The following is a 71282-nucleotide window of genomic DNA, read 5'->3' as shown; positions in this document are numbered from 1 at the left end:
AGGGCACCTCCAGCCTTTGTTTTCTGGCAGAGGGTTCCTGTCAATCAAAACTAACTAATGCTTATGGTATGTGTTGAATAGCCAGCATGGGGGAAAATTGCTCTTTTCTTTAGGAAAACAAAAACAAACCCACCAAACAGCCCACTTTTCTGCTCTCAGCTCTTCCTGCAGGTTCCCCAGCCTTCAGGAAGGGGTGCCTTGAATAATTCAGCCCGCAGCTTGCCTCTCTGTAGACCAGAGCTTGGCGGCCACTTTAATCACTGGATAGGTTTCGAGTCAGTTATAATCAAGCCAAGTCCACGTGGGAAGGCACTGCTGTGGCTGCAAAACAAAACCAAAAGCAGGCAGAGGGGGAGATGAGATCGGAGGGGAGGAAGGACTGGTTTCTGCCCAGCCTGTCCTTCGGGTGACTCTGCTTTCAGCAAGGGGCTTCACTGCATCATTCTCTGACCTTTGCTAATGTCCCTGTCCCTGTCAAGATGGTGGCATCTCTCTGCCCAGGCAGAGGCAGACTGAGCAATGATGGGACTTCTGTCTAGCGGAGGCTGGGGAAGGTGATGGTCTTTTAAGAATTTGGAGCAGGGGCTGGGGAAGATGGTGCAGCTGGTAGGTGCTTGCCATGCAAGCCAGAGGATCTGAGTTCAAGTCCCAGTGCCCCTGTAAAAAGCCAGGTGTGTCTGTAATTCCTGGAACTGTGGGTAGAGCCCTAGAGTTTGATGACCGGTCAGCTAGTCAGATCTGTGAGTTCCAGGTTAGCAAGGAACCCTGTCTCAAAACATAAAATGGAGGTGGTAGAGGAAGATATTCACATAACTTCTGCTCCCCCCCCCCCACATGTGCACATAAACACACACATACACCACATACACACACAGAATGTGAGGATAGAGAAAGGAGTGGGCTGCGTCCAGGGGGCCTCTTTCTATCTAGAGTCCACCTGGGATGGGATGTGTCCAGGGCTGGGTCTATGCAAGGAGTGGAGGACTGTTCCAGGGGGCCACAGTGGGAAAGGAACAGCAGAGGGCGAGGTGGAGTTTGCACCTGCTTGGTTTCAGAGGAGGATGATTTTGGTTCCTCATTTATGTTCCCAAGTGCACTGTGGGAAAGCGGGGATGGGGAGGCATGCATGAAGCACCACGGAGGGATGTTTGGAGGAGTCACACAGAGGTCAAGATGTTCCAGATTGTTCACTGTGTTGGACAGTGTGGCACACATGTCTGGGCACTGTACCCAGCTTTCTAGGTGTGCTTCAGGGTGTACAGAGTGGAGGATACGTGGAGGGTCCAGGCTGTTCGTTTAGTGGATGGACTTACGGTGACAGACAAGTCCCTATCTGCAGCTGCAGGGGCACCATTGTGACAGGGAAGGACAGTACAGAGGTTTCTCTATCTTGTATTCTTGCTGAGGCCATTTTAGGTTTAATTAGAATTTGATCTTTTTGATGGGAAGCCTGTGGGAAATTACCCAATTCTATTCTAGGAACCCGAGGTCAAGATGCCCCACGTAACTTCTGTTAAACTGCTTGCTTGTGTAACACCTCCCCCTGAGCTGCCAAGCGAAGTACGATGATGTGGTTCTTGGCTTTAAAACCCGTTTTCTCTAAACACTCAGGGCTTCAATTGGGTTCCAGATACCTGAGTGTAGTCCCAGCTGGCTGGAGTAAAGACTTCCAATTGGCTATAGACTTGAAGAACCAAAGTTCCTCCATTTTGTCCTCTGCCTCCATCTTGTGTCTTGTGTAAGCCATTTCCATTAAAACATTCCAGTCCTCAGAAATGGCTAGGGGCAAAAGTAACAGGGTAGCCACCTGGAAAGTACAGATAACTGTAGAATCTGTACCATAGATAACCATAGAATCTCCCTATCTGTAGGTCAGCCAATAAGAAAACCTCACAAGCAACAGGCAAGGTACGAAAATAAAATTTCTGAAAAGTCCCTAGACACGAGCCAATCAGGATTGAACCCATCACCCCATATCCTGCTAATGTAACTTTCCTGGTTTTTGCCTTTAAATAATGCCCTCTACAAGGGCGAGGTACTTCCTCTTGCTGCTGCTGCTGCTGCTGCTGCTGCGCCAGTTGCTTTGACGAGGTCCCTGCCAGCTTGTATTGTGCACACAATAAACCTTGCTTTGTATTTTGGTGAGTCGGTCTCCCTGGTGATCTTTTGGGGTCCCAATGGACTATGTACAATAGACTGTGTCTGAGTGGGCTCCCCATAACACCATGACAGTGTAGCCCCCATATTGCAGGAGGGTGTCAGGTTCTGCTGCAGGGGTATGACTTGTTCTTGCTGATGAGGCTTGTGGGCAGCAGGGGCCTTAGTGGTAGATCTCACAGGTGGGAGCAGACGTCAGAGTGGTAGCTGAGAGGGTGTTTGGGGGTACAAGGACTTTGAATGCCACAGGGTTAGAAAGCGTAGTCAAAGAAACAATTACAGAAAACTCGGTCTTAGACGGCACAATATACAATATAAGAAAGGTCAGGTTGGGCATGGAAGTCTCTTTAGTGAGACCCTGTGTCAAAAATTGATAATAATAGCAAAATAAGTATGGCAAGTAAATATTTAGTGATCTCCTCTCCCAGCAAGTCTTTTCTACTTAGCTTCTTGTTGAATCTTCCAGGTGGTAAAACACAAAACCGAACAAAACCCCATCTTCTTAGTGACTAATGTCCTCCGCTCACATGACAAGAGCAACGAGAGGGGATTTCTACGAAATGACATCAACCAGGAAACGTGAGTGACACTGTGGTCCCCACTGTCGGAAACACACACACACACACACACACACACACACACACACACACAAGCGCGCCATGAACAGTAAGAGGACCTGAACGACTTGTACTAGAATGTTAATTAGTGACCCTGTCTGGATGGTGAGATTGGGAGGCAGATGTGGCGTTTTACAAAGTTTTGTTTTCAAAGGTGCGTTAATGCTTTAGTCAGAGAAACTAATATTTGTTTTATTGTGTGTGCATGCAAGCATGCACATGTTGTGTGTGTGTGAGAGAGAAGGGGGGGGATATGGCGGTCAGAGGACACTTGGCCCTTTTCTCCTTCTGCCACGGGTTCTAGAAGTCACACTCAGGCCACCAGTCTTGGCTCTAGGCACCTTTACTGGCTCAACCATCTCACTGGCCCCCAAATAATAATTTTTCAAGTCTTCTGTGGAAGTGTTTCCTCTCTCAGTGTGATGTCCCCAGAGGCTGTAAAAAGATATTTTGTCTCTTTTATTCTATGAGTCTTTCGGGAACTGCAATGTATGGTGGAGGTGGGAGACACAGCAACAGAAATAGATGTAGATACAGGAAGATGTGTCTGTCACACTAAGGAGAGGGGAAAGGCTCCCAAACAGTGTATACACGGGCTGACATTGTTCGGGACACGTGATGCTGCTCTGAGGGTAGGAAGGAAGGGGAAGGGGGGCGAGAGAGAGAGAGAGAGAGAGAGAGAGAGAGAGAGAGAGAGAGAGGGAGGAAAGGAAGAGGACTGATAGTGAAACTGATTGTGAAGTTGCCAGGTAGCCCAGCTGGCCTCAAGCTCTTGGCAATCCTCCTGCCTCAGCCTCCCGCTGCTGGGCTTGGCCCCTTTAGCCTCCCCACTTCCCTCTTTGGGAGCCTCCTCAGCATGGAACAGTGCTGTCGACTTAGGTGCGACCCTTTCCAAATCCGTTTACCTTGTTGTTTCTGGAAATTGCAGTCGGAGCCACAAGTATCTATTTGCATAACATCAGACGGGCCTTTCTGTTTTTTATTTGTCCCGGAAGTGTGCGTTGGTGAGCTGCAGAGCACTGCTTGCTTTTTAAAGTGATCTTTAAAACCTTGTTTACAATGACAGCCAGCGCTAGGCAATTGTCAGGTCGCAACCCCGAGAACAATTACTAGATCCCTGTAAATTTCTTGGCCTCCTTTTCTTGCCAATTCCGGCAGATGACCTCTATAAACATCCCAAACGAGCAATGATTGGGGTCAGGGAGGGCTAATGCGATTTCCCCAAACGACACTTGGTTGTTTAAAATAAAGTAACTAAGAGAGAGTGTGCTTAATAGGAAAGTCTTCCGAACAACTCAAAGTTAAAGAGCCGTTTCTCTCTTCAGAAGGCTAATTGTGGGAAAAATCCTCAGGATTTTTTTTTTTTTAAAGACTAGATTAATGGAAGCCTGGCTTTTCCGTCTGCCGGCTGCGAGCTAATTTATTTAATCATTCCTCTGTTGTCAGACAGTTCAATTATTTCCGCTCTTCTCCAGGTATAAATAACAAGGCACCTTCTGGAACTTGCTGGCACTTTACATACTTCCCTGGGACACCCGAGGGTCAGACTGTGTCTCGGGCTCATCCACCTAGCAGCCATGGGTGGCGTGAAGACAACGGTAGTCATGAAGGGGGCTTTGCACTAAAATTGCAGTCTTACGTAACACAGCATGAGATTTTTTTGGCTTTTGGGGGGTGGGGGGAGGATAACAGGACCGCACGTTTTCCAGAATGGACTCTGTAGATAATGGGTGCCCATAGGAGTGCCTGAGCAGGGAAGGTGCTCTAGCATCTGCACCTGGCATCTGGGTGAGTCTGGGTTGGTGGTGATCATTCACATAGAGCGCGGTTGCAGAACTCTGGCGTCACCCAGACCTTTCTGGTACCTTCTGCAGGAACAGGGATGCCCAGCAAAGACGGAAGATCCTCTGCCTGCTTCTTTCTTTCGCTCCCCCCTTCCTTACTCCCATAGGGGCAGAGCCAGGAGAGGCTTTAGGAGGCAGAGCACCATCTGCAGGTTGGCCTACAAAACCAGACACCTGGGACTGTGATTCTTCCAGGCTTGATTCCTTTGTTTGTTTCACAAGGCTACTGGAACCTTCATTGCCTTCTGAGAGATGGACATGATGTGATGAGTATGTTCAGTAGAGCCAGTGCTGATCTGAGAAGCAGGGTCATGGGTTCAGCTTTCCTGTGGTCTTGAGGAGCTGGAGTGAGAGAACCCCCCTGCACCTCCCTAGCTCCTCAGGAACACACCTCACCAGGTCACTGCTACAATCTCACCATTGCTTCCTGACGGGCTGACCCATGTCACCTCAGCATTCGCTGATCATTTCCAGAGAGGAGTCAGGAGCTCATTGGAGTTAGGGGACAAGTTAGGTCACATAGCCAGGAAAGACTGGGGCCTGCCTCCTTCCAGAGCTTTGCTGGTTCCTAGGAAGGATTTGCAGATGGGATGGGGCAGGGAGGCTCATCCTGGAAGTCACAGATGGTTTTCCGGCTGCTTGTAGGGTCTGGGGACTGTTCTAGTCACTGTTGGTGGAATGGAGCTAACACGCCTAATAATACATCATAGGTGTAGACCATCTCACACCCCCAGGTGAAGGACATCCCTTGGCCCGGTGGGCAGATGCCTCACCACCCCCTGGCCATGCTTTGAATTTTAATCACCAGAGCTAGGTTGGTCCCTGCTGACCTTACAGGGAGGCCCAGCCTCCGGAATTGCAGTCAGTGCAGTCAGATGTCTTTTCCGGGAAGCTCTTTCTTCCCAATTCCTCCGGCATACCAATGACCCCTTCACCCCCGGCCCACGGCTGGGGAGGTTTGCTCAAATTAAGAATTTGATCCATTCCTTCAGTCCCCCTCCAGGGGTTCCGGAGAGCAGAGGAAACGCTGCCTTGTCTAACGTGCAGGTGCAGTTCTGCATTTGGAAGGAGATCTTGCCGAGCGCCAGGAAAAAAAAAAAAAACGTCCCCAGATGACCCCCAGTTCTTGGAGAGAAATACTAACCTGGAAATGCTGAAGGACCTGCCACCCCCAGAAGCTCAAAGCCTGCCTACCCGAGGGTCAATGACAAAAGGAAGGGCACACGTATGATGAAGGTGCATACATGTGCATACCCATGCCCGTACGTGTGCACATCCCTGTGTGTGTGCCACGGGAGGCTCTCTGTAGGGAGGGGTGGGGATGACACACAGTCTGGAGGTGTGGTGTGCTGAGTGACCTTGGGGCCACCTTCATAAGGACAGCCTGCTGGCTCTTCTGGGCTCCGGGGTCTGCCCCCTGTCTTGCCTTGCAAACCTTGCAGGAGGTTTTGCAGAGAAGAAGGGCTGGCGGTGAGGAGTGAAGTGAGGGGCAGCTTTGTCCCGACTTTGAATGAACGTTGTTATTGGATATTCGATATGTGAGGTTTACAATTTTAGATCGCGTTTATATTCGTTTTTGTGTGTGCCTTTATGTGCATGCATGCATGCATATTGGTACATCTGTGGAGGTCAGAGGACACTTGTGGGAGAAGGTTCTCTCTTTCTAGTGTGTGGGTGCTGGGCATCAAACTCAGGTCTTCAAGCTTGTGTCTTTACCTGCTGAGTCATCTCTCCTCCTCTTCCTCTTCTTCCTCCTCTTTCCTCTGAGTTCTGCGTTCACAGGCGTGCACCCCCTATGCCTATAATTTCTCGTCTCATTATGGTTTTCATTTCTCTCACTAGAGAGAGCTAAGTGTTGCTTCTGCTTAGGGACAGTAGTTTTTTATTTTATTTTAAACATTCATTTCTCTATCATACTTTATTAGACAGACATTTGAGCACAGTTTTTGCCCTGGAGAGTTCATAGCTAGGGCTGAGGCCATAGCTAAGTGGTCAGAGCCCTTGCCTAACATGAACAAGGCCTGAGTTTGATCCTCAACATTATAAACAAAACAAAACAAAAAACACCAGTTCACTGCTTAGTGAATATAAAACAAAGCAAAACGAACAAACAAAAAGAAAAAGGAAAGCAAGAAAGAGCATGGTAGCTGCTGCAATAAAAACTTCACCCAGGGTTTAGAGAGTACAATGGCAGGAGATACAGGGAGGTGTGGGCATTTGGAAAGGGTATTGACGATGGGGTAGGAGCTTGTCTGATGGGGAAGGCTATCGTGTGAGCAGATCAGCGTTTAGTAAGACTAGAATAGAGGAAGCAGAGTCCAGGGAGAGCAGAAATGGACTGCGGTAAGGCTCGAGCAGTCAGCGCTGGCTCCTTGGGAGGGGACACAGATGCCATGCTCAGGAGTTTGAATGCCATCATAGAAGTGACAAGAGGCCCTGAGGGTTTTTTTTCTCTGGAAGAGGGACATGGCAGATTGACCTGGCTTGCGTTTATTTGTGTGCACACCATGTCCTGCTGCCTCCCACATTGTGTTCATCTGTCTCCCTGGCACATCCCAGCGTTGACAGCATGTGGACTGGATGGAGAGTCAGGTTCCTGGGCTGCCGGGCGCTGGCCAGCGTGGGCTGAAACTATGGTGTGGTTATGGACACTTGGATTCTGGAGGCCAGGAAAGTGTCCTGCTATAAAAGATGGTCTTGGACATGGAAACTCTCTAGAGGTCCAGGCTTCACATGGGATCCTCGCAGGCAACCCCTATGGGCACTTGTTGCTTCATTCCTGGGTTTCTTAGGGATGTGATGGTCTGCCCAAACAGTGACTCTGCCTGGCACTGTCTGCTCTGGAGCAGCCTTGATGGGAGTGAGCACCGTTCCTCTTCTCTCGGTTTTGAGGAAGATGGGTAGGGAACTGGGAAATGGCTCAGTGTTTAACAGCTGTGTAAACATGGGGCCCTGTGCTTGGATCTCCAATACCCGTGTAAAAAGTCAGCCGTGGCCACAGACACTTCCAGCCCAGTGCTGTGGGAGACAGAGACCGAAGGATCACGAGGGCTTGTCGGCTGCCAAACTAGTTCCAGGGTCAATGAGACACACGACACACACACACACACACACACACACACACACACACACAGCCTTTTCTAAATCTCTTGTGCAAAAAAATCTTCTACCAACCAATAGGGTCCTTTCCCTTGGTTGTGAACTTGATCGATTTTCCCTCTGTCAAAATCCCTCCGGCATTGCCAGCTGCCTAATGGTCACCGAAGGGTCACAAGGGGTTCCTGTTGTGGGTGCGATGCCCATGCTCTGAGTCAAGCCACCAGCTCACTCGCCACGAAAGCAGGATTCTGCCCATTGCAGTGTGAGCTGGCTCTCTTGAGGTCCACCAGGGCCTGTGCTGGGTGCTTTCCTTTAAGGTCCAGTTCACAGGGAAGCCACTGAGGTCCTGAAGCTCGGGAGTAACTGGGAGCAGCATTAGCCATGGATGATGGTACCGGCTTTGCACAAAGGCCATGGTCCCCAAGAGTCACACCGAAGCTTGGCCCATGACCCCCACTGTGGGTTCCCATTGTGGGTCTTAAAGGGCCCTTTGCTGATGGCCCCACCCCAGCCACTGGAGACATATTTCAGCGTGAGGCTCCCTCTGACGATGCAGGGACATCTGGGTGACTGCCTGCTGCTCTGTCTACACAGGGATGAGTGCAGGGTGGGAGGTGTGATGACGGACAGATGGCGGTGGAGTTCGATCTGGAGCCAGAGTGCAGGGTTAAAAGCCCGAGATGATAATCAGGGTTCTGTCCTGAGCCACAGACACCTCACCAGGGCTAGGAGGGGACACTAAGTTCTCCTCTCTGGCCCCAAAGGAGCAACTCCACTGCTTCTACACACGTGGGCTCAACGGACCCTTGTCTCCGTCTTCCGACTTAGTCTTCCCCTTCCTTCTCTTCCCCCTTTCCTTTCAGTATGGAAATAGGCTTACTATTTATCTGAATGTAGAAATCCAGGTGGTTTGTACAAAGAGATCAGACCATACAGAAGCTTAAAAACGAGTATTAAGGGGTGGGGAGAAAAAAAAAAACGAGTATTAAGTAGTCCCTGACTCCCATGGTACAGAAAAAGGCCCCCCTAGGATCATTGGTGGGAACCCGAAGTCCTTTTGTGGCTGCAGGAGGAACCCAGGTTTGAAGTCCAACTCCTGTCCAGGCAGCCCACATTCCTGCCTGCAGCACACCCTTCCCTCATCGGGCTGTGATCTCCCAGCCACCCCGTGGGCTGCAGTGACATCTCTGGGCTCTACTGGTGTTGATTGCTTCTTTAGTTCTCGCTAATATGTTTTCCCCCTCTGGAGCACAGATGAACACCTCTGGCCACTGGGTATGGCCGCTCGCATGCTGTCTCCAGCCTCTCTGCCCCATCCATGGACAGAGAATCCAAACTCTAGATGGATGGAGAGAGGTTCAGCATCCTCTGAGTAGAGAGTGTGTGAGGGGGGTGAAGATGAACACATTCACCTGCATAGGAGGTTGATACCTTGCTGGGGGGGGGGACCCCGAGAGGCACACCCCATCCATGACCAGGTGCAGTGACAGCTGTGGATTCCAGAGCTGAACTTGGCCACTGGAGCCCTGGACCTTGGTGTTTAATGGCGGTCCACCTTGGGCAAGTGCCCCCCCCCCAACTCTGTAAGTCTATGTCCTCATCCTTCATGGGGAAGGGACACAACACTTTGACAGCGTGATGATGGAGACTGAGCAAAGCTGCCCTACTAGGTGCCTGGCTCATAGTAGGCGCTTCATTAAGTTTGTCTCCTGTCTGCAGAGATCGTCTGTGAGGTCTCTGGCTTCCCATCTTAACTAAGAGCTTCCAATCTTTCAGAAACGACCAAGTTTCCGGTTGCTAAAACTGCACACGATTAGGCAGCTTTTTCCCCCTTCTCTGAATTTCTATGTTCTAATCTCTAAAATGAAGAAAACATCATTTATGCCCCAGTGCTATCTGAAAATGAACCAAGACAACCCAGTGAAGACCCCTACCGTTCACCTGGCTGTTCCACGCTTTGTGAGTGGCAGCCTTCTCTGATGGTGACAATATGACCTCCAGGAAACCTGGCAGGCCCTGGAGGACCCCGGATGGGGATATACCTTCCTGGAAAACACTACCAAATGCTGAGCCTGGCATTTCGAAGCCCCTCTGGCACGCCCCGAAGCAATTTGAAAGGCTCATTTAGGAAGGAAGTTCCCTTTGCTATGTCTCTTTTTCAGCTCATTTTGGTTTGATTTCCCAACTTGCCGCTAACCATGCACGGTACCTGCCTCTGTGATCTCTACATTAGCTGCAGCTCAGTGTCGGGAAAGGCTGCAATCATCGGTACATTTTTTTCTTTCTAACAATGCAAATAGATTTTTACAAATATTTATTTTTGTTATTCCGTTTTTATTATTTTTAATTACGTGTGTGTGTGTGTGTGTGTGTGTGTGTGTGTGTGTGCCTGTGTGTGGGCACATGCACAAGAGTAATAGGTGCCCGACAAGGCCTGAAGGGAGCATCTGATTTCCCTGAAGTTGGAATTACAGGCCAGTGTGAGCTGTCCAACACAGGTGTTGGGACAGAACTCAAATGTTCTGGAAGAACAGCAAGTGCTCTTAACCACCGAGTCATCTCCAGCTGAAAATAGAGGGTTTTTTTTTTTCTATTCTTTGGGACACTGTGCAATCTATTGTTCTTCCTGGGACATGGAATTAGAGGAGACTTCAGGGGTGTCTTGGAGCCTCTGGACTCCTAGCCTATCATGGATGCACCTGATGGGTGAGGTTGACATCTGCTACTCTGTCTGCTTTGAAATGTGATCTACACTTTATACAGAATAAAACTGAACCCTTTCACCCAGTCCCTTTTCAGCCTTTGCACATGCCCACATGCCTGGTGTGGGAAGTCCTTCTATGTATGTGTTGCTTTTGTTGGTTAATAAATAAAGCTGTTTTAGCCAGTGGCTTAGCAGAATAGGGCAAGGTGGGAATTCCAAGCAGATAGAGGAAAGATGTCGGAGTCAGAGAGAAGCTATGTAGCTACCGCAGGAGACAGATGCCCCTGCTGGAGCCCGCTGGAACTTTTCCAGTAGGTCACAACCTTGTGGTAATGCACAGATTAATGGAGATGGGTTAGTTAAGGATATAAGAGCTAGCTAAAGATACGTTTGAGCTATTGGCCAAACAGTATTGCAAATAATACAGTTTCTGTGTGATTATTTTGGGTCTGGGCAGTCAGGATACAAACAAGTAGTCTCTGACAACACATCCCCACTGTGTTATAATTCTACAGCTTGCCCCTTTTGGGGGGGTAATGATTGTTATTGTAATGCTCTTTATTATAAAAACTATTAATAAATAGTTAATATTACTTTGTTTCCCCAATGCAAAGGCGTCCCCTAACCACCTTATTGCAACATGCTTTCCCAGCTCTCTCTGCTCATCATGGCTTATTTTCTCTCTTAGTACTTACTGCTGCTGCAATTTCATCATCAGTGGATTCATTATCTGTATTCTATATGCTGAGGTTTTTTCTTCTTTTTTAAACTATTTTTTGAGACTTATTTTTATGTGTGTGTGAGCATATGCCACAGGAGTGCAGTACCGTCAGTGGCCAGAAGAGGGCATCCGATCTCTGTGGAGCTGAAGTTACAGGAGTTTGCAAACTGCTCAATATAGGTGTCCTTTGAAAAAGCAGGAAGCCCCCTGAACTGCTGAGCTATCTCTCTAACTCCCTTTACTACCACTACCACTATTATTGTTGTTATTATTATTATTATTTGGGCATTGCTGACAGTGGAGCCCAGCGTTTTGTGAATGTTCAGTAAGTGCTTTACCCATGGGTCACACCACCAGCCCTAGACCCTAAGACCTTTGGATATAGGAATGGTACCTGTTTTTGCTCTCCCACCCTGGCATCAGAGAGCTGTGTTCCAGCCCAGTTATCTAAATGGTATTGTAGAACCTGTGTCATTGCCTTCCACCTGGCTCTGTGGAGGAGCCTGGGGCTCCTGGGGCCTGAGCTTCCTGGGCTCAGAGTGAGAAATGCCTATGCCCTAGGGCTTTCTCAGCTCCCCTACGCAGTCCCCCACCCTGGAAAGATGGGGAGGCAGGAGGTGACTTCTGCTTTGCTCTGGATGAAACACAAGGGTTATCCTGTAAGCCTGATGTGACAGCAATAAGCAGGAGCAGGACCTGGGTGTGAGCTCCCTCTCTTCCCTTCCCATCCTCTGATCTTAGAGGCCATGACCTTTGCAGGAACAGGTCTTGGGACTTGCAGCTCTGCCTTCTCTTGCTCACATTTATACAATGAGGTCTCACCTTCATTGAGGGCAGCTGCCCTAATCACTGCACTGTGTGGATTAGTCCATTCACTCCTCCTGGTGACCCTCAGAGCCAGGTACAAAGAGTATCTCTAGTCACAGATGGGCAAACCAAAGCACAGACCTGTAAGGCACACTGCCAATTGAGGGTAGGATTGGGATTTGAACCCAGGTAGCTCTGGCTCTGGAGCCCTTGGCCTTACCTGTGTTAGAGCCAGAGGAGCAAGGAACTAGCCCTCTTGGAGTGGTTCAAGTCCAGGACTCCTTTCCTGGACTCAAGCAGGATTTGGATTCCATGAGCCTGGTCTGGATTCCAATCTTGCCTCCCACTGACCATTTAGCCGCTGACTCCAGAACCCTGCTGGACTCAGAGACCTGGAAGCCAGAACACCTGCCCTGACAAAAGGTACTGGGGAAACCATGGGCCACCATATTCCCTGTAGCCACCCTTTGTTCCTTGGATCTTTCTAGAAAGACCCGGAGGCCGTGATACCAGACTTTCTGCTTTTTGGGGGGGGGGGAGCTAAGGAGAGGCAGTTGATGACAGTGGCTTATTTAAGAGACACCAGAATGGCAGCTCCCTGGGTCTAGGCCTCCAGACTTGCAGCACCTGCTTGTTCAAGAGTTTGGAGGCTCCCAGTTGCAGGGGAGGCTTGTAGGTATGTATCTCAAAACAACCTCTTTAGTACTGCCACCTGCCTCTGCACCAAGCCCCACCTCTGGTCCTTGCCCCTGGTGGCTCAAAACACGAGGCAGTACCTTGCCATGGAATGGACTTGGAGCTAGAACACCTGAACACTTTGGCTCTTTCAGCTGCTTGCCAGCTGACTCAGGGCAAGCTGTCCCCGCCTCTCTGCAGCCCCGCCTCTCCACCTCTCAAATGTCTTCCTTTTCAAAGGGCTATGGCGAGGAAGGAGTCTATGTTCCAAAGTAAGTCAGAGCTTCCCGAAGTTTCCCACCAAAGCAAAACCTGACTGCCGAAGAGGGTAAACAGGTGCTTTGGGGGTTAGGGGTGTAGCTTAAAACAGCCCGCCACAAGCAAGGTGTTTATTTGATGTCTTTGCTGCAGCTTAAAAATTCATGGGAATTTTGCATTCAGCTCCATAATGCATCCGCGTTGCTCCTTTCAACGCGAAGACAGTGTTTCAAGTTGCTCACCATCGGGTAATCTTAATGCCAGCAGGGCCAGCCATGGTTGTCATGTGGCTCATATATTCTCTGGCGCACCGATGGGAGTTCCCAGGGCTGTGTGTATCCAGTTTAAGTACAGCATTCTGGAAAGAGCAAAACACACTACATAAAGGTCAGGAGGTTTGTGTGTGAGCCTTGGCAGTAATGGGAGCACATCCACCAGACAGCAAGATGTATGGAAGGAAGGAAGAGGGGTAGGTGCTTGGGAACGGGGAGGCAGCAGGGCTGGGAGTGGGGTGTGGGGAATGTGAGGAGTGAGTTTAAGCAGGGACCGAAACTCTAGAATACAATTTTGAAGGCAGCTTCTCTTCTACTGGGTATCACAGAGTTCCTGTGAGCCAGGGTGCTAATTCCCTGGACTCAGGGTGGCTCCCACCACCGTTTGTGGGCTTTTCTCTCCCTAGCCAGGCTCCTCCAGCTCAAAGTTCTCCTTGCTGTTTCTGAGGCTCTTCTGAGCCACCAACGCTGGCTGGGAGTTTTTGCAAGTATCCTAGAGTGCTAGGATTTCTAGACGGGGCTCCGTTGGGACCTGAGCTGTAGGCACAAGCCTTTGTCATCCTCTTTCTGCTCTTCTTAAGTATCTTTTTAAAATTGCAAAGCTCCCGTGCAGAAACACGAGCTCTCCATGATATTACCAAATGTCTGAGAGCAAATATTTCCCAAGAACTGTAGGGGCGCGAGCAAACACCCTCTTTTCTTCCTCTGTTATTCCTGGGCAGAAGCAGATAATGAGTTACCTTTTCCGCAATCAGCGTTCGCTGGATTTTTGGCTACATTATTCGGAGCAAATATAAACAGGGTGAGTTAAAGGCGTGGATTATTGCAAAATAAAATTGGGATACATGAAGCTTAAAAGTCTTAATTTTAAACCACTCCTCACAATAGGCCAGAAACTTGATCCTCTGTAATTCTTCGCAAACAGCGTTTGCATTTTATTATTGAATGTGTCTTCTCTCGGCCTGGGATGAGATTTGACTCATGTTTTCGCATAAATATAATAAAAGATGCTTCCTAGTGAATATAGATTTAGGAAATAGTGTTTACTTATTTCTCTCAATTCAAAAGACTGCAAGCTGGATTTTTTTGTTTCAGTATTTTTTTTTAAACACAAAGACCATGTATTGTTTCTTTTCATAGAGATCACAAGCCATTCAGGGGAGAGTTGCGGGTTTGTTTTTGTTTTGTATTTCTCTCTAGGGAGTAAGAACCACACTGTCAATCTATCAGTCAGCAAATAAGGCTCCCTGCTGCCTGGCAGTGGGCTGTGGACATGGTTGGCAGGTGACCGAGGTACTGCCCAGGCTCAGGACAGCAGCCAGTCAGTCTCTCCTGGGCAGGGTCCTATAAGAGCCCCAAGGATGGGGTTGAGCCAAAGTTGGAGGCTGGCAGGCGTCTATGAGTCCTTTTGGTGTTTATCTAGCTCTTCCAGACACTGGCAGAGATAATTGTCAGGGGCAGATGTGACTCAGTGGCTGCCTCAGCTGCTTTTCTGTTGTGTAGGAATACCAGCACAGGAGCGACTTCAAGGAGAAAGGGCTTCTTTTGGTTTGGAGTCCAGGTCATGGAAGTCACAGTGGAGGGGGCTTGAGGGTACTGGCTTTGTTGCATGTGTAGTCAAGAAGCAGAGAGCAAGGGCACCTTGTGCTCAGCCAGCTTTCACCTTTTTATGTAGTCCAGGACTCCGCCCTAAGGAATGGTGCCACCCACAGTGGGCATCGTTCCACCCGAACTAACCTAAGCCCTCAGGGCATGCTCAGAAGTCTGTCTCCTTGGTGACTCTAGATTCTATCAAGTTGCCAACGCTCCCCATCTCAGCCAGCTCTGGATGCACACTGGCCCTCTTGCAGCAGGATGTAAAGAAACAGTGAAGGGCCAGGGCAAAATCTTTCTGTCTCTCCTGGGCATGAGGTGTTGCTTCTTTGAGCCTCAGTTTCCCCATCTGCAGAATGGGATACTAGGACTTACTTTGGGACTTGTATAAATGTCTGCCAGAGGAAAGAGAAATGCATACATAAGAAGCCTTTGGATATATACACATATATAAAACACCTAGTCAACTTGAAGGTTCAGGCAGTGATATTCAGGTTTGGTGGGGCTGGGCTCACTCTTGGTCTGCCTTGCATTAGCTTCAGTTCTGAATGTCTTTTGTCTGGGGAATAGTGCTGAGGTTCAAACCCAGGTCTTCACATGTGTGCAATTGTCCTACCACTGTCCTCCAAATGTCACGATTGTAGCTAAGAGCTCCCAGAAAAGATTACTTTCAGCCCAAATAAGATTACTCAAATACCCAATATTTGTGTTTTGAATTTCACCAAATTCAATTTTTTTTTTTGTCCACAGTCAGTCATTTGTGCCACGTGTGCTGTCTTCCCTTTGTGTCAGAGCTGTTTTTGTCAGGGGCCCTCCCATATCACTTTTCCCTTTTAGAATACTCTTCCTGCAATACACGACGACTGCCACCAGGTGGCAATAGAGTCCCGGTCCTCTCCAGGGAGCTGGGAAACAGTCGAAAATGGATTTCTATTTATTAAACCAGTTCAATGAGATTAACCTACTTACCACCCCAACTTTAAGCATGGCAAGCGTCGCCGCAGCTAATGAGACAAAATACAAAGTGTTTGGTACACTCAATTATCTCTTCTTAAGTAATCCCTAAAGAACGGCTAATCCGTGCTCATTCCCCAGGGAAGGCTTCCCCTACTCCGTCTCTCCGCTCCCCAGAGCTTCCTTCTGCTCCAATGCACAGGCGCTCGTTCAGGCCCGCTTGTGGTGCCCGTGCTCCGTGGCAGCCCTAAACTGGGGATGTTCTCAGCCAGGGAGGAGAAAGGTGGCATTCGGGAAACAGAGAGGACCGGGACTCTATTGCCACCCAAAAGGCAGGGTAACGAGGATACCTGGACCCGTGGACCGGGCTGAGGAAGAACGGGGAGGAGGGATTGGGGAATCTGAAGGCTTGGGGCTCAATTTAAAGAGGTCACAGTTGCAACAGTTACTAGGAGTCATGTGACCTGGCATTAGCAAGTCTTTCTATTCTTTAAGATATGCATAAGATGTATATGCATACATATGCCCTGACTTTAAAATTCTGGACCAGATTTGGCTTTGGCTGAATGTGAGGCTGTGGAAGATGGGCAGGCAGGAAGGGGCTTAGTGGATAGGCAGGAAAGGGGGTTGTGTCCACTAACTGTGGGAGCCCCGAGGAGGGCGCCCCAGCTCTTGACAGATAAATCGCTCAGTCATCATTCTCTCCTGCGGTCCAGAGAGCTCTGTACTGAGTGTTAACCCCACCTCCGTGGATTGCTGTGCTGCCCCACTGGGAAGACAGCGGCAGCGCTGAGTGACGTGAGAGTTTGGTTGTGGGCTGGAGAGTGTTGGAAGGGACCGGTACTCAGTTCCCCTGAGGTGTGAGTCAGAGAGGTCTTCCCTCAGGAAGTGGTGGTGTTTGGCCTGTGATCTGAAGATTAATCATAGTTTAACTTGCCCACTTGCCAGGCCGTCCATCCCTTTTCTAGAGGTCACCTGGATGCCCGGTGGGGGTGGGGACAGCTCAGACAAGGTCACGAGCCAGAGAAGGAGTTATTATCTCTCAGGATGGAGTCCCGAGGGGTCAAGGTCGGAGGCTCTCCTTCTGTGGGAGGCATAGGTGCAGAGGCGCGTTTCTTGTCCCAAACTGGGCCGTGTGTAGGAGCTGCAGCAGTGAGAGTTTGCCCAGGCCGGGAGAGGAGGGGCCTTGGGAGGACCCAGGAAGGGGCAAACTATTGCATAATCACACAGAGGTAAATAGAACCGATTTATTAAGGGGTTGCAATGGAAAGGGACGAACTCACAAATATAAAGAAAAGGCTGAAGCCGCTGCTGATCCCACGCCACACCGTCTCTCTGCCATCCTGGGTCCTACAGAGCAAGAGTCAGAGCAAGAGAGCGAGCATGCTTCTTCTTGCAGCTATCAGTGGACAGGTAGCACCTCAGACCAGGCCCCAAGGGCTGGTACCCAAAAAGCTAACTGGCTGAATGAATTCCCACACTAACTCCCCCTTTTGTCTAAATGAGAGAGTTCTAAATCTAATACAAAATTATATACGATAAGAATAAAGATCAAGTTTGCCTAGGAGAAAAACATGCAGAAAAATAGAACTATGAGCAACACAAACAACATCCAGCAGGCAACCCATGCTGAATGTGCCGTTTGCGGGGACTAGCAAGTGACGGAGATTATTCCACCAGTTGTGCTATCCCCAGGCGTCTAAGTCTTGCACCTAAAATGTCTTAGCTAAGTTCTGAGAGGAAAGTACCTGTGACTATCTAGTCTTCAACCCCATCAAAGACCTGAGAAGGAAAAGAATATTACCCACGTAAGCTGGGAGAGAGAGCACCTGCCTCTGGGTTCCTGCCCTGCTTGAGTCTCCGTCCCAACTCCCTTCAAAGATGGATGACAAGTTGGAAGTGTAGGCCAGAGAAGCGCTTTCCTCCCCAACTTGCTTTTTGGTCATGGTGTTTCCTTGCAGCAGTAAAAACCCTAACAAGGACTGAGGGCTTGGGAGTCAACTCCACAGTTTCTCAGTGTCTGACCAGTAGGGGCAAAAGCCCCCAGGTCTGTTCCATATTCTGTCCCTGTCATGCCTGAGAGGTGGAGCTAGGTGGACTTCCTGCACAGCTTAGCCCTGAACCTGGGCATCCTCATGCGTGAGCTAGAAATGAGTGTTTGCCTGGTGGAGTGGGGCGATCAGGCAGTGTCCTGAGCCCAGGAGGCCAGGGGCCCAGGGGCCCAGGAGCCCAGGAGGCCAGGGGCCCAGGAGCCCAGGAGCCCAGGAGCCCAGGAGCCCAGGAGCCCAGGAGCCCAGGAGCCCAGGAGCCCAGGAGCCCAGGAGCCCAGCACGCTGCCTGGCTTATTGTTGGTGCTGAGCCATCAGAGCTCCCTTCTGTTGCCTCTGCTCCTTCTCACACCACAGCTGTGCCCACACCTGCCAACCCCGCGGTGCTCACCTCCGCTTAGGGCCACAGGATCTTCTTGGTCACCACCACTTCACTCCATGCTTGTCTTGTCTGGGTCTCATCCTGGCCACACGTTTACCCAGGTTTCTTTCTTTCTTTCTTTCTTTCTTTCTTTCTTTCTTTCTTTCTTTCTTTCTTTCTTTCTTTCTTTCTTTCTTTATTTCTCTCTCTCTCTCTCTCTCTCTCTCTCTCTCTTTCTTTCTTTCTTTCTTTCTTTGCCCCTGCATATTTGACAGAAGACACAAGCACACACTTCCCAGCACATCCTCCCAGGGACTGAGAGGAATAAGTCACTGTCAGCCCTGGAACTGAATCTTTAGGTGAGTGTCTGGTGCTTGAGACTTGGACTGGATGCTGGCTCTGAGACTCTGCCACTGTGTGACCTTGAACATGACAATAGGAATGAGAGCCCAACACTTCACAGATGCCACTGTTTTTATTTTGTGCAATGTTTTGTGATAGGAGCACAAAGAGCAGGGGCTTTTCTGGCGACGCTACTACCCCCTCCCCACCTTGTTTAAGTGAAGGACTTGGCAGTTTGCACCGGTCCGGCTGTTTAATTAATTTAGCGTAGTCTCCATCCATCAATGAGCAAGTGCCACCTTCGGCTCAGCGGGCTTCAGGCTCCAGGGTTAGAAGAATAGGAGATGCTCTTCCTATACCCCTCCCTCCAGGTGTCTCTCGGAGATCAGTCACAGCTCCCATGGTGGGTCTTCCACTTATTGGTGGGGGGGACTCAGGCCATTTGGGTCCTGCCCAGCCCTGACTCCTTTCTCTGGGGAGGACTTGACATTATTATCGATGTAAAGGTTTCACAGGGGCCTCAGGACCTAGCAGGCTATCATGATGGCTATAAATGAGATTATGTGTGAATTGCATATATATATATAGACCTTACTCAGAGTGAGGGATCTATTGATTCATGGCAGCCATTTCTCATAATCATGATAATGCCATAATCATTATGAAAATGCACACATGGGGGCTGAAGAGGTTGCCCAGTGGTTAAAAGAATACGCTGCTCTCGCAGAGGACCCAAGTCCAGTTACTCTTGGAACAGCTCACAATTGTCTGTAGTTCCAGCTGCCAAGGATTTGATGCCCTCTTGGCCTCCGACCGCTCTGTGCGCAGATGCACACCCCTATCAGACACGCATACACATTGTGGAAAAGAAAACCAAGACTTAAAAAAAAAATCACGTCAGATGCTTTGCTGACAGCTGACATTGTTACCCCCGCTCCCAACTCCTAGCATGAAGTGAATTCCAAGTACCCCCTCCCTCCCAGGGGTTGGAATCCCAGCAGTATCAATTGAAGCATTGTAAGTTCGTGCCCCATTAGTCTCCCAGGAGGTCTTGAGGAATTGTGGGAGACCCCACCCTGTCCCTCTCCAGCCATACTTGTGAACGCTCAGTTGTCCATGAATCTCCAAGTGTGTATCCATACATGAGAATTCAAGCATGCCCCCCACAGCCAGGCCTTCCCTCATATAAGCTTGTGTTTACCTAAGCTCGCACACGTCCAGGTCTCACGGGCTCAGGTGCTGCCCCCTTCCCGCAAGCCGCACAGCCGTACATTTATATATGTGTCTCCATTCCTCCCAGCCCCTGCCTTCCCACAGCTACCCTTGCACACTCATCCTGGTGGGGAATCTGCACACGTCCCTGAGCCTCCTGCCCTACCTCTGTCGCAACACACTCCAGATGCTACAGCCCCTTCAGCCAGGTACACGGGACCCCGCCCTTAGCCTTCTCAAGGACAGGCTTAGGAAGGTGAAGCCTCTCCCAAGCTCACACCCCACAGCGCAGCCACCTGACTGCTACCCTGGACCTGCCCATACCTCCCTAAACACTCAGTCAGCCCATCTGCACCGGCTGGGGGCCCCCTGCTTGGGGGCTTCAAAGACAGGTTTTGGAAAACAGTCTTGGCTGTGATGGAGTACTTCCCTCGGGCCTCCTCGGCTTGCAACAGATTAAGGTGAACAGGCATTTGTCACGGGGGGAAGTGTACCCAGTTGTGTGGGAAAATGGACTTTTCCATGAGCGTGAGAGCTTGAACCTGTCACAGAGGGGAGAGTCTGTGTTATTGCAGCCTGCCGGGCTGCTGTGGCCGTCGCCGGCTTATCAGCTGTGGCAGGCATCACCTCCAACTGAAAGGATCCCATTACGGTAAGTAATGGCTTAATCACAGCCAGTTTGTAATGGAGATGACCTCGCTACATCCCACTGGCCTCCTCGGATGGATCACACTTCTCCGCACCATGACTAACAGCGCCAGCTCTCTTCTCTTCTCCCGAGAAAGGTCCAGGGGCCACGGGGCCAGGAATCAGACAGCTTGGGGGAGTAGGAGGGCAGAGAGAGGAAGAAGGGTCCAGGTGCACCCCTGCCTAGCCATCTGGTCCAGTAGGAAACCTAAGGCAGGAGAGGGCAAGAAGTCACACCGTGTCCCATGTGGTTACCACACCTTTACACAGCCTTGGCTTTTGATGGATAAAAGGCAAACCTTCCGTTTTTAGTGTGTGTATGTGTGTGTGTAGGAGTGGTGTTTGGGTTTCCCAAGTTTCATACCACGCCAGCTCTGGCGCTAGCTCATCAGTATCCTTATGTTACACAAGAGGAGACCAGAGCTCAGAGGAGCAAAGGACCAAGGACGTGCAACAGGTCAGAGACAACACCAGGGCCTGGCCCCTAGCATAGGAACCTCTGAACCCAGTGCTCATGCCTTTCCGTCCAGAAATATTCCCATCAGCCCTCGCTGCCCTCTTTGCTAAGCAGGCCATGGCCAAGCTTCCTCCGCAGTGTGTCCCTTGGCAGGCAGGGATGCTGGGTGTGTGCTACAGATCTTAGTCTCTGGCTGCAGCAGCCTCTTGCGAGGGGCAAAGGTCACTTCAGCTTCATCTCAAGGTTGAGAATTCCTTGGTGAGCACAGGAATCCTGTTGGCTGCTGCCCAGTCCATGTGTCCCTGGTTGCTGACTTGGGGATCCCGGGCTCTGAGTTAATGGCACTATGCCCTTGCTCCCATGCTGACTTGAACCCACTGCTGGGCCTGGGAGGGACACTGGAGGTTCAGGAGGGACTAGAAGGACACTTCCTTCTGTGCCTTCTCGTTCCTTCAGCGTGGACCCCAGGAAGAGGCTGACTGTCAGAAAGCTTGGGGGTGGAGTCCGGGTTCACCATCAGACCTGAGCCTCCCAGCGCCTGGAGACTCCTCGCTTGGACACTGCCCCTCCTCTGCTCACCAATGTGAGGTTAGGATGGCCTTGGGGTTAAGGTCACAAGAGAGTTCAGGCCTGGTTGGCACTCAGAGGTCAAACACTCTAAGCTTTGTTTAGAGGTCGGTCCCGGGATCCTGCAAAGTGGGATTCTCAGACCCAGACCCAGGCTGCTGTCCTAGCAGCTGTGTGTGTCCGTGTTTGTGGTTACTAGGGTGCAGTGTTCTAGCTCGGGGCAGGAACTGAGCCCATCCCCCTTCAGAAAGGCCTCAGAAGCTCGCTAAAGAGGACAGCAGAGAGTGCTGGGGTGGGAACGCTCCACAAAGACAGGGTTCTGCAGGACACGCTGGGCACGCTGGGTTTTGCAGACTGGCCTCTGTCACCATGCTTACCAGCAAGCCTCCCTGCAACAAGGATGCTGCCTGTGATAATAAAGGGGGAAGTAAGCTCTGAGTTTTAATTGCTCAGCAGTGTATACTCCATGAACATTTATTAAGTGGTGGTGTCCCAGACCTGGGCCAAGCCACCACTGAGTTTCACTCACCTGACCATATTTACCCAGCAGACAGTACTCACTGTCTGCCATGGGCAGGGCCGGGCACTAAAGGATTCTGTGGTAAGCAAGACAGATATTGTGGTTGGCCCAGGAGACAAGCAAATCTGAGTGGCGTCCTGGGATTTGCTCACAGAGGACATACTCTGGCTGAGCTGGTTTGTCCCTTCATGCTACCATCACGACAATGACAAGTCTACAAAGAAGCATCACAGTGACAGCCATTTCCAGTGAGGAGGCAGAGGCTCGGAGAGCTTACATCTGCCTGAGGTTGCACAGCTGGGAGGAGATGCTGCTGAGCCTGAACCTAGATCTGTGCACGCCCTGTGTGTCACCCAGCAGGGCTCTGATGTCTTTTCTGCTGCGAATGCCCAGCAGATCTGGGGTCACACAGGGATGTGGGCATGGGGATCAGTGTGTACCCCTGCCCTCTCTGCCCTGGGGTTGCTTTCTGACTCTTATCCCTCCCACCTCCACCCTCCCAGCTCCCCCCAGCTCCCAGTGTCTGGGCCTTGCCTCCTCTGCACTTGGGGAGAGCGTATTCTCATGCTAATTGCAAAACTAATTGTTCTTATTGCAAAATCCATTATATAGTATATTTATATTGCAGATAATGAGCTGTTTGGATTAAATAGCTCACTAAAAGTCAATAAAAAGAAATTTGCTTCACTGTTCCTCCCCTCATTTTTCACAGGCACTGTTAACAGGACGTCGTCTTCCCTGAAGGCTGGAATTCATTAAAGCGCCCGGAGCTGTAAGGGGCTGTCTTTCTGTGCTTCTTCTCTTCCCTTTGCAAGGTGCTTAGTGAGCAGGTGGGAAGGCAAGCAGCGGGGTCCTCCTCCTGGTTTTATTGAGGCAGGGATGACTAATTGCGAAAAGAGAGCTTAAACGTAATGGAAGCGAAGACCAGGACTCTCAAGAACAGAACCCAGGGCCTGGCTGAGTGGAGCAGGTCAGGGGTGGCTGAGGATTGAAGGTGACAGCCAGTGTGACCCCACATCTGCAGGGCATTGGCAGTAGAGAAGACATCTGCCTCTCTCAGAGGGAGAGAGAAGAGGAGACCTCAGAGCTGTGTTCTGTGCTCCTAAATAGGTCAGAGGATGTAGGGGCTGGGGGAGGGGAATGAAGGCCACCATAGAGCTTGGGTGTCCCTGCAGAAACCAGGCAGAGATAGCCTCAGGATAGGGAATGCTCAGTTAAGAGGGAAGGGTCTAGTTCTAGTACCACATTTCTTGTGGGATTCTAGAATCTTTGAGATCTAGCCCCTATCTTGGTTCTAAAACTGAAGGTGTCTTGTTAAAGCTAAGGCCTTCCAAGAAGGTGGATCTGTGGAGTTCTGGACTGATGGCTCAGGCCTTCTGAGGTTATGGAGTCTAGATGCCTCAGGAACGTCACAACCAAGTGAGAGCCCTGGGGAGTGTACTCGGCCTTCAGTGGCATGATGGGTACTGGGAGAGAGGGGGGGGGAAGAAGGAGGAGGAGGAGAAGGAAGAAGAGGAAGAGGAGGAGGAGGAAATTGGCTCTTGTCTTTTTTTTAGGGATCACCCTTACTTTTGGCCTACTCAGTAGAGGAATTAAGAGTTGAGGTAAGGTCAGCAAGATGGTTCAGTGGGTAAAGGAACTTGCTGGAAAGCCCGATGACCTGATTTCTATTCCCGGGACCCACATGATGGAAGGAAAGAACACACACACACACACACACACACACACACACACACACACACATACCTCCCCTCCCCAGGTAAACAAACCTCACCTACTAAAATAAATGGTGAGGTGAACTGGCTGGGGGCTGCAGCCCTCCAAACATATGTCAATTAATTTGTTCTGATCCAATCAATCAATCAATCAATCAATCAATCAATCAGTCAGTCAACCGGTCAATCAATCAGAGAACCAAGCAACCAAAGTATCTGCAATGTCAAAATGGTATATGGGGTCCCAGAGAAAACTCCACAAGGGAACACACAGTCTTTATCTCTCAGTTCGTAGTGTGGGACAGTGTGGTGATTGAATAAAATGGTCCCTATAAGTTCTTAGGGAGTGGCACTGTTAGAAGGGATGACCTTGTTGGAAGAAGTATATCACTGTGTGTGGGCAGTACAGGCTTTGAGGTCTCATATGCTCAAGCTACATACAGTGTGACATATAGTCTCCTTCTGCTGCCTGTTGATCAAGATGTAGAAGTCTCAGCCCCTTCTCCAGCACCATGTCTGTCAGCACACTGCCATGCTTCCTGTCATGATAATAATGGACTAAACCTCTGAAATTGGAAGCCTAATTAAACGCTTTACTTCTGTCTTAGGGTTTCTGTTGCTGTGACAACACCATAACCACAGCAACTCTAATTTAATTAGGTGGCTTGCAGTTTCAGAGGATCAGTCATTATCATCATGGCAGGAAGCATGGTGACATGCGGGCAACTGAGGGTTCTACATCTTGCACAGTCAGCAGGAAGTGAACTGAGACACGGGGTATGGCTTGAGCGTATGGGACCTCAAAGCCTGCCTCCACAGTGACACACTTTCTCCAACAAAGCCATGCCTCCTAATAGTGCCAATCCCTATAGGTTTACGGGGTCAATTACATCCAAACTACAACACCTTCCAAGAGTTGCTGTGGCCATGGTGTCTCTTTATAGCACTAGAAAACCTATGACATGCTGATGGTCATGATGTAGCAGCTAGTGGAAACCAAGGCCAGTGTTGTAGAGGAAGACCATCCCCAGCCAGTCACTGGTCTGCCGGTGCTGGCGTCCAATGCACTTTGTCCTCCACCTAGTGCTTCAGGTGCTGCCGTGAGATGCCTATCGTGAGCTGTAAGGTGGGACTTGATCTGATGATGGGCTTTAGAGTCACCAGATTGACTCTAGGGTTAGGATGGGGAAGGTCATCAGGATGGAGTCCTGTGGGAAGAGAGAGACAGACAGGACAGAAGAAACATGGATGCCCTCATGCCACATTTCCCAGCTCTGGTTTTGGTTTCTGTTATATTTTCTTTGAGACCGGGTCTCAGGTGGCCCATGTTACATGATTTACATAGCCAAAGGTGATTCCTGCCCTCACTTTCCAAGTGCGGAATTCCAGATGTACAGCACCACACCTGGTTTATTCAGTGTTGGGGGATCAAGTCCAGATGCCAGGGAAGGTATGTGGCAATTGGACTGCATTTCCAGCTCCCTCCCCTTCCTGAGATGTGATTTTCCTTTGTAGCCGACCAAACTTTTGGTGATTACCTTGTTTCAGCCTCCCAAGTGCTGAGCTTCCAGGTTATGACCCACAAAGCCTGGCCCTGACTCTTGCCATGTGAACCACGTGGGGACTCTGTTAACAAGATCATCACTAAATGTGCTGTCTTGATCCTGGACCTCTAGAACTGTGAAGCAAAACCTTTTGTTCCTTATAAAGTCACTCACTCTGAGGAAATGTCGCTATTGTGGTAGAAAATGCATGGATACAGGGAAGCAACAGAAGAAGGCAAGCGTGGGGGCCTGGACTGGGGACAGAGCAAGGAGCAGTGGCAGGACAGAAAAATAAAAGAAGTTAATGCGATGAGGGCTGGGCGGTGGGATGGGGTCCACCCAGCTCCTGCAGGGTCTGGCGTGTCAGTAAAGTACGGCATCCAATCCTCACTGCAGCTGCAGGTGGAGCCGCCAGGGTATCCAACAAGGAGGGACATGGTTAGTATTCATTTACTTATTGTTCTGTTGGAATATTCTCTGTTTCTTTTTATCAGTTTTATACTTCTTGATCCTACTCACCTCTAACTGCCCCTTCCCATACACCGCTGACATCCTTGGCAGGAGACATGTTATTTCTCCAGGGAAGAAGGCCTGAGAATAGCACGGATGCCTCTCCTTGTGGTAATACCATGGAGACCCTGACCCACCCAAGGACAATTTGCTGCAGGATTCCGAACATGACCCCAGGAGCAAATGTGCTCTGTGTTCCCCCTTGCCTTCACCATGCTAGGCACACTGCTGGTCTGAAAGAGTCACAGTAGGTCATGACGTCTAATGTTACATACTTGCACAACTGGTCTGGAAAGAATGATTTTTAACCACAAGAGTCTTTGAGAAATGCCATTAAATAGATGATATCGGGAGTTAATGGGAGCAGTTTAGAGACAGGGAATGAAGAAGAATCAGGGAAACCCACAGTTCCCTCATTTCTGATAACTGTGCCAATACCATAAGAAGTTAAGAGAGAAGGGCATAAGGACAAGGGATAAACAGTGCCAACTATTAAGAGTAAGTTTCCAAGTTATGTTGCCTATAGGATAAATCGGAAAACTTGGTATATTCCCAGAGGAGACAGTAGTGCAGAATGCAGAATGGATTGATTGATCCAGCTTTGGCTGGAGAGTTGGATCATGAGAACCCAGACCTTACCAGATGTAAATATTACCCACAAGAGACAAAACTGTCTCTCACCCTGCAGGACACTATCACTCCATATGCTGCCAGCTGGGCACCCTCTCCTATGTGTAGGTGTGCCTAGCTAGAAAACTTCCTTTGCAACGTGCAAGACTACTTATTCTAACAGTAGAGGTATAGATCAAAAAAGGTCGCGGCTCCTGGCGGGAAAGTAGGGGGACAGAAGGGGAAAGAAGCAAGGAACAAACTAGTAACGACTGTAAACATTATTAGAAACTTAAGGAAGCAAAACTGATTGTAAAACTGTTCATAGAAACCATTTAAACTGTATGAACAAAAGCAGCCCAGGCTATCTGGGGCCATTTATTTGAACAACAGGCGGTCGCAGCCTCTTATTAGCTCAACTTCACGCATCTCTCCCAGGTCATCAAACCCATCTGGAGCAAGGCTTCCAGCACAGCCTCCAGGTTGTCCCCACCGAGTTCAGTTGGTGCAGCCCACTGGAGTGCTGACTGATCTTGTTGGCTTGACTTTGAGCAGAGCGTCATAGCTGCAGAGTGCGACAACCGTATCATGTCCAGAAGACAGCACTTCACAGCACCCATCCTCATCCTCTGGCTCTTGCATTTTTTTCTTCTCCCCACCTCTTTGAACCTCGAGGGACTTGATATAGATGCTCCATTTGGGCTGAGAACTCAACAGTCACTTGTTTTTAGCATATTATCTGGTTATGAGTCTACATTAACCACTACTTACTGCAGAAGAAGCTTCTCGAGCCAGGGTGAAGAGCAGCACTGATCTTTGGGTAAATATTTAGAGGACAGCTTGGCCATGTGTCCATCTAGTAAGACAATCATGGTAGGTTCCCTTCAGGGGCTTATGGCCTCCTCATCCATGGGGTTTTGATTAGGTTTGCAGCACCAGGCACAAATTCCCTCCTGTACAACAGGCTTCAAGCCCAATTAGAAAGTGGTTGGTTACCACCATACAGTCATGCCACTGTTACACCAGGGGACACATCTTACCTAGCAGGTTGGTATTAAAGCATTTAGCATCCACTGTTAGGTAACACCCAGAGATAGCTGCTCTCTCCCAGTGGCCTGCTCAGCACCTTCTGGCACTATGAAAGTTAGCCAACAGGGAGGAAGTATTTAGGTCAATTCCAATGTGATTTCTCTATGCCTGCAGCCAAAGTTTTTGTGTCTTCAGAAACAGGGTCTTACCACTCAGTTATGGTAGGACCAAAAACAAGGGCTGGGCTGTGTTTTTTTTGGGGGGGGGTGGCTAAGGTCTCTGTGACTTGATTTGTGTTTTGAAATGGTCATTCTGTTTGCCAGCAGCACGTTAAGAGATGGTGCTGGCAGGTTGAAACTGCTGAGACGGATGGCGGAGCCTGAAGAGAGAGCAGAGACCAGGTAGAAGGAAGATGGGAGAAAGATGGTTTGCAGGAGGAAGTAGGAGCTGTAGCAGGAACAGAGGACTGCTGCCACCCAGCTTCCATTCAGTGCCACACTGAGTGGACAGAGTATAGCGTCGTTTAGGGGGGGTGGATGGTGAGCTCTCAGATAGGGTAGAGCAGCATCTGACTTCAGCACCATGGGGAGTTCCCCAGATTGGTCTGGGTTCTTGTGTCACACAGGACTGGAGTGGCGTCTCCTAACATCTCAGCACCATTCTTTAGGGCCAGTAAAGTGACTTCAGAGCCGCCATCTGGGAGCAGGGAAAAAAGATGCTGGGTCATTCCTGCACAGAAGCCCAGGGCCTGTGGGAGGGAGAAGTCTGTTGTGGGCTTCACGGCTCTATAGATGGAGCCCACCACCTCAAGACAAGATGGGAGGAGGCCCGAGAAAGCATCAGTCCACTCCAGGCGGTGGAAATGGCTGCAATCTATAGTCATCTCTATTTACAGACTTCAAAGGGAGATGAGCAGAGACATCCATATCTGGATGCTGGAGCAACCTGAGTGCAGATGAGATCAAAGGCAAAGGAAGGCTTCACGGCCCACCCCTTCCCCAGTCCTTCACATCCATCGATGCTAGGGTGGAGGGGCTCTCCAGGGTGGGAGCAGAGTCTAGCAGAATACGTAAATCCCCTTCCATCTCAGCCTTGATTCTCCTGGGTGAGGCTGAGGAGCTCAGAGTCCCTTTCTTCCGGTACATCTGAAGTCACTGTGGCAGGAAATCAAGGGCTTCTGGGAGGAAGTCATGACTTCGCTGGGCTCAGTGTACCCAGAAGTTTCTGTACAGCAATTTGGTTTGTGGCATTTAAGTAGGGAACTGAAGTCTTGGTTCTTAAGTTGTGTCTGTTTGTCCAGGAGCTGCCCTCTCTCCACATGTAGAGATCTACTTTGCTTGGGAGCAGGGCATAAACCAGAGCTCCTTCTTGTGGTAAGTTCTTTATAACCCTTGATGGGACTAAGGTCTGGTTGGGGTCATTGCTTGCTGACCTGCAGCCAACAATAGCTGTTCCTGTTTGGAACTCCTCTCAGCCCTTGGATTCATTTTTTTTTTTTTTTTTGTAAATGTCTGGGTCTCTCTGGATGGCCAACTCCACAGGGCAAAGCCTTGGAGGAGGCACTGTCCATCTTTTTGGCTATAACCCAGAAAGGTCAGTCTTTAGTGAGTTAGTGGACAATGAGTCACCTTCTGATTGCAGATAAAACTCAAGAAAGGGATCAGGTGGGGAGATGGATGGCCAGACTTCTGATTTTGGAAAGGGGGGGTGTTTAAGAGTATAGCTTTTAAAGCCCGGAAGTCAGAGTGGAGACTCAGGAATGAGGTGTAGAAGACTGTTATTGACAACGTGAAGCCAAAGGTCAGGGTTTTTGTGGTTGACTGTATGGCACATGGGGAAACCCATAGGTTAGGAAGGGCCTGGGAGAGGGAGCAGGGCCAGCTGTCTTCAGATCAGGAAGAGACAGGAAGTATCAGCCCCAAGATGGCCTCATGGCCTCAAAGGATTCTCCAAACACAGGGCACTCATATGGCTTGTGGGTCTGCAGATTGAAGACTGTGTGTAAATGCATCTCTCTCTCTCTCTCTCTCTCTCTCTCTCTCTCTCTCTCTCTCTCTCTCTCTCTTTCTCTTTTTTTTTGTGTGTGTGTGTGTGTGTGTGTGTGTGTGTGTGAATTTTACCCCAGATATACAATTGGCAGAGCTGCATGAAGACTTGGGGCCCTGTGCTCTAGTAGGCATTTGTGTGTGTGTGATAGGGGAGTCTTTGGGCTGTTCTACCAACGGTTGGAATAAAGAGCATGTATCAAGGAGGTGGGAGCTGTCTCGGGGACATCTGAGAGGCAGAGAAGGCACCTCCAGGAGGGTAGATGTGGTGTTCAGGGGTTTAGGAGAGAAGAGGTGTCCCTGAGTCTTACCCTCCCAACTCTAACTGGAGTGACTAGCCAGGAATAGGCCAAGGCTCCCAGCCCTTGCTTCTGCTAAAGGAGGAGGGGCTGCCCGTGGTTCTTACCTTCTTGACAATTCTGTCACACCAAAGGTCACTCATGTGTGCCTTCAAGTGTACCCAGCCGCTGGGGCTAGCAGAGATAACCAGAAGCCTCTGTCCAAATTTACCTGGACTTGTCCCCATGCCTTCACCTGGGAAGTGGGGGCTGCAATGCAAGGGAGTACTTGCAATTTCCTAAGAGGGGACTCACAGTGGTTGAGAAGTCATAGGTGGTTGTTTCTGCCCTAGAGGGTGGGTGGAATGCTTAGGTGCCCTGTCTCAGCTGTGGAGGGACTGGTGGTTTGTAATGGGCCCTTGGCAATTAGGGATGACTTAAGATGAGGAGATCTGTGAGTATGTGGGGGTCAGAAGTAAGTGTGCGTGTGTGCGTGTGTTAGGAAAACTGGGAATAAAGATTTGATGAATTTGAATCTGTATCTGCAAGCTTGGAACTTTTGTGCCATGCAGACTTGCTGGCTGGGGTGTCTCTGCATGCATCTCTGAAACTGCCCCTGTGTGTTGAGTGTCTGCCCCTGCTGCACAGTCCAAGGGCAGTGTGAGTAGTGCTTCTTGGGAAGTGTGTGTGTGTGTGTGTGTGTGTGTGTGTGTGCTTGCGCGTGTGCATGTGTGTGGATCTGGGGAGGGAGGGAGCGAGGGTGAGAGCGTGCTCAGTGGCAGGCATGACAAATGATTAATCTATAGAAATCTATATTCTATTCTTCCATGCGTCCACTCCGCCCTTCTCACGCTCCCATGCATCACCTCCGCAAATCCATCACTGACTCCCAGCCAAGGACGGGCGGTGAGGAGCGCGCCTGCCTTATTGATGGACTTGTGGCTGCTTTTTATACATTTGGAATGCGAAGGAGGAAAGCTCCTTCTCATTGGTTTATTCGTCCACTCCATCATTTGTCTAGCATACGGCTCTTGAGCACCTACTGTGCGCTGAATGGCGCTGTGTGCTCAGAGTCAGCTGCCGAACAGGCAACTGCAATCCTCTTGCTTTGAGTGAGGGTGGCACAGCATGTTGGCCATTTTGGTAGAAGGCCAGGCAGAAGGTGCCATGGGCTTGTCAGACTAGCAATGGGTGGGAAAATAATGTGGCTGGAGGAGGGGGGTGAGTCACAAAAGCTGCCAGAAGAGGGAGAAATACCGTAGGGGGGAGGCTAAAATGACAGCACCAAATGGGAAGAAGGGAAGAGGCTTTAAGTGAGGGCCACAGGATGTTTAGCTCATCCTTGGTGGCCCAGATCCAGCTGGGGGACAAAGAGGTCAGGGGTCATCACAGCAATTCTAAGGAGGGACAGTGGTGGCTAAGGTTATGAAGGTGGCTCTGGATGAAGATCTGTGGAGAGCCCAGAGGTGCTTTAGAGGTAGAACTCCGGATGTGGTGATGAACTGGATGCTGGGGTGAGCATACCATCCTGACCCTGAGTTTCTGGGCAAGTGACCTTGCTGATCCTCTGTTTCTATCTCTAACATGGAATGCTGGGTCCGGGTGTAGCTTAATGATAACGGCTTCCCTTACAAGCATGAGGTCTATCCACGACTCCATATCTCAGGTTTTCTCCACAAGAAAGAAAAGCATTAACTAAACAGAATGGCAGTTCTTGGTTCCCAAGGTTGGTGGGAGGCCATTTGGTTTGCTCGCCGTATCTGAGCACCCTTCATTGCCTGGGGAATGGACTATGTTCCTCTCTCCTATGGGATGGGCCACCTTCTGATTTATTTTCTAGGCATCTTTGGATAGACCTGGGTTTGAGCTTTGGGGAATGTTCCAGAGCCTGCTACTTCTAGTCCCTGAAGGACATCTGGAGGCGGTCCAGACCCACTCCCTGCTGCACAGAGAGGGAAAGGAAAGGATGTGCCTGAGGTCACCCAGTGTGTCAACTATTCTCGTTGCTGTTTAAGATCACAGATCATCCTGGATAGACCAACTTTTCAATTCCTTATGTCCTGCTTAAGGCTCTGGGACCAGCAGACAGCTTATCTGGTTTTGCAGGTCATCAGAGCGACAATGCTCACATGGCCAGAGCACATGGTCCTGCAATCTTTTGGGAATAGGTTGCTGGCTTAGGCCCCAAGGAGATTCCTGGGTTGCTAAGTTTTCACTAGTCCTGTGTGGCCAATAGAAAAAACAAAGGGGCAGGTGTTTGCTCTCATCCTAACAACTTCAGGTCTCTGAAGCTTTCTGGATCTATTGCTTCTGCCTTCTCACGGTGCTCCACTCTGCAGAACGTCTTCAGACGCAGGTGTCATTGACACGTGTCACCTCCGAAGTTTGTCTTTGTTCCTCCCCGTCCCTTCCGAGTGAGCCTCCTACCAGCCGCGTGAAGTTGTGCAAGGGAGTCTTCTGGGGTGTGAAAGACCCGGTGGCATGGAGGTGGGGCAAGAGGATGCCTTGAGGGGCGTTTGCCAGGGTTTCTGATGCTCTGCCTGCATAGCCAGCCAGCCAAGGAGCACCAAGCTCTTCCAAGATCGAGAAGTGCCAAGGAAAAGGCCCCGCACACTTAGGATTATTTCACATTAAGTGACAGCGGCACAACACGATGGGAGAGACGGTGTGTGTTTCTTTGGCGCGTTCAGTCACAATTCATCATTATCCAATTTTTTCCCCCTTGGGTTTTCTCTCGCGCACATTTTTTATCCCAATCTGACAGCTAAATGAGGAATCACACTGCCTACGTTATCTGTTTTGTTCAGGAATTAATCCGCCCTTAAACACCAACTGCCAAGTGGTTAGTGCAGGCAGAGACAGGCTGAGTAGGCCCCCAGACAGCTTGGACGGGGTCTGAGGGGCCCTCTGGCTGGTCACTTCCCTGGGGTCCTGGGGTGCAGAGGTGCCTGACATGCCTTGAATGCAAGAGTGGTGCTTCAGGCGCCTCCATTAGATACTCTGGGCCAGCCCAGAGGGTTCCCCTACCAAGTTCATGGGGTCCCTGGCTGTGAGGCTGTTCTTCCCCTCCCTCTGCCTCTGGCAAGGCAGAAAAGAGAAGCCTGGACTTCTGATTCTGTGGAGGTTAAATATTGGGAGCACCAAACCCTCCCAGAACAAGTGTCCTTGTTTTATCAGCTAAGTGGGGCCTATGGACCAAGGGTAAGTCTGGACCACAGTGGCAATCGTACAGAGGGCACTGGGCACTTGATGTTTCTAAAAGGGGGCAGGGGCTCGCATTTCTTCCCTTTCTCCCTCTTCCTCATTCTCATCTTCTTTCCCCCCTAGTTTACCCTCTCTCTTCTCCTTCCCTCCTTCCCCCCCTTCTTTTCTCTGCTGCATTGATGACAGACGGGCCTGGCCACTGTCATCAGTCAGAAATAGACTTCTCCAGACTGTATGACAGGCAGGTGCTCCAACTGCAGGGCAAGCTTCAGGAAGCTGGTGATGGACAGGGCAAAGCTTGGAGTGGGAAGAGAGCCCAGGCAAGGATGCGTGGTCATAGAACCTTGGCTCTGTCTGCTGGCACCCTTGCCCAGAGACAGAGTTATGTGTGACAGGCACCACGCCTGGCTGTGTTCCAACTGGGGATCTAGCACCGACTGCAGGTTTGTTGGGCATATCCAGTGAGGACACGTGTGAGGCACAACTCAGTGAAGAGGCAAAGGAGAGAGAGCATGGACCACATCAGGAGTCCCCAGGCTCCACAATGGCGATTGTTGGCCATAACTGAGGCTCCCAAAGTATTACCGTCTGCGGATGTCACCTGGAGCAGCCCCTAGGCAGTACAGGGGACAAGAGAACAACAGTATGACAGGAGAGGTGGCAGGGTGGCCAAACAGGTAAGTGTGCAAAAATGTAGCCTTGAGGGTCTGACAGAGCTAGGTGACGCTACTTCCCATCTGTGAGACACTGGACATTTCGGGTTCTGCCTAATCTGGTCTCAGTTTCTCATGTCAAATTATGTGATTGGGGGCGGGGGGGGGGGTGATTAAACGACAGTGTTGCTAGGGCTGGACGCTCCCACAGGGAGATGTGGAGTCGCCAGACCTTCTCTGGCTGTGGCTCCAGTGGCTGCTTGTCCTTGCCTGTCTCTGGCCAGCACAGTGACCTCCATGTTCCATGTCCTCTGCTTCCTTCCAGCTTGCCTAGGTGGGATTCAGAGAAGAAGCAGATGGCATCTGGGGCCGAGTGTGACGGCGATTACACTGTGGAAGGGTGATAATTTATTCTGCTCAGCCACAACTGAGAGTTGGAAGGAGGTATGTCTGACTTCTAGGAGGCGAGACTGGGGGTGGGGTACCCCCTTTCTGACCTCTAACAAAGAGCTTGTCCTTGCTCTGCCTCACTGAGAACAGGTCTGTAAGGCTGAGGCTTCCCTGGGCCAGGACCTCTAGAGAAACTGGATGTGGGGAGTGGGTTGGGGCTACAGTCCTGAGAGAGAGCCCGAGGCAGCCAGACCCCATGACTATGTGGAAGAGATACAGGCCCACGAATGGGGTTCTCTACCTCCAACTTGGCTGGGGAAAGGGGACCCCGCCTGTATATGGTCTTCCCTTTCATTCTTCTTGTCTCCCTCATGAACGGAGCATGACTTCTAATCGGTGGGGAGAAAGATGTAAAACTAATCCCCACTCTAATAAAAACAGTCTCCCGATTAAATATGTATGAACACATATTGATTTGGGGATTAAACAGAAAAGAAAATTGAGCCTGTAATTGAGCCGGGGAACATGTAGAGGGTGAAGCTCATCTTCAAACACACTTGCTGGGGCTGCTGGGAGGGCAAAGGGCTAAGGGTGCCCAGGCCCCTCAGCTGGAAGGACTAGGCCAATGTTGGCATGCTGTGGGAGGGGCCTGCGTCTGCTGTGGGAGGGGCCTGCGTCTGCTGTGGGAGGGGTCTGCGTCTGCTGTGGGAGCAGCCTTTGCTCTTTTCCTGAGAGCTCGCACTGGAGGGCTGTGCTGTTCCTATGGTTGTTGGCATCCAGGGCATTTGATGGAGAACAGCTGCTTCAGGAGATGTCCATGCCTTGAGGAGTTGCCCCTCGGGGGTCAGGCCCTGTGCTTGGCTGTCTCAAATAGACTATGTACAGCTTTTTAGATTCCCAAGAACGCTGTGACCCGGGTCTGATGGTGTCCACCGTACAGCCTAAAACCCAGGCTCGTAGGTACTCCGACCTTGCTTGGCGTTACTGTAACAGTGAACGGTGTTTTTTGAACACCATTTACAGGCAGAATACTTCTCAAATGTGTTGCCTAGCCCAACGTTGACTTTGCAAAGCAGATTTTATCAGGTCCATTTACAGTGGGGAAACTGAGACTCAGAGCTCGAGATGTGGCCAGTGCAGACACAGCCCAGTCACAGAGAACCTGACTACTTCTTGCTTTATCCTGGAAAAGAGTCGGATACTGGTTCCCTATCCCAGCCTCCTGCGTCCCAACAGAGTGCCCAGGTCTCCCGGAACCACCTCCCTTCCTCTGGGTCCTAGCTCCTACAATCACAGGTAACTAGTCCCTCCCAACCCACTTAGAATTTACCAGGACTCATTCCCAGTCACCCAGCCCTTGCTCCTTTCTCATTTTTGCTGCTCCCCAGCTGAGGTCCACCTTGCGTCTCCTGGAACCTACCTTCCCCTCAGCTCCCAAATCTTTGATGCGCCCACACTTTGCAATCTACAGAGTATTTTCACCTTTGTCATCTCGCTCAAGGTTCACAGTGACCTAACATCCGGGATGATGGGAGAATCTGAGGCACAGACAAGTGGGGTAATTTGGCTCAAATTGCAGAGCCAGCGAGTGACAATGCCAGCTATTTCTTCCCAGGTGAGACTGCACCTGTCCCTTTGTGCAGGACCCACAAAAGACACCAAGGCCACGTGATGAAGTGGCCGAGAAGATATAGAGTTGGGTGTAAGCTTTGCGTGGCCTTAAATCCGAGTCCCTGTGCTTCCCCTAGCTAGCCGTGTAGCTCTCAAGGGGTCTTGTAAACTCTGAGGTATACTCTCCCTCTGCCCCCATGTTTAGCTTGGATTTCCTTCTGAGGAGGAGGCCAGAACCCACACTGTCAGAACCCTAGGACTCAGGGTCAGCCCATATAGCTCACTGTAGAAAGATAAAATTGCCGGGCCAGCTACCCACTGCTGTGGCCCTGGGAGAGAGGAAGGAAAAAGGTATTGCGCCATGAAATTTTGTACAGGAGTGCCTGGTGTTTCAAGGCGGTGCACAGCTCTTCAAGCCTCACGGGGCATGCTGACAGACCGGTCCCAGGAAGTACCACCTCCTCCCTGTGGTTATTAAAGTAATAATTTAATTCTAATGAAGGTGTGCATGTTCTCTGTGCAGCTGGCGCACCACTTCATTCTGTTCTGTAGATGCAGTAGGCGGGAATCCAGCCTCCGCCTGGTAAAGCTAGAAGGGGAGCCATGAGTGGAGATGGTGATGGAGGCTAGCAGCTGTAGGGCCCAGAGTAACCTGAGCTCTTCTGAGGGTCTCCAGGGCACAGAGGGAGCTCAAGTTTTGGAAGCCTAGGGAACAGATGGCCCAGGCTCTTGCCACTAGAGTCCTGTGCTCACCTAGTGACTCCGTTGTGACCAGTTGCAGGGATGTCATGGACTGTACTTCTCTGGGTCTCAGTTTCCGCTTCCATGGAGGGGATAAACCTGACTCTGATTTTCCCAAGATACCATGAAAGAGGATGGCAGGCACATGGCCAGACCCTGTGCCTGGGGTGACCTTTCAGCTCAGACAGCCATTCTCCCTCTTGCTTTCAGCAGCCTCTCTGTGTTCCTACATCCACAACTATTACTCCAGCCCAGGGATCCCGAGTCTAAAGCCAAGGGATGCTTATGATCTACATCATTCTGGAGAGGGAATCGGAACCTCTCATTCTTGTACAAGTTCTGTCTGGTGTCAGGTCTATAAACAACAGGCATTTCTAAGATCTAGTAGGGGTCATTTGGTTTGTCCTCCTTGGCTGGGGACTCTTCCTTCTGCAGGGGGCACATCTACAACTATTTGGGTTTCTTCTGTATTGGCATCTTGACTCATACCAGAGAAGGAAGTGCCTGAAGGGCTGAACCATTTCCACCTTCCTTGAACTAGCTGAGTTCCACCACTTCCTCTGCTCTAGGTTTTGGGAGGTGTGATGGGTAGAGCTGATTGCCAACTTGGCAAACTCCAGAGTCACCTGAGAGAAAGGCTTCCACGTGTGCTTCGGAGAGATTACCGCGACTGCATGAACTAATGGGAGACGAGCCATTTTCACTGTGAACAGGACTGTCCCCAGGGTGGGCAGGGGGCCTTGGTTGATGTAAGATGGGGAAGGTCAGCTGAACGACAGTAAGCAATCCTTCATCCTTCTGTTTCCTGAGTGTGGATGCAATATGACCAGCCAGCTCCCTGCTCCTGCAGCTATGCCTTCCCTACCTCCCACTGTGCTTTCTCTCAGATGGGCTGACTGCCTCTGGATCTGAGACTAAACAAGCCCTTTCTCCCTTAAGTTACTTTCATGAGGATCTTTTATCACAGCAAAGTAAGGCAGGAGGTCACCCATGAGGAGTTCTCTGGCTTGGTATATAGAGGAGTCCGGAGGGCTAGGTGTGGCTTTCCAGATGCTTCCCTCATGGAACATCCTTGGCGGGAGGGCCTAGCCTCTTTCTGGCAGCTCGCTCTCTCTGCTTAGCCTGTGGTTTCTAGCAAGTAGCACGCCTCACTCCCTTGCAGGAATTGTTCAAGTCGAGGACCCAGTTTACAGCTGAGGTCCCTTTAGACCTGTGCTGGGCCAGTGACCGAATAGTCCGACCATCACTTCATCTTCTTTCTAGCTCCTGCTCACCCTCCACCCTCCAGTCACACTGGCCATCTTTCTAGTCCTTGAACACACTTCCCTTGTCTGTCCCCATCCTGTCCCCAGCACATAATATCCTATCTACGTGTCCATCCTTCAGGGGTTTAGCAGGAAGGCAGGATGTGCAGCTGAAAGCTTCAAGAGTCAGGGACCATCTGAGGGCTACAGCTGCTGGTGACGGGGGTGGGGAAGCTGTGGGACCTAGGCCTGAGGGACACCGGAGGGAAGGGACTTCAAGAGTCTACTGAGAGCTGGAGCTGCAGCCACAACCGGGACTGGAACCTAGGTGGCAGAGTCTGGAGGGAGCAGGGGCAGAGCACCTACATCTCTCAGATCCTCTTCTCTGCCTTCTGCTTGGGTCTCCCATGCTAGAGGCTGACTGGGCAGGACAGCTCTGGGGTATGTCCCCCATGACCCAGCCCACACAGGGCAGATCAGAGGGCAGAAGAGAGGGGTTGTGATATCAACGGAGGAAACTTAAGGGCCCAGTTTTGTGTTGCGGTTTAAATTCTCCCTGCCTGAAACAGCCTGAGTTATCTGCTGGCTTGGCCGCTTCCTGGCTTTCTGCTCTACTGGACCGGCAGTGCCATCAGGGTGGGACCTTAGCGGTTTGGTCTTTTGCTCTTTTTACTGGCTACAGGGTAATTCTTCATGAAGCGCCACAGAAAGGAAGAGCCCTTGGCTCTGGATGCAACCCTGCTGTCTCCTGCAGGGGGCTCCCGGAACCATCCAAGTCCTCCCTTGGGCTAAGGTTGGCAGCGGCTGAAGGTGGCAGGCAGTCCAGGACAGGATGGTGCCATACTCAGACCCTCTAAACTGGAGCCTTGTGTCAGCCTCGGCAGGAGCCCACTGCAGTGAGGCAGGAGGAAGCCAGGAATTCTAGATGACCCTATGCGTGGAGATCTGAGCTCTGGGCTCAGCTTGTGTGAGAGAGTTTCCAGTTGAGTTTAGGGAATAGATCTGGCAAGGTGGCAGGGACTGTGGGGATGGATGGTCATATGACCTTCTCCATCAGATCTTTGACGTCTACTGTTGGGGGGGGGGCGGGCAGTGCTAGCAGGACTCCTTGGCAGCGTTGGATCCATCCGTTGGTTTTGCTGGGTACACTCAGTCCCGTCAGCCACAACAAGCTCACTAAGCACCTACCATGTAAAGATAATCGTGCAAGACGTGGGCCTGTCAACCAGCACACCACCCATATTGATATGAAGCCCAACAGTGGCATGACTTCTGTCCTGAGTCCCACAGACACACTGATGCCAAACCTCCCAGGGGTGCTCTGGACCAGCCTGCTGTGAGCATTCCCTACCCGGGTCTGCCAGCACTTGCTTGTGAAAACCACGGCTGGGGGTGTGCGAGGTACTCTCTATGAATGCCAGTGTGTCCTTACTTACGTTATTGTAGGCCTTTCTGGGCGTGTGCATCCCTCCGGGCCTGAGTCTTCATGCTCTCTAGGACATGGAGCCCACCCTGAGGAAGCGGTTACACTCACTCACTCCACCTGAGATTTCACAAGCCTCTGGGAAGACATCATCAGGGTTGGCTAATGGTGGCATGGGGGGACGGTGCAGAGGGCAGGAGCTGGAGCAGAAAAGACAGAAGCTAAAGCCCAGTTGCTCTTGGAGCAGAAAGGCAAGGATGCCAATGATGTATGAAATGAGGAGCATATGCTGCGAGCGATTCGTGCGCAGGAACTTGGCAAGGATCTCCAGCTCCGGCACTGCATGCAGTGGCTCCGTGCTCCCAGCTCTGCAGTGCTCCAGAGTGCTCCCAGGACGGCTCCACCTCCCTATCTGGTCTCTTCCTAGCAGAATATGCTGCATGCACATAGTAGGCATCCACTTCACCTACCTTGGTCCCCTGAAGCGTTAGCAGCAGCGAACCAGGGAAGTCAGGCCTGGAGGTTGAACACAGAGAGGGACATGGATCCTCCCAAGGTCACATGGGGTGGGTGACTTGGGCTCTCCTGACAGCTCTGACAACCGGATCTTTATCTGCAGTCCCATGTTTTGGGACAAGCTCTGCAACCTTCCTTCATCTCTGTTTCCTCATCTGTATAAAACGGGGGCAGTGGTGTTCATCTATAGAGCTTTGAAATTTGAAAGAAGGCTTAACACAGTGATGCGTGTGCTTAGCTGTGTGTGTGTGCGTGTGTATGTGTGTGTGCCTGCACGCGCGCCTTCTACTGAGCCCTTTCTGTAGCCCCACCTCTACATCTCAGTGGTGCCAAAAGAGGGGCATACTCCTTTGTGCCCACCCTTCCCATGTTGCCACCCTTCAGTTCTGCCTGGGGTCCTGTTTTGTTTTCTTTCTACCCCAGGCTTTGTCTTCCTGCTGCCTCTCCCCTCTGCCCTCCCCCTCATTCTGGTTCTCTGGCCTATCTCTTAATCTCTGCATACCTCATGATGCTTTTCTTCCCTGTCCCCTGTAATGGGTTTAGGCATGAGAAGTAATTTACCGGTTCATGGACATTCCATTCACAGGGTGTTTAGGTCAAATCATCCTTAGCTTTCTCTTCCCCTCACATCCAAGTCTTGCGGGCACCACCTTCAGAACACATTCACAAATTAGCTGAGTGCTACACATTTGTAATCTCAGTTCTTGGGAGACAGAGGCCGGAAGGATCAGGAGTTCAAGGTCATCCTTGGCTTCAGAGTGAGTTCTAGGCCATCTGGCTACACAACAACAACATCAAAAACAACAACCGCAATAGCAGTAACAACAACAGCAGCAGCAAAACATAACCAGCCAGAGTCCACAGCCCTCTCAGCTCCACGGCTTGTCTTCTGGTCCAAGCTGCCATCATCTACCTGAGTTGCTGTAATGGCCTCTTAACTCTTCGCTGGTCTCCCTGATCTGCCTCTGTGGTTGGGCTTACACATGACCTACAGTTACCCCAGAACCACCAGATCCTAGCCTCTGTTGTGATTTGAATGTGAAATGCCCCCTCCTCCCAGATGGCGGCGCTGTTTTGGGAGACTGGGAAACCTTTGGAGCATGGTCTAACAAGCTAGCTGTTGTAGGCCACCAAGGGAAGGCTTTGACGGGCTATCCCACTCCCTGTCACTGCGATGTGACCAGCCCCCTGCAAACTCCTGCTATGGCAAACAGAGGTGCACTAGGGCCCCCTCCCCCAACCTTTCTTGCAATGGTAAATTTTACTATGCTGAGTCAAAAAGACCTTTCTTCCCCTAAACTGCTTCCTTCAGGTGTTTGGTCACTGCCACAAGAGAAATGCTGCCTCTGGTGGCTTCTGCTCTTAGAAATGAATCCAAAGTCATTCCTGGTTCTTCTCCACCACCCACTGACACGTCTATCCCAGCATCATGGGCAGGTATTGTGCCTTCTGATCCTGCAAGCACTAGGGTGGCTCACTCCCCAGATTCAATCCAGGGTTCAAATGCCACCTTCCCAAAGAAGATTCTAGATGCTTCAAGCTGAGCTCAGCACTCCCTGATTCACCTTTTGAAGTCTTTCTGCTTCAGTTTCTGAATGCTCAATAAGCATTTGTGTGTGTGTGTGTGTGTGCGCGCGCGCGTGTATGTGTGCATGCATGTGTGTGTGATGAGTGCGTGTATAGACATCAGGTGTCTTCTTTGATCACATTCTACCCTCTCTGTTAAGACAGGGGCTCTCATTTGATCAAAGCTTGCCAACTCCCATAGTTGGCTTGCTCCTGGGATCCCCTGTTTCCACCTCTTTTAAAATTTTAAATCATTTATTTACTTTTAATTTTCTTCATTTTATTTTTGTTTTATATTTATGGGTGTTTCGCCTACATGTTTGTCTGTACACTATGTTGTGTGCAGTACTGGAATAGGCTAGATGAGGGAATTGGAATTCCTAGAACTGGAGTTCTAGAAGGTTGTGAGCCACCATGTGGGTTCTGGGAATTGAACCTGGGTCCTCTGGAAGCGCAGCCAGTGCTCTTAACCACTGAGTCTTCTCTCCAGCTCCGGTCTCCATTTCTTGAGTGTTGGGATTACAGGTAGACACCTATCTGGCTTGTACACGGTCCTCGCTTTGTGCAGTAAGTGTTTTACCCAGCGACCCATCTCCTCAGCCCCCTCAACAGATAGGTTTCACACACAGATGAGTGAGCCCAGGTGCTGTGCCAGGAGGCAGAGGCCCCCAAAGCTTTATGGCTCATCCTGTGCAGGTGAGGGCTTCTGACTATTTCATTTCCACTGCAAAATGGGTAACAGGGAACTTAAGCAGGGGTCCCAGAGACAAGAAAAAGTAAGGAGGCAAGATGTCTGGGAAGGCTTCCTCAGGAGGAGGAAGGGCAGAGAGGCGCTCCATTGATCAGTAGGTGAAGAGACAGGCACTCAAAGGCAAGGAGAGGATAACAAAAACTCAGTGCTTCCATGTCAGAGGTCAATGGGACAGGAACTGGAGGGTAACCTTGCCTGGAAGCCCCCAAGGGACTTGGTGTACCTCTAGACCAACCTTGGTGCCAGCATCGTGCTGGCTGCATGATGCTCTGTGAGTGCCCTTGGAGCAGGAGGCTGATGGGCCCCGTCTCACCTCTTTGTCCTGTGTTCTTGAGCAAGTGCCATGGCCGCCTTACCTGCTGCTGTAGGGACCTGTGATACTACCACTCCAGGGCTCTGGGAACATAGCCTGGATGGTGCCAGCTTGGTCCTGGAGGCCACGGTGGCTGCTAATGAAGGATAGGGATTTCGGGAGACATACAGAAATAACCTTTCTGGGCCTATTAAGAGCACTCTGTGGGTGAAGGGGCTTGCCGAGAAAGCCTGGAGACCTGACTCCCGGAAGTTGACCTCTGACCTCCACATTCATGCCATAGCACATCTCTCTGTCTGTCTGTCTGTCTGTCTGTCTGTCTCTCTCTCTCTCTCTCTCTCTCTCTCACACACACACACACGTTTTAAAATTCCAAAAAAGAAATATTTTTCCCCCCAGGACTCCCAATGACCCCTGATAGGCCTGTGGCTTCCTTACCTGAATTTAGCATCAAAACCCCAGACAACTCCCCCATCCGCTCCAATCCCCTTTTTATTCTTTCTCTGTGACCTGCCAAGCCAGTGTATCCCCAAGTGGACAGCCTGCTTCGGCCTCAGTTTCTGTCCCCTGGCAACACCGTGACGCCTGCCATGAAACGAGATGCTTGTGTCTCACAAGGCTCGGTCATAAAGAATGGTGACAACGAGCCCGGAGTCGTAGGTCATGTTGAGATTCTCCTATTCACGCTCTCTTCTTATTACACTGTGATGGATGGAGAGGGGATTTCATCATGGCCTCATTCCTGCTTTAAAGCGCTAATTCAGGCCCGAGTCCCCGCCTGCGTTTTGCCTCTCTGCATCCCGTCAAGGGCTGATGGCGTGAGGATTTGAGTGCGCAGCTGTGGGGAGGGCTGGGGAGCGGGGAGAAGCATTAGCAAACAGGGCTGTTAAGAGAACAGTCCCATCCAGTCATTTACGTGATGAAAGCCCTTTGTCACCTGGTGGTGGGGCCTGGGGCTCCTGGAGTAAAATAACAAACAGAAAATGCAAATATAAGAACGTCTTACACCCAGTATGGTGCTTTTAATTTTTCAGCGTGATTGATTCAAAATTTTAAATAAATTATTTATTTGTGTGTGGCGTGTGTGTGTGTGTGTGTGTGTGTGTGTGTGTGTGTGTGTGTACACAAATGCCACAGTACCATACCCATGTGGATGTGGGAAGCAAGGTTGTGGAATTCAGTTCTCTCTCTGCCACATGGGTTCCAGGGACGAAATTCAAGTCATCCTCATCAGACATCGTGACAGGCGCCTTTACCCACTGAGCCATCCTGCCAGCCCGGCACACCTGGTTTTCACACCATGGTTCTGGGGTTTGAACTCAGGTCTGCATGTTTACACAGCGAGGGCTTTTCCAGCTGATCTGTGCTCAGACCCACACACAATTTTTTTAAAAATGTTTTTATCTTAATCCTCTGTAGGTCTGTGAGATAGGGAACATGTCTTTCCTGTTCTATCGATGAGGAAACAGACTCAGCAAAGGAAAGTGATGTCGGGCGGTGCCTGTCAGCCTAGACGGTACAGCCAGATCTCCAGGACAGTTGCTGCTAAATGCTTGTCCCACCCAAGTCCCCAGAGGTCACACACTTTGAGTAGTAAGGCTTTGGTGTCATTTGTGGATGTCAAAGGCATGAGGTCAACGATTTCATCTGTCCACAGCCCACCATGCCAGGCACCGCACCCAGGAAGAGTGACCACAGACCATCCTCAGGGGCCTTATCATAAGTACAGGTAAGTCAGGGCCATTTGTAGACTTGGTGGCTTCCTGCCTGTTTGTGTTGTCTTTGAGATAGGTGATCATTATAGGATCCAAGCAGGCTGGGAAGTCACTGTGTGAACCCAGCCTTGTCTGGAACTCACAGACAAGGCCTCAGCCTCTGGACTGCTGGGATTCTAAGCCCACCTGTGGCTTCCTGCATCCTTCCTCCCTGACCACACCCCCTCTTACTCCTCCTGCAGGGGAAGGATTCTAGGACATTCATAGCCCCCCCCCCCCGCTCCTGGGTCATGGGCTCCTCTTGGTTCTCCCTACCCACTTCTCTGTCCTTCATGGAGGCCACCCCATCCCTGGGTTGAGTCTGTGGAAGTCTCACTGCAGCCCTGTGTACAAATCCATGTGAGTGCCTGGCTCCCGGCTCTCTTCCCAGAATGCTCCTTGTTCTTTTTCCTGACCCTTGCAGTTTGGATTCTGGTGGGTTGGAGATATATCCTACAAGGCAATAGAGGGCCCGGAGCTATGCAAGAACTGGAGGGAGCTCTTCAAATCGGGGAACAAAGTCGTCGCAGGGATACAGAAACCTTGGGCCTACGTTTAGCTGTTTCTGGCAGCCAGGAAGGGATAATGTGTGGCAGCAGTTAGTAGGTACATTTTTTATTCATGAGTGCATGCCATTTGCCAAGCTTTCGAGCCACGGGGAAGAGCACAGTCAGTGTGCCGCCCATTACCCTAGAGTTCACAGTGACGTGAAAGAGAAAAATAAACAAAAACGCCAGCTCCTTGCCAAGTGTTTCAGCATCTGGGCACCCCCATATCCTCGCTGCCACCCACTCTTAAGACACCTGAAGAAACCGAGGCTCTAAGATTTTCTGTGATTTTGCTAAAGGTTGCAAGCCACTCCGGATGGAGCCGGAACTTGAGGCCGGGTCTTCTGCTCTCAAGGTCATTGCTCCCTGTCCCTTCCAGGGACACCAGTGTTTTCCTGAAGCAGCTCTTCCTGGGACTGTTTGGATGTTTCCTATATTTTGAACCCTAGCGTGGAAGTCACACCGCTAAGTCGCTCCTGCCACCTGTAGCCACTCCCTGCCAGCGCGGGGCCTGTAGTGGGAGTTCCAAGAATGGTAACTAAGTCTGTGGATGGTCCGCCCAAGGTCAGTGTGCAGGCCCCCGGCTGACAAGCCCTGTGTTGGGTCACCTGTCTTCCAGCCGGCTCCAGCGTGCTCTTTTCCCTCCCAATAGCTTCCCCTCGGTGGCCTCCTTCTCAGACTCTCTGTTTCTCTCCCTCTTTGGGGAGAATCAAAATGACTGGACTTGGCATTATCTGCTGGTTTCCATGGTAATAAAATCTGTTTCCGATAATGGCCCCTTTCCTGGCTGTGGTTAGTTTTGGTAATTTTAGCAACACTGTTGCATAGGCCACCTGCATTTCAATGCGACGCAGGCTGGATGCAGCAGCAGCAGCTTTCAGGTTGAATAGAAATAAGGAAAAGTGCTCGCTCTCAGGTTTCTAGGCTGGCTACAGGCTGGAAAGGAAAAGCGAAAGTTACGTAAACCCCCACAGGCTTGGGTATGTGCTCAGCTTAACACAGCCCGTCAGCCTCCCACTTAAAACCCTTCTCACGACCTCATGCCTCGCCAGGAGACCACATTCATCTTCTTCTGGGTTTAGCCCTTCTGCCATTTGGACCCCATCATCTGTCCTGTCTTCTCTCTGGTCCTCTCGATGGCCTTTCTTAAGATTCTCATCTACCCAGCATGTTTTCCCTATTCTGATGCCTGGGAGTGCCCCCTAGGTCTTTAAGAATCCATCTTCAAAAATCCTTCATCCCTGGTCCCTACCCCTCCGTTCTTCATTTCCCTCTAGGCTGGTCGTGTGTATCTCATTGCACTGGTGTTTTTATTCATCTGTCTTTCACTTCCATATCACAGTGAACTCTTGGATAACAGGGACACCAACTGTGTTCTTCTTCATGACTCCTGGGCCTGGCATATAACACGTACTCATGAATTAAAAAATATTATACATAAGAGTAGCTGCTTCAAGTTCCTCTCTGCGTGTGCCATCTCTTCACTGCTCCTCAGTCTTCTGTCAGGGTGTCATGAGTACTGCCCCTAGGTGACAGACAAGGACTCTGAGGCTCAGAGTGGTCAGGATGCTGGCCCTAGGAGATGAGCTGGCCTAGGAGTAGATGGCAACTCAACAACAGTGCAGACGAATGGATTCAGGGGACAGACTGGAAGGCTCGCATCTGCTCACAGTTTCCTCTTGGCTCTAGGAGAACACTTTCTTGGAAATCTTTAGGGGAAGTGACGAGGATTTTGGCTGCAGGCAAAAGCCCTTCTTTTCCCACTGGTACAGCTAAGGGAATGGAAAGGCCAAGGGCATAGGTGTGAGTGGCTTCCACACACAAGTGTGCTGAGGTGGCGATCTTCTAGGGACAGTGTCTAGCCAGAAAATGGGCCAATGGGCCATTGAGCTGTCATGGCGCCTTGAGAGGTCTGTAGAGTTACACTGTGGGCCCAGCACTGAACGGATAAGTCCAACAAACACAATCATGACGCTCAAGAAGGCCAGGAGGTAAGGGCCGTGGAAGGGCTAGGGAGGAGTCCCTGTGGCAGATAGTACCTTGGCTTGTATTCAGTCTCCTGCAGAACTGGCTCTGGCCATGGCTCTGAACTTGGAGCTAAAACACTTCCGATGAGGTGCTTAGGTAACCTGGATTAGGGTATGCTACCATTAGCGTGTTCTTGGTGAGGGCTGCCTGTGTTGGGCAAGGGTGTGCTAGTGTTAGCATGTGCTGGGTGAGGGTAGCCTGTGCTGGGTGAGGGTATGCTAGCATTGGGTAAGCAAGTCACCCCCACCTTTCCTCCTGGACTCATAGGATGGTGGTAAGATTGAACACATAGCTAAGCAGAACCCTCATCTTCCCATCTGGTTGTGTCAGTGGGACAGGGCCTGTTGGGCCTTTCCATGGGCTTCCCCCTCCTCCCATTGTCTCAGTGAACTCTGGGATAACAGGGACATTGACTGTGTTTTCCATAGCTTCCAGGCCTGACATATAAAAAGAACTCATGAAGAAAAAAACACACCTAACGGGAGCTGCCATGAATTTTGGTTTTGTGAGGGTGGGGTTGGAGCCAGACTTGGTTCCCCAACCTCTCTGAGGCATTTGGTACTATAAGGGGTATGTGTATGTGTGCACATGTGCACGGCTTCACGATCTTCTCTTTCACTACATGTGAGACTGGATAAACTGTCCCCAGAGGCTGGCAGGGAGCATCACAGGGGTGGGGGTAGTTATTAATAACAGCCAACACACATCCAGCTTTTTACCCCCAATATGCAGTGACACTTGTATTTTACAGTTTACAAACTGATGCTTAATAGAAAAACAGTCATAGAAGCTGGGTGGTTACATTTTATAAGAACTCACGGGTGCTCTGGGATTGGCGCATTCTACAGTGATAGGGTGTGGGGGGGGAGTGACTGCTCCCAGCCTCCCAGGAGTCTGGCATGACTTGTATGGTTCTTGGAGCAGCTATAGGTGCCCGGGCTGAAGGATGAGCCTCAGCTAGGTTTTGGAACCACAGGCCTGGGGCTCCACTCTGGCGCCCAACGTGGGGCATAAAGTTAACCATGAGGGAGCCGGGTGGGAAGTGGCCCACTGCTCATATCACTACACCACTCTTAGCTGGGCTATGTCCTGACTGTATGGTCTGGAGAAGAGGCTAACCCTGCTGCTGCCATCCCTGCCCCGTGGAGATGGGGCTGTGCTTTATTCAGGTAGGGGGCACACATTTTACGCTGGGTCTCCAACAGGCCAGCTGCCTTGCCCACAGGATGATAAATGGCTCAATGCTTTCCAAATGTAAAGATCTCCCCAAGGGCGAGGGTGTTCAAAAATGTATGTTCTAGAAGGAATGACCTACTTTCCCTCAACACGGGGGTCCTGCTCAGGGGTGTGTCAGAGCCACATTCTGTTCTAGAATCTCTCCTCTTCTGCAGGTGACCTCTTTTCTGTCTGTGCCGTGTACATATAGCATGGTCTGAGCTATTCAGTGTGAACTATCCAGTGTGACCTACCCAGTGTGAACTATCCAGTGTGAACTAGCCAGTGTGAACTATCCAGTGGTGATACTTGAGCTTGGAGACTGGGCCATGGTGGAAGCAGCCTCTGGCTGCCATAACCAGAGGAGATTTCTCAGATTTAAATTTAGAAGTATGTCCAACTCTGGAATTAATAGGAGATGCACTGAGTCTCTTTGCTCTACTCCCAGTTTCCAGAAAGCAAAACCAAGGGGCTTAGAAAGCAGAGGTAAACCTAGAGCAGCTGGCTTGTAACATGTGATGGAGCCACTTCTGCTCCACTTAAGATCTGGAGCAGGCGCTGACTCCATGTGGGCGAGACCCTTAGATCAGTCCAAGGACGAAGTCTTGCCTTCCCCCTGTGAGTACAGAATCTCCGCTGAGCAGAGCCTCTGATGTGGTCTCTCAAGTCTTCTCCCAGAGTAGGACCCCCTTCATACACACACACACACACACACACACACACACCACACACACACACACACACACACACACACCACACACACACACACACAACATGGCGGTCAGAGTTGGGAGGGCTTAGTGTCCTCTGAGACTCCTCACATCTCTACAATTTCCTAAGCCGATCTTCCTGAAAGGACCGGGACTTCCTAATTCCTCTTCCTGTCAGGCAATAACTGTCTTGTTTAAACTGTTTCCAGGATTAGTCAAACAATTGGAGATCACAGCCAACAGCCGCCCCGTTCTCTCATTACTGGGTGCCTATAATTAATATTTATAAACCAAGAGGGTGCTTGTCTTTTTTCTTTTTTTGTGCTGAAAAGGAATTCAGGCTTTGCGGCTGGTGGCTGCAAACATACAGCCTCTTGTTACCCATCATGGAAAAAGAGTGTGCTGTCTTCAACAGACGTACTCATCATGGTAGCTGGCAGAGAACGTCCCAGCTGTGTGGGGAGGACAGTGAACCAGAAACCTCAAGGGAAGTCATGAGGGATGGTGGGAGGGGGACGGGCTGGGGGAGAGGGGCAATCAGAGAGGTACTGACACATAGAAAGGAAGAAATGGATGAGAGGAAGATTACAGCAAGCAAGAGAAACAGGGGTTCATTTAGCCAGAGATGAGGAGAAAGAAGTGGGGAGGGATGGAAGAGAGGGGACGGAGGGGGGAAGAAGGGTGGACACAGATTGCAAAGTAACAGAGGAAGAAGTGGCTGGCAGGGGACACAGGTGATCAGGGTCTTTTGTTACCCACCTAGCATAAAGTTCTTTGTCCGTTCCTGGTCTGGAACCCGGTTGTTATACCAAATACTCACCCAGCATGGATCCCGACATAAGTGTCCCCAGACTGAGACTTGACATCCATCAGACATCCTCCCTGGACTTTAGTAGGTGTCCCTGCTTTGTGGTATGCAAGGAAAGATGACTATGGTTCTTGTGCTTTTCCCTGTGACAAGCAGGGGGCAGTAGATTGTGCCCTGGGTAGAGGTTGGGAAATTCTCTTCAGCTCTGCCACTACATTGAGCAAGACTGTTTCCTTTCACATGCCTCAGTTTCTGCAGGTTAGGGGAGAGGTGGCTTTGAGTTTCTCTGTAGCTCTAGAACTCCACGTCTTCAGATCCCGGCTCCTTCCGCCTGTCATCCTGCTCAGGTGGGCTGTGGGGGCAAGCAGGCCTGGCAAGGACAGCCACTTCCAAGGGCCACCAGAGGCGCTCAGATTTGCACATCAGAACTGGAGGCAGGCTTTTAGCTCCTCATGCCCCCAGGCCTTGGTGAGGAAGCTAGGGAAGAGGGAGTACTGAGGAGAGGTGGCCTTGAAAGTGGGGCTCTTGGGAGCTGTGAGCTTGACCCTGTGAAAGTGACTGCCGCTTGGTTATTTATGAGGGCAGAGCATGTGGGGAGGAGAAGCAGAGTTCTGGGGGGACGGGAGGGGGACGAGAGGGGTAGAGAGGTAAGACAGGAATGGGGGGGTTAGGAGAAGTATGGTTAAAGAAAAGCCCAAGGCATGAAAGGAGGTATTAAAGCCAGGCCAGAGTTCCTGTTTAGTTTAGAGAAACACACATCTGATAAACTGAACCCCGAAGTCAGTGTCTAAAACAGCTGCCTTTATTTGCACATCTCTGCCTGGCAACAGTGAGAGTTCTCTTCCCCCATCTCCACTTATTTCTCTTGTCCATCCTCCGCCTCCTGAAACCAGTGGGTTAGCCTGGATAGGTTCTTCTTAAGGCCCAGGCAGAAGCCTAAGAGAGCGAGCAGGGCCACACCGGGTTTCCTGCGGTCCCTAGACTGGAGCTGGCACACCTCGCTCTGTGGCCTGAGCCAGTAACAGGGCCCCACTAAAATTAAGAGAGAGTGTGTATGTGTTGGGAAGGGGTCAAAGGATTCACACAGCTACAGCAAGGAGGCACTGTGGATTTTGTGACGGAGGGTGCAGAAATACAGGAAGAGGCTAGGCACTAAGGCCAATATATAGTTTACCCATAGCACCTGACATATGACAGGAACTGTGCCCAGAGAGAGGGCTTCCAGGAACCAGGACAGACAATGGCACTGCCCTCGTGGTGCTTAACATAAAAACACATAGCCACAGACTGTGAAGTTGACAAAAGAAAGCTTAGGGGGTGTGATGGGCGGAGCAGATTTGCTGTTGTGCTTAGATCAGAACCCAGGGTGAGCATATTAGGGAGAAGGGAGGGTGTGCTGGGTGGTGTTGCTGTGGTTTGTACTCAGCCATGATCTCTAAGCCTTTGCTGCTCACATCTGATCTCATTACTTGTTTCTGCCACACGACATTGATGTGGCTGGAGTATTTGAGGACTCAAGTTCCAGCTCCGGGAGTCCCAAGGGACTGGACTCCACCACCCAAGCCAGTGTACCAGTCAAAGAAATGAGTAATCGTGATAAACAGAAAAAGGAGCTTGTGTGTGTGTGTGTGTGTGTGTGTGTGTGCTGGGAGCAGATGAAGGTGTCCACTGAACCCCCAAGTTCATCTGTAGAGCACTGACACAAACTGTAGGTGTAGAAAAGGAAGAGCGAGGGCAAGAGGAAGGCAGAATGAAGCAGACCCAGCTCAGGTAAGGTCTGGCTGGTCACTGTCTCAGTCCTGGTTCTGCTAAGTGGTCTAAGAAGGCTTCGTTGTTCAGGGGACAGTCTAGCTCTTGTGATTTCTCCTGCTCCAGGGTGCATGAGAGATGGTTGCTGTGGGGGCGGGGCTGGGGTATGTGCTCTGTGTTGCAGGACACTGCTCTTCCTGGAATCCATGGTGAGTGCAGCTTAGGGACAATGACAAGGGACCTCTAGATACCTTTGTGGGTCTGGATCAGAACATCAGGGTTCACTTGTTTGTTTTGTGTGTGTGTTCATCTCTGCGCAAGTACACATGCACCTGTGTGTGCATGTATGAGGTGGCTGGGGACAACCTTGGATGTCATCCCCTAGGCAGTGTCCACATAATTTTTCGGCAGGGTGTCTAAATGGGCTGGAACCTGCCATGGAGGCTAAGTTGGCCAGCAAGTTCAGGGACCTACCTTATCCGCCTCCCCCAGGGCTGGGATTCCAAAGGCATACCGCCACACCCTGCTTTCTCTGGGGGTTAAACATTTTCAACCGCAGGGACCAGCACTTTGTAAAAGCCTCAGTTGCTCTCATCTTTGAGTGTTCAGCCTTTAAGAGGGATGAGAGAAGCCAGGCATCACCTGCTTCCACTGACACACGTCAAGTGGCCGACAGGCCAACGCGGAGGCCAGCAGGTGACCCAAAGCAAAGGAGACAGAAGCAGAATGCCGGCAGAAGTACGAGTGTCATCCTGCTTTTGTTGGCCGGTGAGCCTAAGTGAGGAGTCAGTGTGTTTATTTTGTAGCAAAAATGGCAGCTAAGTGCCTGTGATAGGGCTTAGTGTGGGAACCCAGAGGGACCTGAGGACCTTGTATCTCTTCCCACATTGCCACACTGCTTCTGTAGCTAAGTGGACAGTGAACTCTCAGAGTGTTAACTGCCTCTCCACCTCCGTCACTGGGTCTGCCTGGACGTCACAGAAGAGGGTCTTCCACAGTTAGTTGAGACTTTGAAGCCATTGGTATGCTCTGGGGTGACACCATGCTCTACCCGGGGGGGGGGTCTTCACCTTTTCTCAGCCATAGGCTTGTCCATTCCATCCTTTGTAGTCCGACTTGGTGACAGGCAGGACTGTTTGGGAGAAGGAGAAAGGTGAGGTTCACTTAGAGACTAGAGAAACCTGCCAAATCCTCCAACAGGCTCTGGTTGGTGGAGCTTGCCATTTGTCTCGAAGTCTCCATTAGCACAATGAGTGGGGTGGAGCCAAGTTTCTGATCAGCCGAAAGGGAGGGTCCAGCACATAGTAGGCCTCCATGGTTTGTTGATTGAACCATAGAGGGTTCTGTGAAGGCTTCTGAGACTGAAATCTGGTCCTCTCTCCTGGTACTGGAACCACTGGGAAGCTTTGAAGACCCTCCAGTCAGGGGTCCACTGCAGACAAGGGAAGCCCGTGTCCTGGGCAACATTCCAAGTGTTAGAACTCATGGGAATCCAGGTGCAGAAGCACCTTTCCAGCAAGTGCATTGAACAGAGCCATTTCCTCTCACAAGTGTCTGGAAAGGTGTTCAAGGCTGAGAAAACTGTGCCAGGAGACGTCGAGTGTGCAAGAACAGGTTTCTGTTAGGCCAGTGGTTTCCTTTGTGGAACCTTGGTTTCTGTCAGGCTCAACAGTCTCAGTGATGTAAAAAATGTTGACTATTTTTCTGGTTCTAAAATCTGTATATACCAGGCAGAGCATCCATGAAACAAAGACGACACTCCCCACTGCCTTACCTTGGGGAGAGCAGGAAGTCTCAGCACAGCCACTTTCTGCTCTTTTTTTTTTTTTTAAAGTCACTATCCAAGCATTGTATTTTACGCAGGTTCTCACTCGAGTAACATTGGCCACAAGCAAATTTGGGGTACTAGTCACAAGCATTGCCTTTACATTTTAGTATAATGGGGATTTTAAATATAATTTTTACATTTGTTGTGTTTATATGCAGGTGTGTGTATGCATGCAGGTGTGTATGTGTGCAAGTGGGTGTGCAGGTGTGTGTGTGCAGGTGTGCATGTGCAGGTGTGTGTGTAGTTATGTGTGTGCTGAGGTGAGCATGTGGAGGTCAGAGGATAATTTGCAGGAAAAGATTCTCTCTCTTCCACCTTGAGGGTCCTGGAGGTGAGCTCAGGTTATCAGACTTGGCTGTAAGCATCTTCATCCACCGAGTCATATTGCTGGCTTGAGCATTGTATTTTTAAATGACAATCTAGTTTTGAAGGTATGTTTGTATCATAATATCATAACTCCCCTTTCCATCTTCATACTGGGGGTTGGGTGTTTGAGACCAGCCTGGGATATATAGCAAGACTCTCTCTTCCCCCAAAAAGAAAAAAGAAAAGAGTAGGGGGGAAAGGCAGATGCCAAGAAGACCAAGAAGACGTGCTTTGCAAGAAAAGCTGCACAGCTGGCTAGCACACATGATGGAGCTCTGCCCTGTGCTCCTCCAGAAAAGCTCATCAGAACCCAGTGACTTTGCTGTGCGCCGGATGGTGAAATTCAAAAGGCCAGCACTATTAAGTGTTGACAGAGCCGTGGAGCCCTGGGACTGCTCATCTGTCGCAGGTGGGGTTGAAAGTAGCATAGCCATTTTGGAAATCGATTTCTACTAAGATTAAGCGTGCCGGCAGTTGACGGAGTGACTTCGTACCAGAGTACTTACCCAGGAGAGTGTGTGTGACTATGAGAGGAGACTTGTTTATGTTTTGTTCATCTGAGCCCAGGCTGGAGGTGCCCAGACTGCCCGTCAGTGTGTAAGTAAAAAAAGTGTGGTCTGTCCATAGGATGGAAGAACAGGTGCCAGGGAAGAAGGAGGTCGAGTAAGCCTGAGGGCGAATCGTGTTGAGTGGAAAGAAGTATTTGCTATGTGATTGGCTTAGAGGGAGTTCAGCACAAACCCATGGTCATTAAGAACAGAATTGTGGTTATCTCTGGGACAGACACAGGCTGGAAAACAGAGAAAAAAACTACATTGCAAACGAGAGCAGATATATCCTGTAAGCTACTGTGTGCACAGATTATGTTTCGATTTTAAAAAGCGGGGTGGGATTTCGAGGCTGTCTAAAGGTTTTCCTGCTGGGAATTCTGAAAATGCCAGAATCCAGACCTCTGACTGTAGACACTCATATGTGAGGTGACCACACTGAAGAATGTGGACCGGGAATCTCTGTGACCTGGGTTAGAAGCAGGAAGTATTAACAAGGTTGCCCCCGTCCTGCTCCAGGGAGCCACCTTGAAGGCACCAGTGATCAGGTACCTGAAGTCATGTTTGTACCTAAAGTCACTGGGGACACTTGGATAGGGCCACCTGAGGCATCCCCTTCCTTTCTTGACTCCCAGAAATAAAAACAAAGGGAAGGAACGCTGGGGACAAGCACCAGGTTGTCCCACAGGGAGTGTCTGTCAACTTCCACTCAGCAGGGAGATGTCAGTGTCACCAAATCCTTGGCAGAATTGAGTACTAGGGTTTTGGGAGGCAATTAGCTTGCCTTTGACATGGCCTGCAGAAGTTGTCAGGCTTGCTTGGTCTGTACCTTTGAGAAGGCTGGGCGAAACCATGCTGGTAGCCCCGCCCCCTTTCCGCGTCCGAATCACTTATTTCTACATCTGGTTTGTCTCACTTAGCATGATCTCCAGCTCCATCCATTTTCCTACAGAATGATGTGATTTCTTTCTTCTTTATAGCTGAATAGAACTCCGTTGTGAATAGGTGGCACATTTCCTTTCTCCGTTCATTTATAGATGGGCGTCTGGGCTGCTTTTATGATTCAGCGCCTGAGATGGCGAAGCAATAAACAGGGCGGTGCGGGCATCCCTGTGAGCATGCATTTCCCAGCCTTGTTCTAATTTCATCAACAAACAGCCCCGTGGTTGTTGATCTTGAGGTTTCTTTGACTACAGGCGAGGTTGCGCCCTCCTGTGTCAGTTTCCTGGCTATTTCTGCCTCCATTTCTTGGAGCTCTCAATTAGGGTTCTGTCTGGTTCCCCTACCCCCAGGGTCCTAACACACGGCCCCTTGAGACCCAGAACTGAGAACTGCCTGTTGCTTGGTGGAGCTGAGGTCGCCTCGCAGGTCCTCAGCCATAAGATTGCAGTGCGCATGGAAGTGTTTGGTTGTTGATGTAGCACTTGGCATTTTTTTGTCTCCGAGAGCTTTCCCTGGAAGCTGTGTCAGCCGGCAATTAGCTCCCTCAATCAGTAAAGCAGCTCGCGTGAGCAGAGGCGCATCTCGGGGCTGATTGCCGCAAGCTGGGGAGCGGCTGCGAGCAACTCTGCTCCGTCTCTTTCTGGGTCTCTTTTCCTTTTTCCATTTTAAATAACTGCTTGATTGTAAAGAGGGATGATTCACAACTCGAGATGTCTTCAGTAACTTTGTGGGGAGGTTAAGAGCGAAGAACCATCTCCCCCTCCTCTCTCTCCCTTCACAGAGACCAGAATCCCACTTGTGCCACTTGCTCCCTCGGGAGGGGGAGAGGGAAGAACGTAGATCAGGCGGGGGGGGGGGGCTAGTGTTCATTGCCAGCAAAAAACAGGTGGCTTTCCCTTTTATACTGGACCCGACCCTTGACCCTCACCTTGGTGCTGAGAACACACTTTGTAGCTCCAAATCACCCCTCTTCCCACCTGGCTCCTGTTGCTTACCTCCTGGTCAAAAGGTGCTTCCTTAGGGCTGGAGAGATGGCTCAGAGGTTAAGAGCACTGACTGTTCATCCAGAGGTCCTAAGTTCAATTCCCAGCAACCACATGGTGGCTCACAACCATCTGTACTGAGATCTGATGCCCTCTTCTGGCCTGTGGGCAAACATGCAAGGAAACACTATGTACATAATAAATAAATAAAATCTTTAAAAAAAAAAAAGGTGCTTCCTTATCTCTAACTGAGAGTTCCCAGTGCACCTCATTTTAGCCTAACCCAGCTCTCTCAGAAGCTTTCTTCACCAGGGTATTGCCAGTCTTCTTTCCCTCCCTCCCTCTCCACTTGGTGCTGTCTTCCTCCCCCTCCCTCCCTCCCTCCCTCCCTCCCTCCCTCCCTCCCTCCCTCCCTCCCTTCCTCCCTCTCCTTCCCTCCCTCCTCCCTGCACTTCTTTCCTCCTCTTTTTCCAACAAATATTCTGAACCTAAGGCTGGGAGAACAAACATCAAGAAAGCTAGATCTGGCCCCTGCCCTTAGGCAGATTACTCTCGGCTGAGGCTCAGCAAAAACCATACTGATCTGTTTCCCAGGTAGAGAGGCCAATAGTGTTCCAAAAGAGAGCCAGGCACCCTGGTGTAAGCTGTCATCCCAGCCAGCTGAGAGGTTGCGACAGGAGGATGAACAGGTCAAAGCCTGCCCAGACAGTCTCAAGAGAACCCTGTCTTAGAACTGAAAAGAAAGAAGAGCTGAATAGAAGAACTGGGGAAGTCACTCAGGGGTAGAGTTCATCTAGTAGTCTACAGTTCAACCCAACAGGCAGGGCAAGAACAGCTGCTGTTTTGTGGTTGGTCCCCGGAGCCTGGGGAAGGAGTGGGAAACATGGAGAGGCAGCAGGGCAGAGTTGGCAGCCAGGTTGGGGCCCTGTGGAACACTTCGGTTTCCTTCTGAAAACAATGGAGAAGTACTTGGCCAGTTTTGAGTGGAGAAGCCATTTGAGTAATCACCATTTTGAGTGCTCTGACTTGGGCTGTGGAAGCTCCCTTTGCTCTACCCTGCTTAGAGGATGAGAGGACAGGAGTGGAAGGAAAGAAATGACCCCAATAGGTTTCTTTGTCTGGGGAGCAACCGGTCCCTGCAGCTGTCATCGGGAAGGGCCCCTTGCTCACACAGCCCAGCGCCTCTGAGGTATATCATTCCTCTCTTCCAGGGAGGGTTTCAGAACCCAGACTGTGATGCTTGGCCCACTAAGTTAGTCTTTGTATAAGCATCTACTGATTTCCCCCTTTCTCTTTCCGATGTTTTGCTGATCGAATTATATTCTTGACAAGTTGGGAACCTTCTGTGTTTTCCCAAACGCCACCTAAGGGTGGCAGAGTGCTTGTTTGCTGGCAAGAATAATGGGAACTTGTCAGGTTTGCAAAGGAACAAAGCCCAGCGTCTCAGCATCTTTACAGCCATTTCGGTTATTGAGGCCGTTATTCTTGCTGCTCCTGCTTGGCTGGAAGAAGCCGGGTGGGGGTGAGTGAGAAGGAAAGGTGGTGGGGATCTTCGGAGTAAAACACCCACAGTTGCTTCTAGCCCACACCTCATGCTTTGTGTGATGCTAGATACACAACACAGCCTCACTGAGCCTCAGTCTCCTTACCTGCACAGTGGGTGCACGGGCACTACCTGAGTCTCTGGATGGTCGAGGAGTCAGCCGTGCCTAGATTATTGTCAGGGAGATTTGTGTCTCCTATTCTCCTACTGTTTAGTGTTAAGTTTGTATCTGGAACACTTGGATGCCACAGTGGCTGTAACAGGTTGTTTGTCTTTCTCTCCCTAAGTCTGACAGGGTTAGGGTTTGAAGGGGAAATGTCACTCATAGGCTTAGATGCTTGAACACTAGGTGCCCAATTGGTGATCTGTTTGGGGAGGCTGTAGAATGGCTGGCTGCTGCAGGCTGCTTGTGATGCACCTGGAGGATTATGATTATGACTTAGCCCTACTTCTGGCTCCCAGATCGGTTGCATGATGCCATCGTACAAATGGTGTGGCCAGCTATGCCTTCTCCACCATGATGGCCTGGAGCCCTGGGCAAGCCTTCCTCTGCTGAGTTGCTTGTATTGGATATTTGGTTACAACAAGGTCAGTGGGTAGTGAAGAGCTTGGGTCAGGGTTATCCTATTAAATCCTCAGGGACTCAGGGTTCTTGAAGCTCCTTCATGCAAACCAAAGTCCCATCCATTATACCTACTAAAGCTCCGTTCATTACACCCACTGTTCAGATTGCAAGTGGGGGAGGGGAGGCAGAGAAGGGACCAAGGACTCTGGCCTGCTCCTTTAAGGAAGACTCCTTGATGCTGCCACACAATACAGGCACTCATCAGCTAGAATTCAGGCAACATGGTCAGAGCTAGCTGCAAGGAATGCTGGGAAATGGAGTCTTAATCCTGGGATGTCTTTTTCGTCCAATTGAAGATGGAGAATTTGAACATAATGGAAGTCAGGGTGAGTGTCTATCAGTTCTCTCTCATAGGTCATCCTAGGAGAAGGAGAAGCTAGGGAGGAAGCAGAAGTATCCATATCCTTGTAGACGTCCCCCATAGGCAGCCATTGTTGCTTTCTCTGTCCGCCATAGCCAGTCAACTATCTTTTTTGAAGGTACCCCACCCTCCCAGTTTCCATGGAAACAGCCCCAGCCCAGTCTGAATCATCACCCACTTAGGGCCTTTGAAGACTCTCTGTCATCTCTCCTCCCAACTTTATTCCAGTCTATAACTGAGAGCCCCCCAACTGCCCTATAGGAGAAGCATATCCCCCCCCAGCTCAGCTGGAAGTCAAGGCCCTCCAGGAGGGCCCCCAAAGTCATGTCCATTCGCTCGTCTGTTTCCAGCAGCTGAGTAGACAGTCTTCCTGACAACTGAGTGTGCCCTGGCCTCCCATTTCCCTGGTTTCTTTTTTTTCTCCTGCTTTATCCCAGACCCTTTCTATCTTCCCTGCTTGGAAAACTTCTGACCATGTTTTAAAACCCATATCCAATTCTCCCTCCGTGAGGTCTTAGCGATTGTGTTACTCATTTGTCTGCGGCTCCCTCAAATCCCTTCCTTATTCTCTCCTCCATTCTTCTTGGGAGCGCAGGCTTGACTCCACAGACTATTCTCAGAAGCTCATGGAGGGCCCTATGGATGGGCTGGTGACAGAGGAGGTACTAGCAAGAGTCTGGAGGGTGGAAGGGAGGGAGACATCAGAACACTTCTCACTTGCATTTCCTGGGACAGACCCTGATGGCAGCCATCTTCTTCATGCCCCTGTGTGATCCCAGGTTCAGACAGAGCCCCCACTCCAAGTCTGACTCCATGTGTGATGACCCTAGATTGTGGGCTGTAGTGAAGACATCCCTCTCACGGGCTTTCCCTTCCTGGGGTGCTGGTGGCTTCCCACTGTTCCTGACTCGGAGGCGACATTAATTTGGCCTCTCAATTCTTCGATCACCTAGGTAGTCAATCCCTTGCATTGGATGCCAACTGTGTGAAACACGCGGGGCGGTTTCTGCTCTCTTTGCTGGACTCGAGTGAATTCATATGCTCGGCCCCTGAGTCTGTGCTCAGGTAGAGCTGCCAGATGGAAGGATACTGATGAACGCTGGACTCTCAGCCCGGCTTTCCCTAGCTCCCTGGTCCCCTTCTACCACAGGATGCCCTGTGCTTACTCCTTTGGGATGTGGATTGGGACACTGACTCCAGCCCAGCCACCCTGCTTCCTGGGCAATGTGGTTCTGCTTTGTGGCTGGGCAGGAAGGAAAGGGGAATAGACCAGAGCTGGGAGGATGGCTCCCCCTTGTCTCCTCTTATTTTAAACTCAGGGCCTTGTTTCTGGGGTCAGGCAAGGATTTATGAGTGTGTTTAGGCTGCGACACGAGGGGACCATGGCGAGAAATGTTCTCTGTCATGCTCTGCCGGCCTTTGCAAGGAGGCAGCTGGAAGCAGGAGAGAGGTTTTCCTCACAGCCTGAGCCCTATGGCCCTTTAAACACAACCTAGAGACACTTTGCTTTTGAGAGGCGGGGCTTGTTGGGGGAAACACCAAAGTGCTCCCAGATTTGTCTGTTCTGAAGACAGACCAAGATGAGAGGTTTAAGCTGGATTTAAGGTTTAAGATGGATTTGAATTAGACACAAGGAGGGACGTCCTTCTTGTCCACAAGGGTGAGATGCCGGGTCCTCAAGGACATTGTCTCCTCAGCCCAGTCTCCTCAACCTCAGAGCCTTGTGCCTCTTGGCTATGCCTCAGGGCCTTTGCACTAGCTCTTCCTCCACCTCCCTGCTCTTTCTCCTTGTTATTGGGCCCTTCTTACCCTTCAGACCTCACAATTCAGTTGTCACCTCCTCAGGGAGGTCTTCCCACTGCCTGGTTTTGTTTTATTTACCCACACAGATGGTCATCTGACACATATGTCTTTGTTTTTTTTTTTTTAAACATTTTATTTTATTTATTATGTATACAGTGTTCTGTCTGCATGTATGCCTGCAGGCCTGAAGAGGGCACCAGATATTATTAAAGATGGTTGTGAACCACCATGTGGTTGCTGGGAATTGAATGAACTCAGAACCTCTGGAAGAGCAGCCAGTGCTCTTAACCTCTGAGCCATCTCTCCAGCCCTGCCACATATTTCTTGATTCCCTACCTGGCCATTATGTGTCTGCACACACAAGAATCCCAGTCCACCAGCTTTAGGAATTATATCTAGAGAGTTCTTCCACCAGTTCCTGCCACACAGAACAGTAGCACACCAACATGGATATAATGAGTAAACCAGTTGTTTTGGGGGTACCACAGCTGGCATGGCCCAGAGTAGTCCTGGCTATGCCTACTTAGGAGGAGTCTGGCAAGTTCAGCTGGGGTGTAGGGTGAGGACAGAGTGGGACTGGTACCTTAATGACGTGTGTCCCTCAGGATTCCATGTAGCATCATTAGGTGAGCACCAGGCCTGGTGCACAGCCCCAGGCTAAGTCCCTGTTCCATGGCACTCTCGTGACAAACCTCCTGGATACTGGGCTGATGTCTAGGCTTGTCTGGGTGGCATGTGAGCTGCTGAGGTGGTGCATTGAGGTTGTCTGAGTTGGCCTCACAGTGGAGGCTTCAGGGCTTTGGGCACCAGGAGATGGCTCACTCCCGGGTCAGGCAAGGACCTCATCTCCTAGACTGACCAGCACATGCTATAGATGCTGAGAGTGTAGACCGAGAGCCAGGTGCCTGGATTCCAATCTGTGGTTAATTAAAGGGCAGGTTAGTTCACCTCCTTGTACCCCACTGTCCCCGTTTACAGAGGTGATGATACCAGATCAGCACCTTCCTCGAGCTTCTGATCAGATCTGGAGGATGTGATGAGCCCCCAGGATGCTTGCAGCCCTATACATGCAGGGAGGTTAGCATCATGCATAGGGGCTGCTAAAAACAATGACTATTGTTATTTCCTCTCTCTTGGTGCTATGCCCGATTTGTAGCCCCCACTCCCAGATGAGTAACCTGGAATTCCAGTGTCCGGGATGTCAGAGTGAACCTCTGTTTTCAGGGTCTTAAGTAGTGAGTGTGGAAACGAAGCTGTTGGGGGTCCTAATCCAACAGAACTGATGTTGTTAGAAGAAGAAGGGGTTAGGGCATTGGGTGGGGGCATGTAAGCACACAAGCACATAGAGAACTGGCCACCTGCAAGTCAAGGGCAGAGGCCTCCCCAGAAGCAAGCCTACATGTTGTTCTTGGATAGCATCTTCACAGCGATGGGACCATGGAGTCTGGACTTGACACAGCTTGTTTGGAGGGAATAGGTTTTGTGATATCCAGAAGACACTGGGTTAGGAGCGCCCCAGGCTGAGCTGGGTGTGGTGCAGGCGCACAGTGTGGCTGTGCAAACATGAGGACCCAGGTAGCTCACATACTCATGTCAAGGCTAACCATAGAGTGTGCCTGTAATTCCAGCTCTCCTAAAGCAGGATGGGGTGGACAAAGGCAGGAGAATTTCCCAGAAGCCACCAGGCTAGCCAGCTTAGCGTATGTAGCAGTGAACAAAAAGAGATACAGTCTTCTAAAAAAAAATAGAAGCTGAGGACTAAGCCTTGAGATTGTCCTCTTGACTTCCACACATACATGAGTGTACACACGCATACACACACACGCACAAGACAAACACAAAAAAATAAAAAGATCTCAGGTTCAGAAAATCTGGCTTGTGTCCTCTTCCCATCTAGTCCTAGCTGTCCCCACCTCGCCCAAGAAGTGGTCACAGTGCTATCGGAGGTCACTGTCTGGGATTTGCTCACCGGGTTAGAGCTGAATTAAGGAGGTTGAGATGTTGTTTGTTGACAACACAGCAAACGAGCAGGGTGGCCCCTTGCCTGGGCTCCTGGTCAAGCGCAGTTTGTGGCCCTGGGCCCAAGCTTGGCTCTTTGCAAGCTGGATCTTGGTCCATCTGCTTTAGCCACAGGAGGCAGTGAGGGAAGAGGCAGACTGCTGTCTCCTCACAACCTTCTGGCTGGAACGCCATTCTTCTCCAGGTGATACTGCTGGACAGAGTCAAGACAGATGGAGACAGCTTTGTTTCACAGATGGGAAAACTGAGGCCCGAGAATGTCAAGATAGTCCTGGATACTCAGGACTGCCAAGTGTCTCAAGCAAGGGTCCCTTCCACAAAAGTAAGCTTATCATCCATCCTTCTCCTCCCTCTCTTGTCCTCACCGCCAACACTGGAGCCTTATAGACTCCAAGGCTAGAGCCAATCCGAAAGAGGCAGGTGAGAATACGCCCAATTGATTGGAGCAAGACAAGTCTAAGGCGGAGGCAAGCGGTTGACTGACGGCAGGGGCAGCGGGGCCACGGGCCAGCGCTGAGGCTGCAGGCGAGCCAGGCCCTGGCTGGAGGGCAGGGAGTGCAGAGGCGCCGGAGCAGCTGGTCAGCCCGAGGCCTTTGGCAGCCCGCAGCGGCTCCGCTCAGCTGGTGAAGTGATGTTCTCTTCTGATTGAGCTAATTATGCTGATTGAATTTCCTCCCTCTCCCTTCGGAGCCTCGTCTGCCGCCTCCTCTCCTGTCTCTCCCCACCGCTCCCGGTAGAGAAAGAAAGGAAAGGTTTCCTTAATGTGACTGGTAATTGTTATGCACACAGTGTCAGATGTTAATGTTGGCCCTGATTGACAGCTAATCAGCCCATCAGCTGTACAAAAAGAGTGAATAACTCGGTAATTTGATTTCCCCTGATTCCCCTGCGTGGGACGGCAGGGAAGTCTAAATTAGCAATCAGGGAGGCTGTGGCAGATCCTGGAGGGCGGCGAGGAGGATGAGGATCCAGGGGCTGGGGCACAGCTGCGGCTGGGGGCTGTTTCCATGGTGGGGAGCCCTGCTGGTGGAGAGCCAGCTCAGAGCTGCGCCCAGAACGTGGAGCAACGGTCGCATTCCAGGACTCCCTTTCTTAGGACTAGCATCCAAGAGGGAGCATCTAGGGTCGTCGACCTATGCAGTCCTCTGAAACCCTGCGGTGAGGAAGAGAGTTTCCTAGGTGTCACAAAGTGGCTCTCCTCACCCCAGGTCTCTGGAAGGAGGTTGCCAGGGTTTCTACGGGGTGACCCAAATTCTTCCCATTTTGGGGAATAGGAGTCCCCTAGCTCAGTTTGTGGCAGATTCCAATCAGGTAAAATGGAATACCTGGGGATGAGGTGGTCTTAAATGAGGCCTGTCTGGTCCTCCTGGGCAGGTGAAGGGAACATACACTGGGGAGTCATAGTGGCCCAGCGACTGTGCCAAGCATTTCTGCTGCATAGAGGCGGAAGAACATCATTCTAGCTTGTGTTTTGCAGTAAGCGGACAGCTAGGACTCAAACCCAGGGCAGCTCCAGCTTCTTGCCTGGTGGGTGGGTGAGCAGGTATTTCTACTGTGGTGGTGAAGTACCCAGGTGGCCACTTCCTGCCCACACCTTCTGAACATGGCCATGAAGCCTGAACTCAGGACACCCCTACCCCCAAAGCTAGTGCTGGGATTACAGGTGTGAGCCTCCATCACCTGACTCTGTTTCTCTTTTAGACTGATTCAATCTTTTAGACTGATTCAATCAAGGGTAGCCTTGACTAACAGAGATCTCTCTGCCTCTGTCTCCCGAGTGCTGGGATTAAAGGTGTGTGCCACCACTGCCTGGACTCTATGGCTAAATAGTGGTTTAGTTCCGCACTCTGATCTTCAGGGAAGCTTTATTTGTTACAGCACAAACAAATACCACCACACTCTACCTTCTATTTCTGAGCTCAGACAATAGTGGCATCTGTTGCCCTGTTGCCTCCTTGCCCCTATCCCTTCTCTCTCTTGGACAGATTGAAATCTCCAGCAAATGGTCAAGTTCATGTTGAGGGCACATATAATCTTGTGCCTCTGCCAGGCCTGGATCCCAGGGCTAGTGATGCAGGGGCCGGGATGTTTAGTATAAACTGAGGATGGGGTCAGGCACATAGGGATAGGGCTGGGTGTGGGCTGACCTAGAGGTCAAAAGGAGAATAAGGGCTGTCCAGCCCAGCAGTGGCCTGGAGGCTTGGCAGTGGCCAGAGAACTTTTAAGGGAGCTACAGTGAGGTGGTCAGAAAGAGAGGATGGTATTGGCAAGTTCTGTTCTCACTCCTCTCCTGCTTTGTGGAATACAATGCTTTGTGGGCCAACAGAGGTCACTTAGGTAAAGGCAACCAGCCAGGAACAAGCCCTCCGGAGTCCTGGCTCAGCTACGTATAATCTTCCTTCTGGATTATCCATGGCCTCCACCCCAGCCACTGTGGGTCCTGTGAGGCAGGAGCCTCCTGGATCAGGAAGTCAAAGCCTGGGCAATATGATCAGGATAGCTGACCCTGGCTGCTGTGGAAAGAAGCCTGTATCCAACCATGCTCTCATGAAGAGAGACAGACCCTGGGGCTCCATGTCTGTTTGTCCTTTCTATGTGACTCTGAACATTCTGAACCCCACTCGAAGGTTTTCCCTCGTGGTTGTGTCATCTCAGCCTCCCCAGATCTGAAAATACTCCCTCTACAGCCTCTGTCCTCCAGGGGCACCCAGAGCGCCTTAGAATCCTGCCTGCCTATTTAGGAGTCTACACTCCCCCCTCCCCACATGAGCCTGGACCACCCTCTCTGGGGCTCCAGAGGAGACAGTTCAACCTTCACGCTCCGAACATCGAGCCTCGGCTTTCCCACTCTGGGAGCTTTGACCTCTCCAGCTAGCTGGGGCAGGGCTTCCTACCCACAGGTCCGTGAAGATGGGATTGCCAGGTTTTGGGGTGTGTGTGTATGTGGGAGGGTGGAGACCGTTTCCATTCCGTGTCCAGACAACTGACGCTGCAGATGGTGGCGCTCCCTCTGAGTTGCTTCCTGAGACTGAGCTGCCTGTTTCTCAACTGCTGTGGACCACAGGCCTTGACTCTATTGCTTAGAGCAGCAAGAACAGCCACTCTTGTGCCACAGAAGTCCCGTCTACATGCACAGTGCCATGCAGTGGGAGACAGGCAGGAATGCAGATGAAGCTGGAAGGAAGATGGGAAGAAGCCAGGCTTGTCAGTGTGGTAGGATGGTTCTCAAGCTGTGGGTCGAGACCCCTTGGGGTGGGGTGTCGAATGACCCTTTCACCAGGGTCTCCTAAGACCACCGGGAAAGGTAGGCATTTACATTACAGTTTCTAAGAGCAGCAGACCTTGCAGTTATGAAGTAGCAACAAAAGTAATTTTATGGTTGGAGTCACCACACCATGGGGATCTGTATCAAAGGGTCACAGCATTAGGAAGGTTGAGAACCACTGGTGTAATAGGATGGCTAGGCACCCAGTGGGCTGTACAGATTGCTCAGACCCTGCCTTGTCTGTGTGGCCCTAGGCAAGTTCTGAGCCTTTGACTGGGTCCTTTCACCACCTGAGTGGCTGAGCATCTACGCAGTTTCCTCTCAGAGAAGGAGGGCTCAGGAATTCACTCTGCAGGGGCAATGTTTAGGGTTGGTGAGGAACCAGTTGTGTATGAGTATAAAGTTGTATGCAAGGGCAAAGACCCTGTGAGAAAAGAGTTGGTTTTCTGGGGCACCGGTGGGAGGGGTTGGGAAAGGCCACAGTGGTTGGAGAAACCAGAGAAGGTCAGAGGCTCAGGGGCTGCCCCGCAGCCTAGCGTGGAATTCACTGTCGCAGTTCAGATGCTAAACTAAGGCCAGTAGGCATTGGTGTGTGTGTGTGGGTAGAGTTGCCATCTGATGTGCCTCTTCAGGCCCCTGTACATAGTGGTACAGGGCTGGCTCGTAAGGAGTCAGGAGGAGGCGGCCATGGAAGGGCTGGCACCCCATCACCAGGCTGGCCTTGAGCCAAGCTCATAAACCTAGTCTGGAACTCAGGCCAATTCGAATAGCAGGAGAAGTGCCTCCCCACTGTTCCAGAAACTTCTTAATCCACCAGGGCCTAGAAGGGAGAAACAGAGATGCCCAGAGGGGAGCTTTTGAGGGATGCTATTTTGCATCTTAATTGCATGCTAAACAGGCCCGTGGGCAGGGCCAGCTGCAGAACATTAGGAGCCACCAAACTGCGGTGACTCAGGCCGTGGGGCCTTAAAATATTCATGTTCCTCTGCCTGTGGAATTCAGAGCCTGTGAGGGAGGATGCAGTACTAGGAAGTGGAGCTAAAGACCTGTTGGAAGCAGCCAGATGGAAGGTGGAAAAGACGGACGGAGGTCCTGAGGCCTCACTCTGTTCCCTGGCTCCATGCCATCTCTGTGTGAATTCTACCATCTTCCTGGAAGGCCTTTGCTGCTGGGGCCAGAGCCTGCTGCCTGGGGCTCCTGTTCCTTCTGGGTCCACATGAGAACAGAATCTAGTTTCTCGTTAGCACACAGGAGTGTGGGAGTCCTAGATGGGATGAGTGGGGACACAGTGGCAGAGCAATCTAGAAGGTAGTGGGGTTGTGCTGGATCCACCCCTGTCGGCCAGTTCTTGGAAGCTCTCTGTCCTTTTGAAGAAACAGTTGGGCCATGTGCCCACTGCCCAGAGCATCATCAGGCTTACTGGAGGGGGCTCTTACCCCGCACAGGCCCGGTACCAACTTCTGGGTGTTCCGGGCAGTACATAGTAACAGATATTAGCATCCTCTATGGGACACAGACCCCTCTGATCCAGAGGAAGCTGGTTGAGGACCCCTACGTTCCAGGATACAGAAAGGACTAGGACTGAGGATGAGAGCCAGGGAAGGGGGGGTATGTGGTCTTCTCCTCCCTACAGATGACACCTGGGGATGCAGTGGAGGACTTAACTGATGGGTGGGTGACTCGGGTCTGGGGACTTTATCACAGGTGTGAGAGGGTTGATGCTGTTTCCAGCTCGACTGTTTGCACTGCCTGCTGAGCTGGATGGCTGGGGATGACTAAGCAGAGGTGCCTGGGAGAGCTCTTGGGAAGGCAGACCTTGGGAAGAACTTCCTGAAGAAATACCTGAGGACTGAGGCAGAGAGGACGGCCACGGGAGGAGTGAGCCAGGACATGCTGCTCCTCCCACATGGAGGAACTGGGAAAGGAGCTGGGAGCAGGGCTAGGGCAGTTCTGCTTTGCTCAGATATGCAGCTAAGTGCCGTGGCTGGGGTGGCAGAGGGGCCCAAGATGGCTCTAGAAACCTTAAGAAGCCCCGATGAGGACAGAAGTCAGTGGTTGGATGGCGTATTAGTAACTGAGGGCTTGGAATGGGGTGGGGCAGGGGGAGTGATGCAGTACAATTCTATATTCTGTCAATTTATTTTAAATAAACGCTGATTGGCCTGTAGCCAGGCAGGAAGTATAGGCGGGAAAACCAGACAGGAAGTAGAGGCGGGACAAGGAGAACAAGAGTATTCTGGGAAGAAGGAAGCTCTTTCCTGCAGTCCTGTCCAGACACCGAAGAAGCAGGATGTGACCTGCTGAAAAAGGTACTGAGCCATGTTGCTAACATAGATAAGAACAATGGGTTGATATAAGTTACAAGAGTTAATAAGAAGCCTGAGCTAATGGGCCAAACAGTTTATCATTAATATAGACCTCTCTGTGTGATTTATTTGAAGCTTAATGGCTGTGGGAACTGGGCAGGACAGAAACCCCAACAAGCAGGCCCCATGTTACAGGGGAGTCCGGCTTCTTACAAAGGACATGACCTTCAGCTCTCTGCCTTCCTCCTTGTCTCATTTTCATTGTTTTTTTTTTTTTTAAGTTGTCATCTTTTCCAGGCAAAGAGAAAGGCCATGCATCCATCCATAGTGGTCTTAGATGGCACTCGAATCCCTGGATTCTACTGGCTCTTACTAAGAGCAACTGAAGCCTCAGAATCCAACAAAGCCCCAGCCTGGTCCTACTCCAGACAGACACAGTGTGAGGCAGAGGGCAGAGACTTGGAGCACCCCTCCCCCATAGTTTCTTCTCTGTTCTCCCAGAAGTGAGTCAGGGTACTTAGTGTACAAGAAGGAGGTCTCGGACAGGTTACATAAGCTTCGCTTCTGCTCTGGGTCCCTTCACTGCTCACCGAGTGACGTAAGCAGGCACGGTGACATTTGGTTCCCCTATCCACAGACTGTGAGTAATGGTCTTCCTGGTTACCTGATGCTGTAGAGCAAATAGCTAAAAATCGCACACAGTGGTTATCTCAGTTCTTGTCACACAGTGGTTATCTCAGTTCTTGTGAACTGGGGTTCGGGCCCAGCTCAGGCAAGCCCCCTGCTGGACTCTCACAGAGCTGCTGCCTCAGCAGAAGGCGACACTGGAAAAGAGTCTGCAGGATTCAACTTTTCACAGGCTGTGAGGTGGGCCTCAGGTCCCTGCTGCATCTACCAGGACTGCCCTCAACTTCTGGAGACAGGGGCCTCTCCAATCAGCTCTATCAGAACAAGAGCAGGAATAATCAGTGAGAGAAATGGGGGAAGAGAGAGAGAGAGAGAGAGAGAGAGAGAGAGAGAGAGAGAGAGAGAGAGAGAGAGACTCACATGTACACATGTAAGTAGGACAGACACTGTAGCCTCTTATAATCTAGTCGTGGAACTGACAGACAGTCTCCTTTGCCCTCGTCTCCTCATTAGATACAAGCCATTATGCCCACAGGCACTCCGAGGGCCCAGGAGAGGACCACAGGACATGAGAATCCCTGGCAGCGGGAATGCAATGCTATTGGTTTTGTAGGAAACTGCTAAAAATTGCATGAGGACTTAGGCTGGAGCTGGTGCTAGGTACCTGCTCAATTACCCTAATGTCCTCATGATGTATGTTGTATTCTTGGAGCCAGGCTGGACAGAGACAACATAGACACCAAAACTTCTCTAGCCAATCACCTCCCCCTGCCTTGACCCCACCACTGAACATCACCGTTTTCTTTCCCCCTAGACAGGTCTACAGCATTTGAAGTTTACAGATTTCCTAGAAATAGCAATGAAAGGTGTACGTGTAAGTATACACACACACACACACACACACACACACACTATCTGGGAAGAAAGACTGTGACGTTTACCTCTCTGGGAAAGAAACAGCTGTGACTGGTGTTTCAGGATTGACGCAGCTCTTTTATGTCCTTTTGACAGTTCCAGCTTGTTCCTGACAGCTACAAGGTTTCTCTCCCTCCAGAAAAATTGGGGGAGGGAGTCACGTGATGCCTTCCTACATGGAGTGCATGGCTCACGTTAAAGATGAGGAGATTATGATTCAGGGTAGCTAGGGCCCTGGTCCAAGGTCACAAAAATTGTGGAACTGGGATGTGAGAGACTGCGCTATCTTTGTCATTCATCCATCCATTCCTTAGAGACATAGATTCCAGTCCCTGTGAGGGGCCACCCTCTGAATCTGGGTACTGGGTCCAATGAGCAAGCCCTTAGATCAAGCCCTAAAGACCTTTAATGTCCTTTTTCTCCAGGACATTAAAGGATCATCTCTAAATTAAAGTCTACTTGACCAGCGTCTCCCCTCCCTTTCCTGCTTCTACTGCTAGGCAGGAGCTGTACTTTGGGAAGGTTCTTAAGTGGAAGGTGACAGAAATGACCCAATATTCCAGGAGAGAAGGAGCTGATGAGATACAGTAGTTGGGCAGTAGGGGGCTAAACATGAGCTGCCATGGAAAATGGGGACCAAAGTTTATGGGCCCAGGCAGGGCTTGACCCTCCCCCTGGGGCTTTTCTCTACCTGGCTAGAACCTAGTCCCTACCCCTCTGTGGCCCTTCAGGAGTTAAACCCAGGCTGCTGCCTTCTTGCCCAGTGAGCCAGGTGATGGGACTGTGCTTGATGGCAATTTGCAAGAGTTTGGTCAACTAGAAATACGTAAGGAGATGGAAATACGAAAATGCCCTGGGAGTTTGTCCAATTGATATATTGTAGCTCAGCCGCAGGAGACACGGCAGAAAGAATTGCAACTAGCCTTGCATTTGGGGTCTAAACCTCTGCACTGGGGAAGTTGAAGGAGTCAGCGTGTCTCCAGGAATACCCCCATGCTGCACTGCCCCCATGCTGCACTGCCCCCATGCTGCACTGCCCCCCCCCATGCTGCACTGCCCAGGAAATCCTTCAGCTCAGGACATTCATGTTCTAGGCTCTCTGCTAGGCACTGGACATGGGGGACCGAGTCTCCATTCCATGCTAGAACATGAGTACGGTCCATGAGTACTCGAGTCTGGGAAGGAGACTTACTGGGAAGACAAGAAGGCATTAGTGGGGGAGAGAGAGAGAGAGAGAGAGAGAGAGAGAGAGAGAGAGAGAGAGAGAGAGAAGGAAGAGTGATTTGAAAGAGGAGAGACAGCTTAGGGTGTTCTAGATGAACAATTAATTGATGCCTTAACTAATTCTGGGGGCCTTGTAAGGGCACCCACTTCTCTGCTCTCCCACTTCCCATCCCATTCATTAGCGGTGTGCCTTTGGGGAAATGACCTAATCATTCTGAGCTTCAAATGCCTCACCCACAAAGGGAGACTAACTCTCTCTGCCACAGGATTCTGTGAGGTAAAGTGCCCCGAAGCTCCTTAGCAGCTGTAAAAATGTTCAGTGCCCGTGAAATCTTATGACTGCAATAGGAACAAGCTGCACCCATTCCCTTTCTCTTCCCTGCGTCAAATTAGGATCAAACGTCTTCATATTCAAGGGCACCCCACTCGTGGTTTGCCATTTACGGCGGCCAAACATGGGCAGACTGTGGCCCTGGTGGAAAGGGGCTGAAATATTTGAATAGCAATTGATTGACGCTTCAAGGTGTTAGCAGGAAGTAGACAGGGTGTGTCTTCTTGCAGGTTGTGTGCAAATGAGTGAGTTTATCTGAGGAGACTCAGAAGTCACTGCAGAGGGCCTGGCCATGGCGGGTGTCGGGGGTTTGAATGAGAATGGCCCCCATGGACATATATGTTTGAATATGTGGTCTCCAGTTGGTGGAGTTGTCAGGGAAAGGTTAGGAGGTGTGGTTGTGTTGGAGGAGGTGTGTTACTGGCGTCAGGATTTGAGGTTTCCAGCTGCTCATGCCATTCTCCACGGGCTTTCTGCTTCCAGTTGTGGCTCGAGATGTGAGCTCTCAGCTGCTGCTCCAGACGCCTGCCACGGGCTGTCTTGATTCCGCCCCAGTGAACTCTGATCCTCTGAAACTGTACACGCCAAATAAACTTTTTAAAAATACGTCTTCTTGGGCATGGTGTCTTATCACAGTAACGGGAAGTAACGAATACAGAGGGCTTCAGGGTTCTCTTGCTTTTTTCTCCCCCAAGGACCACCATGCATTCCCAGTCAGAGGGACTTTGGTTCTCACTCTGATATTCC

This window comes from Alexandromys fortis, unplaced genomic scaffold (genome assembly GCF_014885135.2).
Source record: "Alexandromys fortis isolate MF-2015 unplaced genomic scaffold, M_Fortis_MF-2015_v1.1 scaffold_26, whole genome shotgun sequence".
NCBI classification, from domain to species: Eukaryota; Metazoa; Chordata; class Mammalia; order Rodentia; family Cricetidae; genus Alexandromys; species Alexandromys fortis.
The sequence above is the reverse complement of the archived record's forward strand: the minus strand, read 5'-3'. Positions refer to the sequence as shown.